Source organism: Tenrec ecaudatus, chromosome 6, assembly GCF_050624435.1.
Source record: "Tenrec ecaudatus isolate mTenEca1 chromosome 6, mTenEca1.hap1, whole genome shotgun sequence".
Classification (NCBI taxonomy): domain Eukaryota; kingdom Metazoa; phylum Chordata; class Mammalia; order Afrosoricida; family Tenrecidae; genus Tenrec; species Tenrec ecaudatus.
The window spans coordinates 69,922,635-69,994,723 of NC_134535.1; the positions used below are offsets into that span (position 1 = coordinate 69,922,635).

At 38.8% G+C, this 72,089-nt stretch overlaps 1 pseudogene; it reads right to left on the minus strand.

The window, feature by feature from the left end:
- Nucleotides 1-21,043: 21,043 nt before the first annotated feature.
- Nucleotides 21,044-40,899, minus strand: LOC142451434 (heterogeneous nuclear ribonucleoproteins A2/B1-like; annotated as a pseudogene).
- Between the last annotated feature and the right edge of the window lie 31,190 nt (nt 40,900-72,089).

The window sequence follows — 72,089 nt, forward strand, 5'->3', positions numbered from 1 at the left end:
TGTCAAGAGCAGAAGAGAGCAATAACAGTATTGCAAGTAGGGAATTCTGTGTTGATGAAAAACAAGTGAGGGAGTGGCAGAAAATGAAGGCTGACTTGGAACAGATTCCAAAAGCTAAAAAAGCTCATCATGGTTTAACGTCTTTTTATGGGGTTCGAGAGTGAATTACATAAATGGGTTATGGAGTGTCGTCAAAATGGTTACTGTGCAACACGCATGGGAATCCGCATACATGCTCTACAAATGGCTAAGGATGACAAATATAAAGCACCCAAGCATTGAAAAATTTGCTGCGTCATCAGGATAGTGTACCCACTTCATGAATAGGTTTGGCCTACCGGTATGTTTGAGACCAAGAACAATACTTTGCCAGAAAGTGCCACAAGACCGTGAAGAAAAAATTTATGTTATTCCAATTCCAGTCATTTATTATAAAACAAAGAAGGATTTATAATTATGACCTGGCAGATATTGAGAATATGGATGAAACTGCCATGACTTTTGATCTTCCAAGCAACAGAACTGTGGCAAGTTTAGGAGAAAAAACCATTTTTCTCAAATCCACAGGAAATAAAGAAAACACTTTACAGTTGTTCTATCATGTTTGGTTAATGGAACTAAGCTGCATTCTGACATTATTTTTAAAAGAAAGACATTGCCTAAAAAGATCAATTTCCCACCAAGAATTACTGTGCATGCACATGTTAAAGGCTGGATGGATGAAGACAGAACTAAAAAATTGGCTGGAAGAAAATTGGAACTGATGACCAGGAGCAGCCTTAAAGAAAAAGTCATCGTTACTTGTTTGGGATATGTTCAGAGCCCACCTATCGGATGACATAAAAAAATGACAAAATCTAGTAAAGTTACTTTAGCCATTATTCCAGGTGGGCTTACATCTATACTGCAGCCTCTGGATGCATCTTTGAATACGCCTTTTAAAGACTGTGTGCGAAGGATGTGGCATGAGTGGATGTCACCTGGTCAAGCCCAACTAACAAAAGGAGGGAATAGCATGAAGCCTGACATAGAGTTAATAGCAAAGTGGGTTAGAGATGCATGGGAAGACATTCCAGAAGACATGGTGCGACGTGCCTTCCAGAAATGTAGTATTAATAATGTTATGGATGGCAGTGAAGACTGCGCTTTGTATGAAAATGACAGCAGTGATGGTGATGACGGTGATCTCAGTGAGGACAGCGTCTATGATGACCTCACACCAACTGGAGCTCTGCATTGGGATACGGATGATGATGAGGAATCCATTTGTGAAGGATTTTTAACTCTTTACATTTTAGCTTGGTTGCTGATTGAGCTCAGGGAATAGTGCTCTTAAGGTATCATTGTTGATACCTTATTGTTTTTGTTGAACTTATTTTCCACATACTGTGCTGGTTTACAAATGTTAAAGACTTGATGTCCTTTTATTTATGTTTTTATTTAAAATAAATATTTAAATATATTACCTCACTGATGTCTCAAAGTTTAGTAATTTTATTTTCATTTGTTTTGATTACTGAAACTCACCAATAGCTTTTGCATTTTCCACCCTAGGCTTATCCTTGAGTCAATCAGTTTTTCTGATTTCCCAGGTAATAATTAGCTACCTCAGCTTATACTCTGGTGGGCTTATATTCGAGTATATATGGTACTTCTCGAAATATAGTTAAGAAAAAGTCTTCAAAAGTGAAAAGGAAACATCTTAATATTTATATTTGGGGCATTATTTTTTTTAATTTGAACTTATAGTTAGATCGATTTGCTATAAAGAAATAGGTGGGAAAATAAAATATTTGTTAATGGATGTTGAAGCATGCATCTCTATGATTAAAGAGTACTTTCTCATCTAGTCTAGCAGTTGTTAATGTTGGGGGAGAAGTATACCTTTTCTTCTTATATATCCTAACTATTTACATTTGTGTGTGTGTGTGTGTGTGTGCGTTCTATTGGATAATGGATAATTTTGTGTCCTTGTCTGATTTACTAATGTATGGAAATAGGGTATTTTGAAAGTGTGAAGATAAAATTTTATGTTATCCTACATGTGGCCATCTACCTAACTCCTCATTTCACAAAACTATGTGCCTGTATTCATATGTTTTATATTTACCATGATCGCTATTTCATCTTTCTCACATAGATACTTGATATTTGAAGGGAAAGGTTTCATAACATTATGTACTTGGTTGCTATTTATGCAAAAGCTATATAACTTAACTTATTGCTTAATCTACCTATTAAATCTTCTATTTATAATTTTAAAATGGAGTTTAGTGATTAGCAAGTGGCCATCTGCTGATAATGATGTCTGCTCTATTTACACTATTATAGCAACATTTCAGTTTCTTGTATAATATTATTAGACTGCAGTACCTATATGCTTGCCAATGCAAAGCTACATTCCTTTTATTAGTTACAACTTTTGATTTTTAATATACCTTTTATTCTTCTTGGATTTCTGATAGAACTCCGTTGGTTGTGAGTGAAAGTCTACCAAATTTATTAAACACGCACATGTTTTTGCTCTTAGCAGTCCCTGCTAAGCCTCTAATTCATCTCTGATAGGAGATTGTGTATAAAAGTAAAATGGAGTCCTTGACAATTTCAATATTCTTACCTGCATATTGAAGGTTGATAATGAGCCTTTCTGAAATTCTGATGCTGTCTTCTGAGTCCAATCACAGAAAGTGTCTAAGAAAGAGCGATTGTAATAATTCCGCATATTGCTATTATTATATTGAAAGTCCTATGGAGTTAAGCTCTATTCTGACACTATTGAAGTCTCCGTGAGTTAGAGGCAACTGGATAGTAACCAAGTCAGGTGGAGCAGCTTGCAGGTTCGGACACCGTACTTGGTCCCCTCGGTCCGATTTGTTTTCACCTCTCTCTGTCTTCTTCCTGAGTCTATTGAGGAGCAGCTCTTATGACTGAGTCATAAAATTCTGCTGGAATTGTTCCTTTCATATCCGTTTTTTTATATCTTTCTTTCGACTTGACAACAGTAGCTCAATTCAAATAGGCTTTTTACTGAGGCGATCAGCAACAGCCGACCTTTCAAGTTGAGGTTTAACTCTCAGCAAGAGAACTTTGGAAAATTATCTGTTTTGAAAGTAGCTTGTTACTGATCAAACACTGCACTTTAATCTTATTTTATAAGGCTGATCTCAGCATGTTTAGTTCATTGAAATATAAGAAGGTAGTGTATTAGAATTTTATTCACTGGCCTGTACATTATAAATATAGAGGCAATGTCCTTCCTAGGCAAGAGCCCTGGTAGTGTAGCGGTTACATGTTGGGCTGTGATTCCATGGTTGGCAGTTTGAAACTACCAGCAGCTCAGTGGCAGAAAGACTGGGTTTTTACTCCTGTAAACAGTTACAGTCTCAGAAACCTACAGGGATCACAGTGAGTGAACATTGACTCGATGGTGGTGTGTTTATTTTGTTTTTGTTTTAATCTTGCTGGAGTTGCTGTGGTGGCTTGGTGGCCATGGCTGGGTCTGAGTGGGAGAAAGACTAGGTTCTCTGCTCATAAACAGGTACAGTCTCAGAAACTCAAAAGGTGGAGTTCTACCCTGTCCTATAGGGTCCTTATTGAATCAGAATGGGGTCAATTGCAATGAGATGAAATGTTCTTACTAGTCCTAAGTATATAGGAATTCATTCACTCAAATAAATAAAAATTATAATTGTTATCCTCCTCCCCTACCCCCTGCCCATGGCACATAGGTTAAGTATTCAGTTGCTAACCGAAAAAACAGTGATTCAAACCCATCCATTGTTCTTCGAAAGAAAAGACCTGGCTTCCTTCTCTCACAAAGATTGTTTCATAGAAAACACTCTGGGGCAGTTTACTCTCCCTGTCCCCTGTCCCCTAGTGTTTTCTATGTGGTTGCAGGTGTGGTGTTGCTGTGTCCTCAGTTCCAGCAACGCCACACCTACAACCACAGCGACAACTCTATTTTAGGCATAATTGTGGTAGCAAACTAAATTGTGTATTATTTTTCATATAGTTATGAGAATAGCAATAATTAAACAATTGAAATAAAATTAAAGGCCTTAGTCGATTGCTTTGAATTTTCTTCAATTTACCTTTGAATGGCTCAGTCAGGTTTAACAAAAGTAATATATGAAGCCAGTCAAAAGATAAACTAAACAAATCTCAGTTTCTCCTAATATTTACAAAAGGGAGAAAACAATGAGTACAAGTATACCAGATAACTTAATACTGGGATTTAGTACAGTCAGAAAGACACTAATTGCTAAATCAAAGAAAGGATAATTTATCAAGCTCAAAAGCAGCAATTTTTGTAACTGTAAAAACTGAAACTGACAGTGACACGTAGAAGGTGACTATATAATTAACACCACACAGGCAGGTGCATTTCCTTAACTGTGCAATTACATTTTTCTGTGAAACACACTAAATTTACTAGCAAAACTCTTCTATATAGATCAAATTACGTTAAAACCTGCTACCACAATGTTGAATGTATATTTCAATAACTACAAATCTAGATTTTATAAAATATACATATATTATCCATAGCATTCAACATAACGTTTACAAAGCACTGGAGTCGAAAATATATTGGAGGAATATCATTTATACTCTGTCTCTCTGTATAAGGCCGTGGAGAAGTTATGGCAGTCACCTTCTGCCAAGATTTATGACCTTGGGAAACCTATGGGACAATTCTACTCTGCGTTATAGGGTCATCTTCATTTGGAATCAGTCCAGTGAAGGGGGTTTGCTTTGTTTCTTTGGGTTTTTAGATTAGATGTGCAGTGTGTACTGCATGTGCCCGGGTGGCTTCGTGTTTTATGCCATGTGTGACTCTCCACAGGCAGCTGTTTGGAACCAACAGCTGCTCCTTGGGAGTAAGATGAGGCTTTCTATTCCTCTGAGAGGGAAGTCTCAGAAACCCACAAGGGCAGTTCTGCCGCATCCTGTAGGGTCATTTTGAGTAGGAACCAACATGCCGACAGGGAGAATGTACTGAACTGCTCCCACCTCATGTACAGAACTCTTACCACCTGTGAACGAACTTGCTCCAAATGTATTTCACTACTAATAGCAAAATGCATCATTACAGACAAGTCTTTTGAAACTTATCTTTAAAGTGATTGAGTTTCAGCTACGTGTACACATTGAACAAGTTTATAAACATACTGGAAAAGCCATTTCATGCCAGAAATATTTCACGAATTCAGATTCTTGATGATTACAAGAAAATCTATTTAGCGATGTGCAATATATCTGGCACCAAGTATAGTGCCTTGAATTCATAGGCTCTCCAGAACTATCAAATACATTTCTAATGAATGAATAGAGTAATGAGTGTAATAGATTTTTAAGCACATCAGTGGGGATTTAAGGGTCTTACTAAAGGATAATTAAAGACAATAATCATAAAATTCATATGCTAAGATAGACCAAAACCTAAATGTGAAAACAAGAGCCAAAGCAATCGTGGATAACCATATTAATTTGTAATCTAAGAATTCATATAAATATATTTTATGTATTTTGGCAATTATTTGAATACAACATCATTATGTTAGTCAAATCATGGAGTTTTCTATCTACAAGGAAATAGGTAATTATGATGTGGGATTTTTGAACTAAAGAAATAAGTGATGTCTTTTGTTTAGTAGAGTTATAGCAGAAATATCATGAAAGTGGTTTCAACAAGTCGACAATTACTTCCTCACAATTTTGAAGTCTCAAAGCCTTGAATCAGGAGGATGAGACTTTCTTTCTGCTTTGGCTCCATGGAAAGCTCCTCCCCTTCCCTCCTTCCGCACTCTGCATTCTGGGAGGTCTTAGTGTTATGTGCTTTCTATTCTCTTACTCAGGCTGCCCTCTCTCTCCTCACCTGCTACTAGTATATCTGCGAAGTGACGGGTCTACACACACCCCACCCTCACGTGGCATCCTTCACGTTAGAAATAAAACCCTTTCCCCAAATGGGCTTCCATCCATTAGTATAATGACGAGGGTTTACAGCATGTACTTTTGGGAAGACATAATTCAATCCAACCACAACATCAGAAATTATTTAGACCCGAGGTGATAGCCTCCTATGTTTGAACTACCAGAAGTCCTTTGGAGGATTTTCAGTGAAAATTTCAAAATTGTGTGTGAAGTTCTGAGTGTGTACCCATTCGGGGGTTTGAGCCATGGCAACGCTTCCTCTCTTACAGCAGGGTAAGAATCAGGGGCTCAGTCCAGTGGTTTTCAAAGAAACCCGGACAAGCAGCACGTGCAGCACAGCTGGAAGCTCCTTACAAGTGGTGTTCCTTGGACTAGCAATGACGCCTCTGGACTAGCATGTGTTTTAATGAGCATTGCAGCTATGTGCGATACATGGTTACGAGTGAGAAACAGGTCGCTAAGCTAATATTTCATAACCTTATATTCCATTTTCAATTACCTGGGCCATTTAAAGGAAACTCCAGATCACATGCTGAACCACTAAGACCATAATCTCCACAGGAAATGCTCAAACATTGGCATTTTCTTAAGGTAACCTAATGAATTGAATAGGTTGAGGAACACTGGTCAAGTTTAAAATCATTTTTGTTATAACAACTTATGCTTAAATAATACCTTATTTATTTATTTTTATAAATCATTTTACTGGAAGCTCTTCCAGCTCTTAGAACTATCCATACATCAATTGTATCGAGTTCATTTGTACAGATGGTGCCATCATCATTTTCAAAACATTTTCTTGCTACTTGAGCCCTTGATCTCAGCGCCTCTTTTCCCCTCCCTTCCCCATCCTCGCACCCGTGTGACCCCTTGATAAATTATAAATTATTATTATTTGCATGTCTTTCACCGTCTGCTGGAATATTACCTTTTAGTGACAGAATTCTCTCAAACAATATCTATTCACATAACACTAGTAAGCTCAAGGTAAGCTATTTATAACTACATGTAAATATCCAAATATCTAAAAGTAGTATGCCTCCTCACAGACTTTTAAATAAAGTGTGTTTAATCCTTCTACCTAAATAAACATAGCTTTATAGAATTTGGAAAGATCAAGAACATAATGGCAGTTGTACATGCGGACCACGCAGGAATTAAATGGACTATATTGTGTATCGAGACAATGAGTGAGGTCAGTTTCATCAGGGAAAACAAAGGCAGAGGCCCTCTGTGGAACAAATCATCACTTGCTCATACGCAATTCAAAGTTGAATCCAGACAAAATAAAAATCAGTTTGCAAGAACCAAACTGTAACCCTGAATATATTATGCCAAGTTATGAGCTAAGAAGGAATTTGTCTTGTTAAATACTGGAAACCAAAGACCAGGCAAGGAGTGATAGTACCAAGGGGTTTTGACCCCCAAATAAAAAGCTGCACTTGGTGGAGTTTTCATACTATGCATTTCCCTGCTTGCTGAGCATCAAGCAACTTGCTCTGAGTTAGTGCACTGAGTGGCGTTGCTTGGGAAGGTTCTCTCTGGTCACATTGAATTTTTTCATACAAGCAGTTTTGCTTTACCTAGTTATTTTGTGATGACCGATTTAAAAGAACGTGTGGCCGTGATATTTTGTTTCCTGCTTGGAAAAAATATGTTGCAGAAACTGTTGTGATGTTGAACACAGCTTACAATGACAGTACTATGGGGAAAACTCAAGTGTACAAGTGGCTCTCTTATTCCAAAAACGGTGAAATGTTGATTGTGAAAAACCTCTCTGATTGTCCACCAACTTCCTGAAGGTACAGAAATGTAGACTTGTAGTGTATTTGGAGTTCATTCCTCCAGGTCAGTTAATCAAGCTTTTTGTTTAGAAGGGGTGAAAAAAAGGCCTGATTTGTGGTACCCTGGGAACTGGCTTTGCCCTCACGACAATGCACCTACTCATGCACCTACCTCAGTGCACCAGTTGGGGGCAAAAAACTGCATGTCTCTCTTACCCCACACACCTTACTCACCTGACCTCACTCAGTGTGACTTGATTTGGTTCCACCGATGAAGAGGGACATGGAAGGACAATGATTTGATGACGTAGATGAGGTGAAGGGAAAAAATGAGGGGGCTGCTAAACAGCCATCTAAACAGATGAGTTTGAAAAATGTTCCCAAGAATGGAATCACTTATTTGACAAATGTATTAAGGGGAATGGAGAGTACTTTGAAGGTGATAAGGTTGTTATGTTTTAAAAAGTTCATACAAAGTTTGAAAAAACAATTCATTTTTTAGGGGGAGTGCTACCCCCTCATATATCTAAGTTATCATACATGAAGAAAGCCAAATGCCATTAAAGTGACAAGAGAGAATAGACTGAAATGGATGTCAGAAGATATTCTGCTGCTTGCTTTTTTGACTTAGAGTAGCCAAAGAAAAAGGTAAAAATGGTTAAGGACAAGAACTGAACAGAATATTTCAAAGGGTAGCTTTCAGAGAAAGGAAAATATTATAATGGAATGTACAAAGACCTGGAGTCAGAAAGCTAAAAAAGAATATACTCATTATTTCTCAAGCTGAAAGAACTGAAGAAAAATTAAAACCTCACCTTGTTAGATTTAGTTATTCTATGAGCCAAATGTTGAACAATAAAAGAAGCTTCACAAAAGAGGAAGAAACATGTAGAGACACGGTGACAAAAAGACTTGGTCCATAATCAACCCTTGACGAGGTAGCGTATCGTCAAGCTCTGAGAGCGTTGAAGGAGGCAGTTCAAGCCGCACGGAGCGCATTACGAAACCAGGGCTCTATAAATGATGGAATGCCATTCAGAATGTTCTCAACAAACAGATGCAAAACCAAAGGTACTCATTCTTCTAAGCCAAAGAATTTGGGAATCAGGTTCCTTAGCAAATTACTGGAAGAAAGTGATACTTTTGTCCATTCCAAACAGTCTCTCTACTGTACTAATGCTTACTAGGAGACACAGGACTGGGTAGAGTATTATACTTTTGTTTCTGAGGTTACCAGGAGTCTGTTTCAACTCAACTCAGCTATCTACCTATCTATCATGGGTATGTTATTATTAAGAATTTAAAACTGTGGTATCAACCTATCAGGGAGATAATATTCATGAAACTTATCCTTTGAAAAACTATTTGATAAATGACCATATACAAAGTATATATTTATTAATTCAAACTTGATAAATACAGGAAGTAATAAAATAGGATGCTGCATCCAAGGGTTGTTTTTTTTTCCATCAAGGACTTGGGAATCCAATACATATTTTAAGATGATCCCAGGCAGTGTGTTCTCTGGAACAGTAATGGTGTTCATACTAAGATCAATTTAAAGAAGTCATTATCAGAATACATATCATTAAATCTGTATCTAATTAGATATTCCAAAATTCATCGCAAAAGACTCCTTTCTAGTTCTCAAATTGTTTTGTCCGTGTCACACTCTTGTTAATGTACTATATCACAGACATGGATATAAGACAAGAGGTGTAGCTGAAGAAGTTATTAACTCCAAGAAAACTATTTAATCCCATGTTCAACATAATTTGTTCTTTAGATTTCATTCAGAGCATAGAAATAATTAAGTAACCCTTGAGCATCTTAATTGCATAGAATCTTTAGTTAGAGGACAATTGAGAACATGTCAGTCACTTTTTATTAACACTCTTACACTCAAAAAGTATTTGCTACGTTGAGATTTGCCCTTTCCAGAGACTATATGAAATACACTTATCCTTACTTAATGGCTACCACACTATCCGACGTTTAGTGTTTACAACAAGAGTGAAACATCAACTCCAGTGCTTTGTGCATTAAGACGTGTGCTTGGCAAGAGGTCACAGTTAATGCTGGCTGTGATGGTTAAGGTTGCATGGCAATTTGGCTGGGCTTGTTTCCTGGTGGTTTGCCAGTTAGGTAATGATAATTTAATTTTCATGTAATGAGGCCATTTGACAGCTGTGCAGTGATGCAGTCACCCTCCACTTTCTGATCTTACATAGTCATCGTCCATTTTTGCATCAGGCTAGATTTGTGTAACCACTGGTCTTTGGAACCTAACCATGTCCTTTAGTGACTAATGTATGTATAAAGGAAGCTCTAGCATGTATTTTTATTCCACTGTCTTCTTCTGCCATTAGTTCATGGCTGCCTATTCTGTAGGTCAAACTATCTTATTTACAGTTTTGTGGCTATTTTATGGCTTTTGTTGTTTTAATAGCAGAATTCTGCTCCATTATTCACCTCCTTCCTTTACCAGCAATAGTTCTTGATTTTTTCTGTTGCGAAGCAGACCTGAAACAAAGAGTCTGAGTGGCAATAGAAATTGTCCTCTGTAAAATTATCTTTTAAACAGTTCAGCACAGTAGGACATGCTATCATCAAGTTAAAGAAGTAGTTATCAACAAAAATAAAGAAGACAATTTTATATGCTTAGCCCAAACAAAATAAAATCTTTAACAGATTTGGTTATACATGTTTTTCCTGTTTTATAAATTACTTTTCCAATCACCATTATCAAATGGTGTCACTAAGTCTTTCCACATTGGGAAGGTTTATCAGGAGCTTCTCTCAGCCTTTGTTGCTTTTTGAGCAGTTATAGATTCCCTGGAGGGTTAATCAAGGCTGTCTCAGCGCATGGAATGGATTTTTCACTGGTAGACGATTGCTGGGAAATGAAAGAGATCAGTGAATTACCTTTTGTAGAATTAACTTTTTTGAAATCTGTTCATTTTCTTTATACACAGGGCAATATGGTTTTTGCTAAAGTTATTTAGCTAAGGGAATTCTTGTAGTATGTTTGAGGCAATTAATAGCAGAACATCATGCTGATGGCTGGCACACTTGTGAACCTTCTCAGAAAGAGGATTCGCTTCTTATTTTGATGTGGCACTAAAATATAGATGGTGATACTGTCAACATATGTGTGTGTGTGCGTGTGCGTGTGTGTGTGTGTGTATCTGAGACAGTTAAGGTAAATAGGGACTTCTAACAAATATTACAGAAATTTCTTCCTATAGATAGTTGACTTCTGAGTGATTCCTGTGTGCTGAGAATGATGTTAATTTTTTCATGTATTAGCAAAAGTACTTCTTAAAAAAATTTATGAAGTAATTATTGCTGTGCTCTTTTCCCAGATTAGTCACTTGAACTCAAAACCCATAATGGATAACTAATAACAAGATATGTATGGTCTTACGCTAACGATTAAGCTCTGTTTCGCTTAAACAAGCACACACACACACACCACACATACATACCTACATACATATATTTTCGGAGTAGTGGGAGGCAAAGGACAAAGTGTTTGGCTCCAGCCCACCCATGAAACCCCTCAGCAAGAGCTGGGACCTGCTCTCATAAAGACTGCAGTATAGGAAGCCTGGTGACCTTGTTTACTGTCCATGAAATCCCTATCAGTTGAATTCAACTTGAAGCCAGCTAACAACAGCCACCCATTTAATCCTGCCACTGTTTTTCTTAGATAATTTCCATTGCCTACTTCACCTCTTCTTGAACTTCTCAGCCTTCTGGCGCTTAGGCCCATGCCCTTTCGCTCCAATTCCCTCCTCTCTAAAGGTGCTTAATGAAATGCCTTTCTGTTCTTTCATTTTCTTCTTCACTTCTGCAAGGTTAGTATATCCATTCCATGTCCTTTCATTTAATTGGATCGCTAATTGTACTCACATGTTCATCTTTTCCCATGAAAATATTTTCCTTTCAGTAAATTTCACTGGCTTTTAGAAAGCTTTCGGCTTTCGTTGAAGCCCTGCTGGTATAGTGGTTATGCATTTGGCTGCGGTCTGCATGCCTGGCAGTTCAAAGTGACTAGCAGTTCCTTGGGGAAAAACTGGGCATTCTACTCCCATAAACAGTTACAGTCTCAGGAACACACAGGGGTCGCTGCGAGTCAGTATTTCCTGGATGGCAGTTAGTGAGACACAGCTCTGATTTTTTCTTTTCCTTCTGTTTTTTTGAAAAAGGTTGTTATTAAATAGGTAAGCATATAATAATCTGTCAAAGTAAGAATGGCTGCATATAAATGTGTGAAAATATTGGCACAAGAAAACTCAAAGTACTCTTGGTAGATGCCACAGAGAATGCTCCAAGTCGTAGGTACCCTTTGTGTAACAGAATGAAACATGGCCTGGTCCCATATTATCTTACAACTATTGTTAGGTTTGATCCTATTTCGCACCCACTATATCCATCATGTTGTTGGGGGCATCCTCCGTTTTGCCCACCTTCTGCATTCAAACATGGTATCTTCCTCTAGAAATCAGTCCCTCCGTCTCACACGTACAAAGTAAGTCAGGCAAATGTCATCACACTCGCTTCTTAGGAGCAGTGTGGCTCTCTTTGTAACAATGCAACTTTGTTCATTCTCATGCTAATTCATAGGATATTTAATATTTTTCTCCAACACCATAATTCAAAGACATCAATTCTCCTCCAGTCTTCCATTTCTATTGCACATGCATTTAGAGATATTGGAAATACCATAATTTGGCTTAGAGACACCTAAGTCTTCCAAGTGAACACTCTTTGCTGCTGATTTTGTCAGGATAATGCATTATTTGATTTGTTCACTGTTCTTTCACTGCTGCTTGTTGATAGCAATATGCAATCCACACTGAAGGCTGTGGCCATTGATAGGTATTAGTAGGTTGCTCAAGTGCATCCTCATTTTGAGGAACAAACCTGTTGTTATCTGTGTTATGCAGGTAGTAAATGTGTTTCCTCCAGTCTTGATACCATGTTATTTTTCATTTGGTCCAGCTATTCAGGTTATTTTCTCAGCTTTCAAAGTGAAGAAACGTGGTGACAGAATACAACCCTGACACACACTTTCTGCATTTGAATCACACACGACACTCCTGTTGTGTTCAAACAGCTTCCTCTTGGCTTATGTTCAGGCTCTGAATGAAAGCAATTCATTCTTATTGTTGTCAAATGCCATTGAGTCAGATCCGACTTAGATTGATCCCATGCTCAACAGAATAAAACACTGCACCGATTCTGTACCCTTCTCAGGGTTGTTGCGTCCTTGTTGCAGCCACTGTGTCAGTTCATCTCATAAAGGACCTACCTTCTTTTGCTCAATCCCAATTCAGCATGATATTCTTATCTAGAGACTAGTCTCTCTCGATAACATCTCCAAAATAAATTAGAAAAAAATCATACCAACCTCAATCCTAAGAAGCATTGTGGCTGAACTTTCTCCCAAACCCAATTGCTTATTCATTTGTTAGCCATGGGACGTTTGTTAATTTTCTTCAACATCATAACTCAAAGGCATAATTTCTTTATATTGTTTATCATTCATCTTTCATTAGTTTATGAGATAACTGAAGATACATACCATAGCTGAGTGGTTCTCAACCTTCCTAATGCCATGACCCTTTAATACAGTTCCTCATGTTGTGGTGACCCCCAACCAGAAAATTATTTTTGTTGCTACTTTATCACTGTAGTTTTACTACTATTATGACTCGGGCTTCCCCTGTGAAAGGGTCTTTCGACCTTCAAAGGGGTCACGACCCATAGGTTGAGAACCACTGGCATAGTTGCTGCTGCTTTTTTTTATGCATTCTCTATTTCCCTTTATGTGTATTACAGTTTCTAAACTATTTTAAAATTAGAGACTATATGCTTAAATTAATTTCAAAATATGAGACATGAGAAGAGAAAGATTTCTTAGCTAGTATATGATAATTCCATTACCTGTCTTAATATAAGAACTCATTTTTATCAGTATATTGATAAGTTTAAGCTCACTTGTGAAATATATCCAACTCTTTCTTTTTGTCACTTGAGAGCCCAGCTGCCATTGGCATATTTTTCTTAGATAATTTAAATATCTGCATATGTTTCTCTTGTATACAAATACAGGAGAATGTGAGCTACTACACAAATTATCACTAGCATTTATTTTAGTGGCAATCATTACTTAATTTACTTTGCTGTGGTTCTTTCAAGAAAAGCTTCTGATATAATTTTTATAGCCAAAATTATTAAATATAAATATGAGCAGGCACCTGGCCACTCCATATATAAACCAGAGAAACTCTTATTAAACCAGAGAAAGCCAGCTAGTGACAAGCGGTTTCTAACTCACGGAAATCCCATATCCTAAGACAGTCGAGCTGTGCTCCATTGGGATTTCACGGCTGCAGCTTTTCTGATGCATATAACGAAGCTTTTCTTCCAAGGTGTCTCTGGGTTGGTTCACACAGCCAACCTAGGGGTTCATAATTTAGTGCTCAACAATTTGTTCTACTAGAGATTCTTATGTCCTCCAGTAGGTATGTTGAAATATTCACACATGAGAGGTTACTATTTTATTATAAATAATACCATTTTCTCACTTAGATTTTTAGATTATATTGGTTTTTGAAGGTATATGTGAAAGTAGGTGACATTGCACATGTGTTTCACTTCTGACAGGAAAAGGGATGGCACAAATGATCTGTTTTAAAGAGCGACACATCTGGTATGGTTGAGAAACAACCTATTATCTATTTTATTTGTCTTATTGATCCATGATCCATTTATTTAAGGTCTCTTTTGACCTAACATTAAAAGGGATCTCTTCTGATATGGACTTTAATGGATTATCTAGTCACTCCCATAGTAGAGCTAAGAGAAAATATCTTAGGGATTTTTTTCAAGATGTATTAAAAGGCACTCAAGAAAATCTGTTGTTTTAAAGGAAATGTAATGTACCAAAAATAAAACAATAACAATAATGATAATTAATAAAAAATAAAATACTAAAACAAAAAGAGAAAGAAAATAGCATGAGATATTTGTAAATGGCACCATTTTCTGATTCCTCCTTTAACATCAGGGTTCTCATAGTACAGAGGTTATACTTGATTATATTTGGTATAGGGGAGACAAAAAGTCCTTAACACTTGGCCTCCGTCATTCCACTGGTACAGTTCTCTCCAGGTGCAAGAAGTGAAACTGTATCTGTATTAGATCCCTTGGCCTGCCACAACAAGATACCACAGAGTGGGTTTTTTATAAGAGTATAGATTTATTGTATCAAGTTCTGGAGTTTGGGCATCAGAGATCAGGGCGAGGACCATGCTATTTCTCCTGAGACTCTTAGGGAGAATCTCTTTTATCCATTTCTCAAACCTACCAGCTGCTTCAGGAGAGATGTTCACTCCCTGTAAAGATTGCAGCCTGGGAAACCCACAGTGCAGTTCTACCCTGTCCTCTAGGGGCACTGTGAGTCAGGATGGCTTTGAAGGTATCAAGAGTGAGAGCTTCTCTTGGCTCCAGGATAGCCTGGGTTTGAAGCTGCAGGGGCACATGACATCCTTCCTCAGATTCTCTGTGTCTCCTCCTCCTTTGTAAAGTCACCATTCAGATGGGATTAAGAACTACCCTGTATCAGGATGACCTCTTGCTGACTGACAACCTTTTTAAGGCCTTATTTCCAAACAAAGCTATGTTCAACCTTACTGCTGCTTAGGATCTCAACATATCATTTTTGAGTCCACTATTCAATTTGTCAAGCTATTTTTGCAGCTTCTATTTTATCTTTATTCAGGTAAAGCAGTTTTGCATGAAATGCCAACACTGCTTAGCCTTAACTGCTACTTGAAGACAGTGTTAATATGATTAGAGGTGCATGGGAGATACAAGAGCCTTGTAGCTCATTTGATTAAATCTCTGCCCATCTTTTAAATAAATGAAGAGAGGGTTTATCACATGTGCTAATCAACTGTACAGAACAGAAAGAAAAGGGATGTTTTCCCAATGTCACAGTCACAGCTGGTTTTGTAAAATTGCTTTCAGATGATTTTATATGCCATGGGGCTATGTGTTGTTTTTTGTCCTTTGTGACCCTTGAAGAAAATGGAAACTGTCTATGTTCATGACTTTCTTTTCATGTTGAGCTCATGGGGGCACAAGGTCATGCTACCAATATATTTTTAAGCTTCACACAATTACCCTCAACCTCAGTAAAGCATAGAGCAGCATGACAGTATTTATGACCTGTCCCAGAGAGAGTCTCTGTCATGGGCATCCCCACAGGGGCCAAACGTTATGCAGCCCTTGTAAAGAATCTGAAGGGACAATGTGGGTCTAACATGTCTAAACATGCCATTACTGCACCTTTGAATATCAGTTCTTCCAGCTTGAATTCTTTTCTCTGAAGTTAATCTGCCTGGTTCCTCTGCAGGTCACTGAAGTAGAACTTATTTCCCTTTTTATTTGTCTACTGCCTATTATTTTCTAAACAAAATTGCCATCCGACATTCTATAATATTGAGAAGGGAAGGTTAAAACTTTAACTACTCAGATTCAAAGATACTTCAAAATATATTGCTACTTTGTTCAGCTAAGTAATGACATTTAACTTGCTCTGAATCACATATTGTGACAGAAGTCTGAAGAGAAATCTTCAGTTTTCAAGTCTGTGTTCTTTGTGTTTTATGTCTTTTCAATAAAACCTAGAAAATACCTATCTTTTCTTTAAAAAAAAACTCTCAAAACAAAATAACTTGGAAATAGGCTCACGCTATTAAAAAAATCTTAAAAATCAAATTTTGGGAAATATTAAATTATCTTAGACACTAATAAGCAAAAGAGGTTTGGGGCAAGATAAATAACAAGAACCATTCTTTATCCTTCCCAGATTTTCAGATGTGTTTTCTCAGCTCCTCTGTTATAGCAACATTGTGTCTTTCATAGGTACTTGGCCTGGCTCTCTATGACTGCTGTAGCAGGTATACCACAGGTGGGCAGTTTTAATAAGCAGGAAGATATTCTCCTGAAATGCGGGGTGTGAGAAGTCTGTAGTCAGGGCCCACGTCATAGGGGAGGCTGCCTCTCTCATTTGGATTACAGTTTAGGAGGAAAGTCTTGGTCCCTTTACACCACCTGTGGTCCCTTTATCCCATGGATCTTTCCAGGTAGCTTGGCATCAATCTTCCCCTGGGTGTAGGAGGTTTCTAGTGCAAGGCTATGGGTCCAAATAATGGTGGTCCAATAATGGTTCAAAAGACCCATTGTTGGCTCTGGTTCTTCTCTCTTGGTAGTTGAAGGTCTCTCTCCAATCCCTTCTTTTTCCTTTTCTCTCATAGAAGATAAGCAATGAAGCAGGCCACATCCCTGGAGAATTCCCCTGACATAAATCAAGACGATGACCTAAGTAGGCTGTTGCATCCCACCTCCAACTCCTTACATCAGAGTCTTGAATATCAAGGTAGAGTCCATCACAAGAATGAGTGCATCGTTACATAATTGCCACAGTGTATCATACCCTAACCACCAAACCACTGAAAATAATGATGCAGCAACCTTCACACATATTTTGGGAGTACATAACTCAAACCATGGCAGTGCTCTTGGTCACTGTTGTTGTGGTGTGCTGTGGGTTGAGTCAGAGGCATGGTGACCATACAGGACAAAGTAGAATGGGCTCCATTCTGTTTCCTGGTTGTATTATTTATGGTGGAAATCATGATATCTTTTGTCCCAAGACAAGTTCAAATCCCACCTTTGTGTTATTAGACAATCCTTCAAACATCATGCATCCAGCGTTCCTTCTCTTAATCACTGATAGCTTTCAAGCGTGTTAATGGGTTATGGTCATACTTTATGCAAATGGAAAACTAACACCCCTCTCTCTCTCTCTCTCTCTCTCTCTCTCTCTCTCTCTCTCTCTCTCTCTCTCTATATATATATATATATATATATATATATATATATATATATATATATATATATATATATATATATATATATATATATTTCAGAATCTTTGACACCTCAAGCTTACCGGTAGTCACCGACAAAGCTAAAGGTGCTCCCTGAATGTGGAATGATACTGGATTTTTTAATACTTCATCTTTCCCGGCTTACATTTTCAGAAAATTTTCAAATGTGACTTAATTAATTATGTGTGTGTGGCATCTTGTCAGAACATTTACCACGGTGCCCTGAAGTACTTATACATGTCCTTCTCCATTGTCATGGTTGCTGTGAGGTGCCAGCGAGGTCGTTCTGACACATAGCAACCCTGAATGCAATAGAAGGAAATGCTATCTGCTCCTGAACCATCTCCTAATAACGGTTATGCTCGAGCTCACTGTTCAGCCACTGTATCAGTCCATCTCCTAAATCGCTTCCTCTCTTTCATTGACTTTCTGCTTTACAAAAGATGATGTCTTTCCCCAGGCACGCGTCTCTTCTGACAACATGTCCTAAGGATGTGAGACAAGTGTTGTCATACTTGCCTCTACGGAACATTCTGATTCCACTACTCCCAAGACAGACTGTTTTGTTCTTTTGGCAGCCTATACAACTTTCAATATTCTTCTTCAGCCCCACAATGCAAATACATTGATTCTTCTATGACCTTACTTATTCAATGTCTATGTCAGAAAGAGTTCTCTAGAGAAACAAAACCAGAATGCCAATAATTTTCATGTAGATAGATAGATAGACAAGTAACGTAAGAAATAATCGCTTAATTAATGTATAAAGTAGTACAAATGGCTCAGTGCAACTCATTCCCATGACACAGTTGTGAGACACTGGCAGTCCTTCAAGTCTTGAGGGCCACCGGGTAGTCCTCTGTAGAGCAATTCAGGCTATCCAGGCACAGGCAGCAAACAGCAAGGCAGGTAGGTCACCAAAAGTCAGCCATATGATAGGGTCTGACAGTCCCCAGCTCAAGAGATGTAAATTCCAATAGTGTGGTGAAGCAGGTCTTGAAGGAACCTCAAATTCCAGTGACACAGTCCACGGGTTAGGTGTCCCACAGGTAGTGTAGCTTGCAAATTGAGGCAAAGAACAAGCAAGGCAGCCATACACTGGTCCAATGATCAAAGAGCAAGTGGACAAGAAAGGCGAGGCTCACGGAGCCATTTATCTCTCTGCCCTTCAATTAACCCCATATGTATTTATCCATGAGGTTGGCACAATAAATGTTAACTATCTCAATGTCCAACTTGCATATGCATATGAGACAATGGAAAATACCTTGGCTTGAGTCAGGCACACCTTCGTCCGCAAAGACACATGGTTGTTTTCAATACTATGAAGAGGTCTTGTGCAGCCTATTTACCCAGGGCAATGCATCTTCTGATCCCTTGACAGCTGCTTCCATGAGCATTGATTGTAGATCTAAACAAACCAAAATCCTTGACAACGTCCATCTTTCCTCCCTTCATCATTACATTACGTATTGGCCAAGCTGTGAGGATTTTGGTCTTCATATTGTGCTGTAATCCATCCTGAAGACCGTCATCATTGAGCTTCACCAATAAGTGTGTAAATCCTCCTCACTTTCAGCAAGCAAGGTTGGGCCGTCTACGTATCTAAGGTTATTAATATGCCTCCTCCAATCCTGTTAACTCATTCTTCTTCATATAATCTACTTTCTCTGATTATTTGCTCAGCATACAGATTGAATAATTATTGTGAGAATATATAACCCTGATGCACACCTTTCTTGGTTTTAAACCTTGAAATATTTGTTCCTTTGTTACTAATAAAAAGATGTACAAAAACAGATGGACATCAGTGTGGTTCATCATACCTCAAATATATCATGTAAGAAATGACCTGTATTTCTGTATTTGACTCTCTGTATAATTTAGCATCACACTTATAGCAATATAGCAAGAAACATCTTTTTAGAAATTAAAACACCATTTAAATTTTGAAACTTAGTTTGTTACAAAATAATAAATATTCAATACGCTGAAAAAAGACAGTACAAATGAATTAATTATCATCTATAATGTCACAATACAAATATATCTGCTATTAATATGCAGATGTGTTTATTCCCAGGCACTTTTTCTAGTCAATTTTTAGAAAAATAGAATTGTTTTTACAAATTGATCAACACTTAATCAACACTTATTGGTGAGTGAATTATTTAATATGGCTCTTCTTGTGACAGTTTTCTTCTACACACCCACCAAGCAACTGATGGAGACCATTCATTTAAGTCTATTTCCTCTTTTCCAGATGGATCAGGAAAGGACAAGGTAGAGGATCATGCTGGTAGGATTATATGATTCAGTTGGAGTCATCATTAATTATAATTGTAAAAATGGAGATTTGTGTGTGTGTGTGTGTGTGTGTGTGTGATTGTGAAAAGTAAAACTCTAATGTGGGAATTAGTCAATTTTGCCAATCTGCTGGGTATAAAATTGGCCATCTCAGGAACAGTAATGGGGGGATATCACCACTATCAAAATGTAAGAGCATTCACTGGACTCCAAGATTCCAGGCTGTGAATCTCCTAGTTCTAAGAGACTGAAATACAGGACATATAAGAGGTGGCAGAGCAATGAAAATAGCAGAGCGAGGGCACAAGGCCGAACACTGGGCTTCCTGGTGCATAGAACATACAAAATAGTGCCTTCGAGGTATGGACAGGATCAGGTTTCAGATATCAGAATGTCTGAAACAATAATATCGATGTGAACCAGGGGGAGGGAAAGGGAGACCCATAGCTCATCTGTTGACAATTGGACATCTCCTCACTGAATGGTCACAAGGAAGCAATGAGCCAACCAGGGTGCCATATAGCAATGATGAAACATACAACATTCCTCTAGTTCTTTAATGCTTCCCCCCTCCACCCCACCCCCATTATCATGACCCCAGTTCTTCCTTACAGATCCAGCTAGACCAGAACATGAACACTACTGCAGATAAGAACTCTTGACACATGGAATCCAGGATAGTTAAACCCCTCAGGAACAATAATGGGAGTAGTGATACCATGAGGGTTGGGGATGGTAGAGGGAGAAAGGGGAAACTAATTACAGTGATCAACATCTAACACCCTCCCCAGGGTGATATAAAACAGAAACATGGGTGAACAGCGGACAGTGTAGCCTATGAAAATAAGAATAATTTATAATTTAGCAAGGGTTCATGAGCATGGGAGGGTGGGGGAGGCAGGGAAAAAAGAGGAGCTCAAGTTGAAAGAAACTGTTCTGAAAATGATGATGGTAACATATGTACAAATGTGCTTGACTCATTGATGGGTGGGTTGTTATAAGAACTGTAAGAGCCCCCAGTAAAATGATTAAAACCAACAACAACAACTACAAACTTAGTGCCTTCAAGTAGAAGGCTCGCTTGAGGACTATTTCTAGATACTTATCGGTGACAAGCTGGAGCCGAGCATCTTTCAGATGACGCTTATGGTGGATTTGGGCATTTGTGGACAATGCTAACAGCGCTGTGTAACACCACCTGAACAGAAAAGCAGCCAGGCCAAGGAGCTACAGTTCGAGGCAAGTTATGGGCATGGCAGAAAAGATAATGTTCTGCTTGAAGAACTGCATCTTAATCATTTCTGATCCAAATGTAACCGGTTAACGTCCGTTAAAAAAAACCCATAATTGTGAGTATGACTGGTGAGTTCTGTGTGGCTCTTGCAATGAATTTTCAAACCCAACAGAAACATAGATATTGCCAAGGGAGGTGCAGCTGGTGATAGAATTGATAAGATGTTATAAAATGGAGTCATGTCTTCACCTTATTCATAAAAATTGACTGTGGGCTGATGCTGAGGTTGATTCTCTTTCTCCCTTGTGAAAGCAAAAGAGATCAGAGATCATCCTCCATGCCATTTTTTTCTTTTTTTCCCTCTTGGGCTCCTGGAATCAGCTCCTCATTTTTCTTTCTCCCTCCTCTTTCCCGCTCCTCATAAACCCTTGATAATTTATGAATTATTATTTTATCATATCTTACACTGCCCAACATCTCCCTTCACCCACTTTTCTGTTGTCCATCCCCAGGGAGGAGGTTATATGTAGATCCTTGTAATCGGTTCCCCCTTCCTACCCACTTCCCTTTTCCTCTTCTCTCCAGGTATCGCCACTTGCACCACTGGTCCTGAGGGGTTCATCTGTTCTGGATTCCCTGTGTTTCCAATTCCCATCTGCACCACTGTGCATCCTCTGGTCAAACCAGGTTTACAAGGTAGAATTGGGATCATGATAATTGAGGGGAGGAAGCATTTAAGAACTAGAGGAAGGTTGTGAGTTTCATCAATGCTACACTGCACCCTGAGTGACTCATCTCCTCCCCACTACCCCTCTGCAAGGGATGTCCACTTGTCTACAGATGGGCATTGGGTCCCCATCGCACATTACCCTCATTCACAATGATTTCTCCCCCCTCCCTTTAGTGCTCGATACCTGGTCCCCTCAACCCTTCATGATCACACAAGCTGGTGTGCTTCTTCCATTTGGGCTTTGTTGCTTCTGGGCTAGATGGCAGCTTATTTACCTTTAAGCCTATAGGACCCCCAGATGCTACATCTCTTGATTCCATGTCATTTTTAGACACATATTATAAATGATTTTTTAATCTCATAAATATCAACATTATTATAAATGTAGCTATTTTTTAAATTTACTATGTGTAGGAGGCATCAGGTTGATCAAGGTGTTTACTAATGGGTGACTATTTAGTCCCCTGTGCCTCTGTGTCTCTGCAGACAAAAGCGTTGCAAAATGACTGTTATTTGTGACTTTGCTGCTAAAAGCATTGAGGGATAACTCAGTTATTTAGGATCTCTTTGAGGCTCTCTTGAATCTTGTATATCCATGTGATGTGTGATTGTCTTTGAACCTAGTGCTTTTATTATTCTAAGGTTAAGAAACTGTGACTAGTTAAGTAACATTTGCATAGATAAGAATTTAGGAATGTTTACATTCTTTGATGTTTGTCTTGTAACCAATTCCCTTGTGTAAGAAGAATATAAAAACCAAGCTTCATCAGATTGGAGTCCTCCAGATCCCATACTTTGTATATATCTCTTTCTTTTCCTTTCATCCGCACACCTCATTTTGGACCCAGCTTGACGCAGGAACTATGTATCCTAAAATAATGGCCATGTTGGAAAATTTGTCTTCTAGAAATACTGTATTACTGAAGCATGCCCCCATTTCACAAGACACTGCCCTGTGTGTGTATGTGTGTGTGTGTGTGTGGTGTACACATCTAGTCAAGAAACCATAGAGACGAAATGATTAAATGGTTGGCCACTAATCAGAAGATCAGCAGTTCAGGCCCACCAGCTGTTCTATAAGAGAAACATGTGCCAGGTTGCTTTGGTTAAAATAAAAAAAAGAAAAGACCCTTGGAAACTCTATTGGCCAGTTTCACTCTATCTTGTACAGTTAGTATGAGGCAGAATGGACCACACAGCAACAGGAAGCTGCCAATCAGATATGTCTACCAATTTCAAAGGAGAAGCTATAACGCCATGTTTGCACATGAATTCAATTGAGCATCTGATTGCTTACGAAGGTCCACATTTCTTGTAATACAAGGAACCATGGCGGCATATATGTTAGGCTGATAAGCATAAAGATAATCTGAACCCACCCTTCACTTCATAAAAGGAAGATGAGGGTTTGGGAAATATACCCCCCAAAACCAAAAGGGCGGCCTTATTCTGCTTTTCAGAGTTGCTATGAGTCTAAATCAACTCTATGATAATAGGTTTGCTTTTGTTTTTTGAATACAGTGATGCAGTGGCTCTTTTAGCTATAATCTTTCTAATTCCCACCAACGAATAATTGTGTGGAACTATGTAAATGAATTGCTTAGGGCCCACCAATGGGTTGGAATAGCTTGTTAATAATGAAAATAAGGTACATGACAACATGAAAATACGGTGATGGAGTCCTAATCAAGGGATTGATCTGTTTTGTCATCCTGTAGGCTACAAAGGAGCCACTACACAGAGAAAGGGGAAGCTTCAGGAGAGAGATGTAAATCAAAACAACTATGAGATACCACCTAACACCCTCAAAGATAGCCCAATGCAAAAAGTCAGAAAGCAACAAATGTTGGAGGGGCTGTGGTGAGATAGGAACTCTCATCCACTGCTGATGGACCTGTAGGTATGTACAGCCACCATGGAAATTGATTTGGTGATTTCTCAAATAGATGGAAATTGAGTTACCATACGACCCAGCCATCCCTCTACTGGGCTTATATCCAGAAGAAGCAAGAAACAAACCACGGCCAGACATCTGTGCACCAATGTTCATTGCGGCACAGTTCACAATCACAAGGAGTTGGAAACAACTCAAATTTCCATCAACAGACGAATGGATTAAAAAACTGTTGTATATACATACAATGGAGTACTATGCATCGCTAAAAAGCAGTGAGGAACGCATGAAGCATATGGAAGAACTGGAGGAAATTATGCTAAGTGAAGTTAGCCAAGCACAAAAGGATGAGTATAACATGAGTCCGCTGAGGTAAGTTTATATACATATAAGAGAGAACAGAAAGGTAAGTGCAAAAGGGGCACAGGGAAAAGCTACTGTATACAGACCAGGCGTGAGGTCCAGGTAGTATGGCAGGGGCCAGACCAAATTCAGGGCTACATATGGTAGCCAACTAAAATGGGGTTGGAGGGAGGAAAGGGGAAAGGGGGAAAAAAAGATGTGTGGTGTGGGGATAGGGCACTGACCCACTCAAGGGGAGGGTATTGTTTGTGTCTCCACAGGGAAAGTGGGACCAGATATAAAGCCAGTGCCAGACGAATGCAGTGTGCCGGAAAGGAGTGGGAAGCCAGTGGAGGGGCCAGAGGGCTCGGCCCCCATACCAATCACATGGACAACCACCCTTCACCCCAGAAGAATTTACTTGAGAGGATGGCACTGAAGCTGCAGCTAGGGGAGTGGGGCATGTCTGAGCAGAGCAAATGGGAACAAAGAAAGGGGAGGAAGAGAGATTGGAGCACACTCTGGCCCATCAGGCCTGGAGGACGATATCCCCACTCTGAACAGCCAATGGACAGAGTGGACAATATGGCTGATCCCACTATGAGACACGCCATCCCTTGATGGCCCAGGGCCCTAAGGGGGAAAACACTGGAGACTCGGGGTCGGGACTTGCCCAGACTGACCCTGTGACACTGGGTTAAACCACTAAAGGCGTGAGGCAGAGCAACTGTGGGAGCAGAGCAGGGAGCCCCCGAGGGAGATCAAAGGACAGACTCTGGGGCCAAAGCATCGTTCCCCATTGGCTCTGACTGAAGGACACGCATAGAGATTAAAAACCAGACCTTGATCTATTTACAGGTTTTTCTTTCTTTTTAATTTTTTTCTTTTAATTAATTTATTCTTTGATGGGTAATCAGTTTCCTTTTTTGTTGTCATAGCTGTGTTCTCACTCATCATCTATCTTGCTATGACTTGATTTTTGGTGCATATTATTATCTCTACAGATCTATCTATATAAGATAGACTGGATGAACAGTCTGGAGGAGAAAACAATGGGACCAATGGTTCTGGGGGGACCCAGGAGAGGTGGAGGAGGGGATAAGGAGGTGGTACTGACCAACCCAGGGACAGGGGAGCAATAAGTGATTCAAAATCAGTAGCAAGGAGGGTGTGAGTGGCCTAGTAGAGATTCAGCAAGGGCAAGGTAACCAAGAGAAATTACTGAAACCCAAATGAAGGCAGAGCATGATAGTGGGACAAGAGGAAAGTAAAAAGAAATAGAGGAAAGAACTAGGTGACAAAGGGTTTTATAGAGATCCAAAGACTAGAATATAACTATGTAAATATATTTTATGAGTGTAGGGAAACAGATCTATGTGCATGTATTTAAAGGTTAAGTACTAAGGCAGCAGATGGACATTGGGCCCCCACTCAAGCACTTACTCAATGCAAGAACACTTTGTTCTATTAAATTGGCATTCTAGGATGCACACCTTCCCAACATGATTGCTAAAGAAAAATGTGTGCATAAGCAAATGTGGTGAAGAAAGCTTATGGTGCTAGGCTATCAAAAGATATAGCATCTGGGGTCTTAAAGGCTCGAAGATAAATAAGCGGCCATGTAGCTGAGAAGCATCAAAGCCCACATGGAAGAAGCATACCAGCTTGGCTGACCACAAAGTGTAGAAGGGACTAATTATTAGATATCAAAGAACTAAAAATCACATCAGTGGGTGGGTGCCCACCTTCCTGATACAATCACTGAAGACAAACGTGTGCATAAGCAAGTGTAGTGTAGAAAGCTAATGGTGCCCGCCTATCAAAAGATATAGTTTCTGAGATCTTAAAGGCTTGAAGATAAACAAGCGGCCATTTAGCTGAGAAACATCAAAGCCCACATGGAACAAGCACACCAGCCTGTTTGACCACATCATGCACAAGGGACCAGTATCAGACATGAAAGAACTAAAAATCATATCAATGGGTGCCCACCTCCCTGATGCGATCAATGAAGACAAACATGTGCATAAGCGTATGTGGCGAAGGAAGCTTATGGTGACAAGCTATCAAAAGATATAGCGTCTGGGGTCTTAAAGGCTTGAAGATAAACAAGTGACCATCTAGCTCAGAAGCAACAAAGCCTACATGGAAGAAACACACAGCCTGTGTGACCATGAGCTGTGGAAGGGATCAGGTAGCAAACATCAAGGAACAAAAAATCATATCATTGAAAATGTGGGTGAATTCAGAGTGGAGACTCAAAGCCAACCGGGCACCCCTTACTGAAGGGTTGTTGGATGAGATGAACCAGTCAGGGTGCAGAGAAGCAATGGTGAACCACATAACTTTCCTTTCGTTCTTAAATGTCTCCTCCCCTCCACTACCATGATCCCAATTCTACCTTACAAATCTGGCTAGACCTGAGGATATATATATACAGATAGGAACTGGAAACACAGGGAATCCAGGACAGATGACTCCTTCAGGACCAGTGGTGAGAGTGGTGATGCCTGGAGGGTGGAGAGAATGTGGGGTAGAAAGGGGGAAATGATTACAGGAATCTATGTATAGTCTCTTCCCTGGGGGAGAGACAGCAGAGAAGAAGGTGGAGGTGGGCTACATTGACAGTGTAATATATGACAAAATAAGAATAATTTATGAATGATGAAGGGGTTCATGAGGTACGGGGCAGTGGGTAAGGAGGGGGGGAAAGAGCAGCAGATATTAAGGGCTCAAGTAGAAGGCAAATATTTTGAGAATGATGATGGCAACAAATGTACATATGTTCTTTTTAAAAAATATTTTATTAGGGGCTCATACAACTCTTATCACAATCCATACATATACATACATCAATTGTATAAAGCACATCTGTACAGTTTTTGCCCTAATCATTTTCTTTTTTTTATATTTATTACGGGCTCATACAACAGTTATCACAATCCAAAGTGTTCTTGACACAATGGATGTATGTATGGATTGTGATAAGGATTGTATGAGCTCCCCAATAAAATGATTAAATAAATAAAAATTAAAATTAAATAAAAAGGCCTTTAAAAAAGAAAGAAAGAAGAGCTGTGGGGAGAGTGCCTCCTTAGGGAGTGGAGCCCATCTCTGCACTGGCAGACCCTGGACCATTGGCACTTCAAGCTGTCAGCGTGGAGTTGGCAAATGATGGCGGGAAGCAGGAGTAGAGAACCAGCAACATCAGAGGCAGCAGAACAAGGAACCAGCAGATGAGCAGAAGGGGGCTGCCCATCACAGAGCTAAGCACCTTAGGGCAGGAGGCTTGTTGAGTCCAGGCATTCACTGGTGGAGAACAGGGATTTGCTCACTTACCCAAGTAGGACACAAGGTGAGAGGCCACAGCATCAAGAGAGTTCAAAGGGAAGAAAGAGGCCTGACTGCGGGGTGATTGAGAAAAACTGTAACTAGAGAACAGTTATCCTGTCTTTTCTGAGTTGAATTTTACATTCTTACTTCCCTAATAAACCCCTTAATATTATTGCAACGAATCATTGAACCCAACGGACAAGAAGAGAATGCTATAGAAGGGACTATTGACTTCAGAGCCGGTTAAAAGTTGGGGCGTGGAGGCATGTGTGTCCTCTGCCTCCTGGAATCAGCCTTAGCAGGTGACCATGACCCTCCTTTCCCCCTTGTGAAGCTAGAGCAAGCCAGTCCCCACTATCCCATCCCCGTGACATACCCTTCTTTGGAGTTCGCTCATGAGGGCCCCTCACAACACCTCCCGTTTTTCTATCGGGCTTACCTACATTAACAAAGATGGTTTGTGCTCTTCATATAGTGAGTGGTTCATCTGAAATATTATATTTATTTGATAGTTTTCTTTTTTATATGCCTTTCCCATTTGTTGGTCTTTAAAGATAGAAGTTTAAAATGTTACATAAAAAAGTTTTAATTTTGGAGTTTTCCCTTTTACATATATTCTAAATGATTTTCATTAATTTGAGGAAAGACAGATATTCAGTATTTTGGGTTCTACTTGTTTTACTATTATGACTATATTTGGGGATATTTCTAGAACAAGTGGGATTGTGTATTCACAATTTAAATTCCTCCCTCTGACATAAAATGCATACTTTAAAAATCGTTAAATTAATAAAAATATAGCTTATTTGTAATTGATAAGTTAGGCATGTTATTTGATTTGTTGTATGAAGTTCTTCCTAAGAAAACAAAGAAGAAAAGTTATGCAATAACATATTCCTTCACTGCTAGTTTTAAATGCCATTTTTTGCCGCATGTAGCTTCATGATAGTTTTTAATCTTTGAACATTTTCTACTGCCCAAATTTATATTAGCACATGACTTTGCTTATTAAATTTTTGTATTTCCACTTTTATTTTGCAATTCATATTCCTCCTCAAAGTTTTACATGATTAAATGAAACAATCAATACATAAAAAGACAGTTAATTGGAAAAATTATGAAATAGAAAACAATTTTCTGAGTCAGTATGGTTTAGGGCATGGCACTTTAAATGGATTTACTTGGCCCTCTAAAAAGTTTGAGAAGACGTTTATACAACAAGTAGACATTTATAACCTTACAAAATAATTTAATAGCTAAGTATGCAACATTTCCTTGGTTTACTGACATGTCCATGAAACTCATTTGTGAATGTGCCATTTTTGCTATTTTCTAATAGTCATATTTCCTCTCCTGTACTTCCATTAGGCTACACAATCCAATTATTTGAAAAAATAATGCAGCAGAAACAAAATAATATAAAGTCTTTTGCCTATTCAACTTGATATATTCTTGGCTTGAGAGGAATTAAATCCCAAACTGCTCTATGGCTGTGTTAGGCTTCTCAGAGTATGTTCATAGGAGTAGAGACAGGATTCTTACCGTCTTTCTTATGGTACCATCTCTCAACCCACCAGATATAATTTGATATATTGAAACCAATGATCTTTTAACCATCAGAAAGCTCAAGCGTTGTAATATTTCTGCTTGCAGACTGTCATTCTATTATTTTATTATATCTCTATGTGACTGTAACCTTCTCCATGGCATATCATCGATCTATGTGTACAAATGTGTGAACATGTCCAACAAATATTAAAAAACACCTGTGATTTGATGCAGAATTTAAAAGCCATGACATATAGGAGATTTTTTTTAAAGAAAAGGAACGCACTATTTTCTTCTATGAGGTTCCAAAGTCACAACTTCTGCCATAGTCTCAGACAGGTATAACCTCTGGAGTGGAAAGTATAGTGGATGTATTAACTTGATAATAGATTTTAGTCTAATATTTACTAATACTAATGTGTCTTAATGGGTTTTAATTATTTACTTTGGTTCAGACTTTATTCATCTTCATCATATATTTATAATTGCTGTATTTTGTTAATTGTTCAGGGATGCTGATGGTGCATAGGTTTAATGATCTTTGACTTGAAGGACTAGGGCTGGCATATTTAATTATATATCAACCTTATGGACCTAGTGATAGTTTCGTGAAGTTTAATGATAGGCGCTTTGCCTAAAATGGGAGTTAAAGCATTGAGTAATATCACACTGATGTAAAAATAAAATGAAATTTTACAGAATCACAATAAACCACCATATGATTTAATGTTAAAATGCCTGAATAAGTGACACACTTCCAAAAAATGCACATTCTACATTGATTTCTTACTTCCATTTAAGGGTAAGAGTATACACTTTCTTTTCTCTCCTTTTGTACAGAAGGAAAATGAGGCTGGCTGCTCCTATAAAGAGGGATTATTTGGGATCCGTGCTCCACTGTCCTATGGGGGTGTTATGAGTTGGAACAGATTCTGTAGCCAAAGACTTGCTTTGGCTTATACGTTTTATGAAGCCTTGGTAGTAGCTCAGTTTCTAACTGGAAGTTCAGTGTTTCCCAACTCAGTTACTAACTGGAAGGTCGGTGGCTCGATCTCACCCTCCCCTCTGAAGGGGAAAAGTGCCGGCGACTCCTTCCATAAAGTGTATAGTCTTGGAAACACCGTAGGACTACCCAGGTAGCAACTCTACCCTGACTTAGAGGGAGAATATGAGTTCAATTGACTTGATGGCAGTGGGGTTTTGCTTGATTTATTCAATTTAAAGGGCAATTTTAAATATACTATTATTATAAGCTGGATACAGATCTACTTATTTATAGGCATGCATAACTATATGTAAATAACCCTCTGATAAGGCAGCATGTTCCTTTTAAAACTTACCCGGCATTTGAAACTTCCAGGTATTTTAATTCATGCAATTTTTCTCGTACTGCTATCAGAGTACGGGAAATGTCACTGCTATAGACGTGGATGGAGGAAAGAATAGTGGCAAAGCACTTTCGGTTACGTGTAAGGAATGGGAGACTAAAGAGTGCCTTGTTCGAAGCTGCCTGCTTGCTATTTTTCTCTAGGGAATTGGGGTTAAATAAATCAGTAGTTAAAGCTTCATTTAAAATCTACAATATAAACTCCATTCTAAATCACCAACATTTTCTTTCACTTGTTATATAACATCGTTCAGAGGTTATTTTTTACCCATTTTATAAAAATGACACAATATTAATGGTCAATGCTTGCAGCACTTTCAAGTGCAAATCTATGCACTATTTTTCATTCTCATATTTTCATATTAATAAGCCAAGAGATACTGACTGAACAGAATGGCTATACCGGTAACTATCTCATGATTTATTAGAGGTATGTTGGGGCCAAGGGGGAGTTCCGGGGGAAGGCAGCTTGCCTCCTTTTTTCCAAGTGATTTCTAGCTTTGTGAATACAAACAATGGAGGGACCAAAAGTTTGTTTTCATGTGTGTACAGGAGGTTCTGTTGTGAATGTTGATGATTCACATCAACAAATTTATAATCACATCATAAATTTAAGTTCAAAAACACGGGTTTAAAAATATATATCTATATAACTAGTTTTCATCAGTGGAAGCCATATAAGAATGTAAAATCATGGCATATTCTTCCTTAATCCTTTTCCTAGTTAGCAAAACTTTTGGAATGACTTGGTCCTTTCTTTGCCTTGAATTCCTATTCTGAACTAAATAGCCAATGCCCACCTATTACTTATCCCATCCATTCCCAGAATGTGATGCTTTTTATTTTTTCAAACCGAGAGGTGGGAAGCCAAAAGAGAAAATTAGTTGCAAAGCGACTGTGAACACTCATAAAAACAAGAGGCATGTAGAACCAGCAGACAGATTGGTGTGTTGGCTGCTGTCAAACCCGCTCACACTCGTGGCGACGAAGGTAGACTGGATAGATTAACGGAGTAAGATAGAGTAGGACACGCTTTCCTTTTTCCAACAGTGAAGTGAAGCTAAAGTCAGTTTAAAAGCACTACCCCCCCCCTGAAGCTATCAGATTATACGTTTCATAAAAATAACAGCAGACAAAAGAAACTGTATGTCACATTTGAAAGATTTATGAAAGAATTACTAAGAACAAAGGAAAGGGGAGCTAAAATCCTCAAAATAGATATTTTGAGAGAAATTAAACAATAATACCCCATTGTCTTATATGCATGCCTTTAATACAGAAAATTGATGAGTGTGGCAAAGATGAGACAATCTAAGGAGGTAAAAAATGATTGTTTTGCAATTAATTTTGGAATATTAATCTAGACACAGTTTAGCAATGAATGTTCTAGTACTGATTTATTTGAATTGAGCCTTGGTTTCACTTCCTTTTCAGAGAACTTGCTGGCTATAGCCATCGACAAATATTTCCTTGTAATCCCAAGTCGTTGAGAAAAAAAATAAAATACAAAGGAAGAATGAAATGAACTCGTAACGTCCTAATGAAAGCTGAAGGATTTGTTCTGGTCACGGGCATCTGCAATGGCCCTGCAATTGAACGCTGGCTGCCGTGGGCTGCGGGGTGAAAATAGAAGGGGCACCATCTCTGAACGTTCCGTATTCTCTTGGTAAGCCCGGCTTTCTCCACTGATCATCTCTAACTCCGTATCCGCGCTCTAGCTTGACAGTCTTTGTAATATGCTCTTAATTTTCTTCACTTTTATAGGTATTCATAGAATATGATCGGAATAAATGTAGCTAAAGGAATGAAAATGCCTACATTTATTTCTTGAAGAAAAAAATATATATCCAATATTTATTAAACCCACTCTGCCAACCAAAAAATGCATGTTAGGAAAGAGAAATCTTTTTATTATCAAATCTTCTCAATGACTGTATTATTTTCTATATATTTTAAGAGTAATATGATATGTGTATAAGATTCATGTAGAACTTATGAAAACAGCACAAACATCTATGTTCCCAATACCCAGGTTAAAATGCTGGTAAAATAAAATCTTCCCATGTGGTCATCTGTGACCTTATTCATTTTCTTTCCTTTACTAAATTTTAGGATAATAATTTTCTCTATTTTATAACACCTAAAATATATGCATAAACCATTGGTTATTTGTGTGTTCCTACTTTTATATGTTCCATGAATGGAATGTTGTCAGTGGCGGTGTTGCTCGGTACCATTGAGTCAGTTCTGATCCAGAGACCATATGCACAAGAGAGTGAAATCCTGTCTGGTCCTGCACCACAGTCACAATTGTCCTGTGCTGGACTCCATCGTTGCAGCCACTGTGAATCCATCTCCTCCAGCGGCTTCCTCGTTTGTGCTGCCCCTCTGCTTTACCAAGCACGACATCCACATAGTATATATGTATTATACTGTATGTTTGCTTCTCTGGCTCATAATCTTTTTATTGGCATGGTTTTGAAATATGAACACACACAAACACCTTGCTGTTCACTTTTATTGCTCTCTGATATCAACCTAAAAGTGCTCTGACTTCTAGAGTAGAGACTCCGTGGCTGCTAGCTGAGAAGAGCTCTCTGTGAGCATTTTTGCTAGATGTGATCCACCACCCCAGGACATGCAAGGTCGGTACCCAAGCCTCTCCCTGGTCAGTATTCTGCCCAGCGTGCTTCTGAGTTTCTCAGCAGTGGCCTGGACCTGCTGCCGACTTTGTCGGGACCGATGGGAACAGCGATTGCTCTTCAGCAAAACGGGTTGGATGGTAAGAATGGCAAATGGCATTTCTCCAATTTCCCTTCCATTGCTTTCTTTGTGCAAAAGACCCACGCCAACCCGCTTCCATGGAGTAGACCCTGATGTATACCTTCCCCGTGCAAGGTTTCTGAGGCCTTACATCTCTATCACTGTAGCAAGTCTCCTCTTTCTGTCTTGGACAGGCTGGTGGACTCTAACTGCTGACCGTATGGGAAACAGCTCGACATTTATGCAACTGTGCCTTAGATTATGACCAACCAATCCAAGCTCACTGCCATGGAGCGACTCAATCCTGAGTCAAAGTGTCCCAAGAGGACTGAATAGCAGCCCCTGGGAGTTTTCTGAGATCGTGACTAGAATGGCCATGATGCAATTCATTGCTCTGCAGTTTGTTGTGTAATTTTCTCCTCATTCTATTTTCTTAAAATTTTCATCATGGCTGAGAATCATGATTCCAAAAGGACTCGCTGCCACTGTCAGTTCGGATTCGTTGTGGCCCTATAAGATAGAGGAGAACTGCCCCTCTGGGGTTCTGAGACTAAAACACTTTAGGAAGTAGGAAGCGTCGTCTTTCTCCCACTGAGCGGCTGCTGGTTTTGAACTGCTGACCTTGCGGTTAGCAGTCTATCGTGTAACCCATGATGACACCAGGACTCCTATCATTAATCATGATTAGTCACATCTAATTTAATAGATATGATAACATTTGGTATTTTAAAGCAACACCAAACTTGTATTTCTGGGATAAATTCAACTTGATCATAAGGCTTTAGAGAGACTAAACTTTATTTGATTTAATTTGTGATTGTGTTTATGAGAAAGTTGACCTATTTGTCCCCATTCTAGTATTATCTTTTTGCATAATTCTTTCAAGAATACGCTGGCTTCTTAAAGTAAACTAGAAAATGTTCCCTCTTTTGCTGCACTCTGTAATAGATGGTGCAATATTGAAGGATATTTTTGTTTGTTTTAATATCTGCTATGACACACTGTAAAAAATAGCATAGCTAGTTTACAAAAGTGCCTTCCGGGTGAGGGTGAGGTTGGCAAACACATGCAGAACATGTGTGCTATTTGTGTGAAGCTGAAGCACTCCATCTTATGGGTCCTGATTTTACGTGTGACAAAATTTTCACTTCTTATTTATTATTATAGGAATAATCAAATATTTTATTCTCTCTTAAGACTATTTTGTCAATATATTATGTCCTAAAAGGTTGCCCATTTTGTTTAAATTTTGTAATACTTTGGCTCATTATTTTTGTTGTCCCCTTTAAAAGCTGCATCTCTGAAAATAGCCCTTTGGATTTATATTCATGTTTATCATGTCTTTACTCTTAATTTTACTGTATATAATTTTCAATTTTCTTCATGTTTTTGGAAAACCAGTTCGTGGACATGAGCATTCTATTCCTTTGATGCTTATATTCTTTGGTTTCTTATATTCTATATTCGTTGGCCTCATTTTGTTATGTTTCTAGATTTTTAAATGATTACAGTAGTAAATATCATTCCTCTCATTTTTTGTAAATTTGGCATCATACATTTTCTCAATTATTTATATAGCTGCATTTTATAAAGTTTGATATTGTCAAAGTATCCTTTTGAAAAGTTTATAGGGATTGCACTCATACAAATATAGAATGAGCACTTGTCCAAAATGTACTAAACTCTTTAATAAAGGAAAAAGGTAACAAAGCTACTTCCTAGACAACTGAATAATAGGAGTTTAAAAGGTTTTGAAAATACAGTGTTTTGATTTCTAAGTTTTGGTTTGACATGTAAGAAAACATGAAAGCTATCACTCACATTGTTACAACAAGAAAATAAAATGAACTGAACATCAGAAACTTTTCCTGGATCCATCAGAGGATGGAAGTTTCAGGGAAAATTGATGTTCTAAAAATTAGAGAGACAAACAGTTGGATACAGAGAATTGCCAATTTCCAGGAATAGAAGCCCAGGAACAAAGCCCATACCTCAGCCAGTGCCTGGTCAGAAGGCCAGACTAAGAGCAGATGAAATGCTGAAAACGCAGCATGGACTGAAGACATTGGTGATTTCATGGTAGATTTTTCTGTGGGAGACCTGGGTTCTGTTCTCTACTAATGTAGTCCATGTGCAGTTTCTATCAATTAGAGAACAGCCTGTTGGTATAATAATGACAAGTTTCATCAGTGTCCAGATTAAGTTAGACTTGGAAGAAAGTCCTGGTTATCGCAACAAAGTGTGATTTCATTGTTCTACCCAAGGTCAGGGGCTGACTTAATGGCAGCTAACCAAATAAAAGTTTCTTTTTGTCATAAAAATAAGCCATAGTTGAGAGATCCAAATGTTGGAGCAGCGACTCTGCTTGGAAAAAATATCTCAAAGAATCTTCAAGGAGATAATCCAGAAGGGCTAGACATCACTTTAAATCATATCCCATGTGTGTTCAGAAGAGTATGTTATTGTTATAAGGCTCTGCCTTCAGTATGGATTATGGCTCAATTTAAAGAAGACCCAAATCTCCACAACTAGACTAATAGGTAACAACATGGTAAATGGAGAAAAGGTTGGAGTTGTCTTGGATATTGTCTTACTCATATTCACATCCAATGCTCATGGAAGCAGCAGTCAAGAGATCAAAAGGTGTTTTGTATTAGGTAAATCTGCTGTGCAAGACCTCTTTGGAGATTGAGGAGCAATTTGATATGAATTTATACTATAAAAAGTTCAAACAAACAAAAACACCTCACTGCCCGTAAATCTGAAAACCTGAATGAATACATGGTGGACTGAATACATGGCTCATGCCAGGGTATTTTCCATTGCCTCATATGCATGTGAAAGCTGTACATAGAATAAGGAAGACTGAAGAATTGTTACATTTAAATTGTGGGGCTGGAGAAAAATATTGAAAGAACCATGGACTGCTAAAAGACTAAATCAATCTGTCTTGGAAGAAGTCGGGCCAAGGGCTCCTTAGAGGACTAAAGGACCTGAAATACTCCCTTGTACTTCCTGGCTTAAGTGAAGATGGCTAACTGTTCTATAGCAAGCACTCTGTCCTCCTTTTTCAATAATAGAATCTTACAGGTTTTTCCAGGTCCATCACCACCTAGATAAAAGACACATTTTGTAGACTCTTTCCAACCCATAACGACCCTATGAACAACAGAGCTCGTCCTGCACCATCTTCACAATTGTTCCTATGCCTGAGCCCAGTGTTGCAGCGACTGTGTCGATCATCTAGTTGAGAGCCTTCATCGTTTTCGATGCTCCTCCATTTGACGACGCTTGATGTCCTTCGCCAGGGACTGACAATCTGCCCAAAGTATTGAAGACCACGTGTTGCCATCCTTGCCTCTAAGAAGCATTCTGGATACACTTCCTCCAAGGGAGACTCGTTTGTCCTTTTCGAAGTTCATTGTACTTGCTGCATTCTTTGCCAGCTTAACAACGAGTACAAAAGAGGATAAATATATTTAATAGAAATTAAGAAACTACTATTTTCCTGAGCTAGAAAGAAGAAATGAGATGAGACTGCTGCCCGAGGACGAGGAAACTGCTCTTCTCTTCGGTGGGAGACAGCAAGGTCACATTCACCAATGAAACTGCAGGAAAACACAGTGTCTCAAGGGCATTGGAGTTTCATTTCGGTTACTGACACGCTTGAAATCCTGGAGCTACCTCTGTTTTCATTCTCACTGCTGAAAATGAGTAGTCTCTACTATTATCTCCAGGACTATTCAACACTAGAAGTACCATCAAAACCAGAATGTTTCCTAACGTCTTTCTAACTTTCATAGGCAATGGAAGAAGCAAACTGCAAAGTAGGGATCTATCAAATCTGGAAACCTAGTTTAGGGGATTGCTAGAGCCTGGGTGTTGCAGTGGTTTGTGTTGGGCTGCTACCTTCTGGGCCTTCAGCTCAAGATCACCAGGCACTCCCAAGAAGAAAGACAGGGCAAAGAGTCAGCCACAGAAACTCACAGGGACAGCTCTACCCTGTCCTGGAGGGTCATTCTGAGTCAGCATGAATCGACGGGCAGTGAGATGTTTTTGTTTGAGTTTTTTATAGTATAAATAATAAGGAAGAGTGTTAGTCTGGGTAGACTAGAGAAACAAATCCGTGGACACACATATTTGCATAAGAAAGAGATTTATATACACGAGCAATTGAACATTGAGAAAACACCCCAGCCCAGTCCAGATCAAGTCTTTAAGTCCAATATAAGCACCTATGTCCAATACCAATGTATAAAGTCCTGTTCAGACTCATGAAACACATGTAATGATGCTGAATGTAGAAGATCACAGGCCAGTGGGTAGAAAGTCTTTGGATCCAGTGTCACTGGAAACATCTCAGCGCTGGCAGGGGTCTCTGCATCAGGGTAGTTCCATGTGTCTTGTCAGTTGCTATGTCTCCCAGGTTGTGAACAGTCTTCCACCTCCAAAGAGGAGAATTCGTCATTTCCCAGAAACCTTGGGGGAAGGGCATGCCCACAGAGAGATCTCATTGGCCATATCCTGATTAACAGCCTAGACTCCACCCCTATACTCAATCCTTAAATTGACACTAGATTATGTAACTACCACAGGAAGTATGAAAGTAGGATCAAGAACTAACAGACACCTCTTTGGAAAAACTAGCAGTGATCTTTGGGATAGGCTGGCTAGGAACAACATCCATGATGGAGCAGCATTTAAACAGGGATTTTAATTAGGCCAAGCATCATATGTATAACTAGGGAACGAAAGAGCAAATGTAAGATTTAGTAAATGTAAGATGACATAGCAATATGTGTGGCAAGATGGACAAGGTCAATAGTTGGACTGTGATAAATGAGGTCTGGGGGCCAAAAGGGAGATAAATTTCAGAATCCTTTAGATACTTTGACTCATGATAACAACTTTATATTTCATTCTCCATAATGAGAAGCCATTGGAGGGAGGTGGAGGTTGCTAATATTGATACTGTTGCCATTGTGAAGAGCTATCAAGTCTAATTTTATTTATAGCAATTCCATCTACACCAACACAAAATGCTGCCTGGTCCTATGGCATCCTCACAATTGTTATGTTTGAGTCCACTGTGTCAACCCATCTCTTTAAGAAGCATCTCTGTCCCCACTCCCCACCCCCATGCTGTACTTTCCAGGATCCCTGGCGGTGGGTGGAGTGAGTTACAGCCCCTGAGCTGCTAACCTCAGAGTCCACTCTTCCAAGATACCACGCACTCAATGGGAGGAAGATACGGTGTCTACGCCTGTATAGATCTGAAGTATTTGGAAAAGTAAAGGAGCAATTCTACTCTGTCACATAAGGTCACTGTGAGTCCGAATGGCAATGAGTGAGTACTTTTCCGAGTATGATATATTTTTCCATGGATTGGTCACTCCTGATAACATGCCCACAGCATTTGATCCCCTCACGTCTAAGGAGTAGGTTCGCTGTCCTTCCAGAACAATTTGTTCATTCTTCCATAGGCTATGGTATGCTCATTATTGTTCACCCACACCACCATTCAAGTTCATCACTTCTTCAGTCTCCTTATACACTGCCCAGCTTTGTTGTTTGCATCAGGCAAATGAATATATCGCATGGGTTCAACACATCTTAAGACCCAAAAGTGTAATATTTGCTTTTTAACACCAAGGAGGACGTTTGAAACAAAACTGTGTTCAATAAAATGTATCATTTGATTTCTTCACTGCTGCCCCACAGGAATTGATTGTGGACCAAAATTAAAATGGCATCATTGACAATGTCAATCATTTCAATTTGTTATGATATTACATTTGTTCATGTTGCAGTGATTTTTTTTCCCTCTTCTGAAGTGTAAGCCAGAGTGAAATCTTTGCTCTTCATCGGTCAGTACTTGAAGTCCTCTTACCTTTCAGCACCTGTGGGTAGGGGTGGGGTGGGGTGGGGGGTGGGGGTGCCATCTGCGCATCACAGGGAGCAATGAATCTGCCTCCAGTTCCGATGCTGCTTTCTTCCTCACGCCATCCAGCTCTCGGATTATTTGCTCAAGCATGGAAATTGAGTAAGTCTGATGGAAAACATACAACTTCTATGCATACTTTGTTTGATTTTCCACCAGGCAGTGTCCCCTTGTTCTGTTCAATACTGCTTTGAGCTTCTTTCCAGCATCTTTGGTCTTTGGATAGGTTACACATGAGTGTGATGAAAGGCCCTAGAATTCTCAAAAATCTCAGTGTTCTTCATAATTTGTTATGGTTGACATAAATTGACTTCCTTTGCATAGTGAATAAAACACAGGTAAAATTTTTTTCTAATAGCCTCTGCTTTTAGTCATAATCCATGTGAGAGCAGTAATCACTTCTTCTAGCTTTAGTTTCTGGCAGTTTCCTATTCATGTACTGCTGCAGTTATTTTAAACTCTGTTAAGGAAAACTTTACTTCCTTATAATCTTAATGATATTTTAAAATATTTTCTTATCTGAGAAGTTAAAAAATTCCTTATTTATTTATTTGTTCCTGGTACCACTACCAGAATTTACAGGGTAATATACTTAATGTAATGAAAAGAGAAAGAAATAGCCACAACAGGTAAGACCTTAGGAATATGCATTTAACTGATATTACATTATATTAATCAATAGCTGCATTTTTGAAAACTCTAGCTATGACAGTCCTGAACCAGAAGGCTTTCCTATTTAAGCTGCAATAACTTTGCTGTCATGCATCGCTCCTCTGTGGCAGATTTTGAAAGTTCCTCTAAGGCATTGTAACAACTGTCACAAAGGAACCTGTAACTCTCCTGACAACTCCTCGCTCTCCCTCCTGGGAAGAACTGTAGTGCTTTTCTGCTCAAATTTTAGAACCTTCTGATACCAAGTCTACCATTCCAATCACCACTGTAAGGATGGCCTTAGGCTTCTTCCACCAAAATGACCCCTCTTCATGGGTCCAAAATTTGATTCCACTCTAACTCACTCACACACACCCACACACACACACACACACTCACTCACTATAACCAGGAACACTGCATAGTTGCCACCATTGTCTCCAAATCCATTATATCCACTGTCACCTCCTCCATAACCATAGCCACAACTCCCACCACCATAGCTTCCTCTTCCACCAAAGTCCCCACTGCAGCTTAGGTTCCCTCCACCACCTCGAAAGTTTCCTCCAAGACTCATAATGTTGACAGATCCATCTCCATCATGATCTCCCTGTGGTCCGGCAGACTGCCTCTTGTTTTGAAAGGGCCGTTTTCACTTTTTCATTATGCCTAGTAATGGCACGGTGCTTCTGAACAACAATTCTATCAGCCACACCATGATTATCAAAAGTTACAAAAACACATCCTCTGTTTTTCCCAACTCTTCCTGTGCTCCATGCTATTGATGGATTCAATGTTTCCATACTTCTCAAAGTAGTTTCTCAAATTATGTTCTTCTCGGTCTTCTTTAATGTCACCAACAAAAATTTCCTTACTGTTACATGGGCACAAGGCTTCACCGCATCCTCTCTAGAAACAGCTTTCTTTGGTTCCACTGCACATGCATCCACCATGAGTGGCTGGCTCACGTTGCTGCATCCATTCTTCAACACAAGAGGAGGTCACAAAGCCCACCCCCCTTCAACGTTTGGGTTGGGGTCTCTCATCAGCACAGCCTGCGTGTGATTCATTTCTCGACATGTCTGATTCCAAGGGCTCAAAGAGATGGTCAACGTTTAGAGACTAATGATGGCACATTTACAAAATGATTGATACAGTTGACGTACAGATTGTTATAAGAGCTGTAAGAGCCCCCAAGAAAGTGATCTTTTTTAAAAAAAAAAAAGGGAAGAAATGTAAAGTTCCTTTTAAAAGAAATTATTTTCATGCAGAACAGAATTTAAAATTCTCATGGAATCTATACTTCCTGGACTCATTGAGGTTGGATGAACCCACAAAAGATTGCCCTGAGGTCATCTCTAAACGTCAAACCAAACTTATCCCTGGAAGTCTCCTTTACACTCTGCACTGGCTTCTCTGAGACAGTAAACAAAAGGGCCTTGTGCTCCTTGGAGAATTATCTCTATGTGGGATCAGACTGATTAGAGCAATTTGAAAGATTAGATAGAATCTTGGGGACAGTGAGTTGATGCCAATGCAGAGGAACGGTTCAGAAAGGGATGTAAGAATGGTTGCATAGCTCAATGACTGTAATCACTGTCACTGAATAGTCACGTAGAAATTAACATATTGGTGTGTGCTCTGCAGTGGATATTCTCAACAGCAACAATTAAATAAGAAAATAAACTGGTCTTTTTAAATCAACTAATCGAAAGAAAAGAAAAGAAAAGAAAGGTTTCTCTTCAACTATCCCACACCACCAAGGCACAGTTTTTCAACTGCTCTGGATCCTGACCCTCCGCCCCACCACTGTGATGGAGATGACCACAATGGGGCTGAGGGAGACTGGGCAGCAGTTTTGAAACCATTTTGAGTTGTTCAATGTTTTCTACATTCAGTTGGCTACGTCACCACAATCAGTAAACTGATAGATAATAGCATTAAGTCATGGAGTTTTTTGTTAATGTAAAGAGATAAATCATCACATGGTCTTTAAGGATCATATATCCAAATCTTTAATGACTCAATAAATAATATTTTTCTATGATGTAAAATATCAGCATGAAGTTGAATAGAACAAAAAAAAATGAGAAAAGACAAACTAGATCTCTCTGTTCTTCAATAGCTTACATAAAATATCAAAAGTTGAAATTATTGAGAAATATGAAATTATTCCAACATAGACATAATATAAATTTAGACACTCATAGCATGCCCCAAACAAAACAATTCCAGATGAATTAAATAGATGTAAGATATGAAATTGGAAAAATAAATTCTGTATATATTGAAATGTATACAATAAATCTAAATGTGTTTTATTAAGTAGAGAGAACACATGTAGAAGGATTGCTATATTTGAATAATTTTATAAAGTAAAATTTCTGTTTCTAAGTAAAAATTATAAACTCCTTAAAGCTAAAAACAAACTAGGAAAACCTAATAGGAAAGAAAAATGACTAATATCTGATAGATGAAAAACTACAAGCTAATAAAAAAGTTAGAATGTACAAAAGTAAGTTGCCATAAAAATAAATAAATAATCCTCAAAATTATAAATATTAATTAATAATAAAGATATGCTAGATATTGACTGCCACATAAGTAAATACAAAATTAAACAAAAATCATGTACCCAAACTGGATGTAGCACCAGCATTTGGGAGTGGGATGGCAGGGATGGTTATGGATTGTAATTCTTATATTGTTGACATGCAGTCTTGGTTGGATTTTAAATTGGTACCTATTTTCTGAAAAGCAATTTGGTAATATATTTTGAGGTCCATTGGCACAGTAATTCTAGTTTTAGAAATATATCCTAAGGAAATGAATAGGGATGCAGACAAAGACATATGTACAATGATATGTTGGACAGAATTATTTATAAAGTACAAAATTGCAAGCTACTTGAAATAACCAACAACATGGTGGTGGTTAAATAAATCATTATAGGTTCAAGTAAGGGAATATTATAGAGGCATTAAAAATCTTGCCTAGAGGAATATTTAATGGTGTGGGGAATGCATAAGATGTATTATTAATTGAATTTCTTTCTTATGAAACTGAATCTGAAGGTGTTTGGATCAAAATTGTGATTAATGCTAACACATTTAATTTCGCTTTACCCCAAATTTCCATTATACTGGACAGGGAATAAAATAGGGTAATAACTTATGCAAGTATTGGAAAATAGGGAAGAATACAGACGCTGAATGCTACATCACCGTGTAAAGGTTACTGTGTTTTGTTTGGCTTTCCTTCATCTGTGCTATACTTCGGCCCAATTTCTGAGGGGTGTGGGTGGAAGTTGAAATCTTTACTCGGATAGAATCTAACATATCTCCAATTAAATCAAGGATATAAGCAACGGAATAATTTATAAATGGGTGATTTTTCTGACCTTCAGGAAGTAGAAACCCTTTTATTTCCCTTCATTATTTTGATCTGAATATAGGTTAATATGTGATCATGCACTTTTTACATTTCTACTGGAAGTCATTTTGAAAGGGAAGAAAACAATAAATGGACTGAGGATCTGCAGAGGATAGGGGAAGAGGAGTGTGTGGCTGAGCTGTGGACATTCACATCACCTGAACTCTCCCAGTTCCTTGGCTTCTAGGATGTCGCAAGGTGTGCATCTCTTTGGGTGAAACGAATCGAAACCCAGTAAGTTAAATTAGTCGACAGAAAAGTTCTTTGTTTTGGTTCATTTGTAGTTGAGGGCTTGCAGTTAAACAAGGCCAAACACAGTCTATATTTCCCCATTTGTTACCCTATTTACAACCCCTTGCTTCTGCAAACCTGACCCCACATTTGGTATAATAATTTTAGACAAGGAAGAAAACCCAACAAGTGTGAAGAAAAAAAGAAAAAAGAGCCATAGTTTAGCTTACCACCAAGGTTGTTTAAAGGGCCCTGTCGTCTCCAGGGGTCAGAATGATTTCACATCAACCGTTATTTATTTATTTATTTATTTTGTTTCAAGGAGCTTTGGTGGCATAGTGGTTATATATTGGCCTACTAAGCTCAAGGTCAGCAGTTCAAAACCACTTCCCAAGAGAAAGATGGCACTTTCTACTCTGGTAAAGATTTACCATCAAAGAAACTCACAGGGGCCAGTTCTACTCTGTCCTATATGGGCATTATGAGTTGGCATTGACTCAGTGGCAGTGAGTTTGGTGTTTTATTTTTTCTGCCAACTTTTTTCATGACTGAGCAGACACCTTGCAGGTGACTTCCATTTCCAGCTGCTTGGAAGAGATGGGATTTGAAGGGAAAGCTAGAACAAGTAACCCAGCTGAGCTGATTCTGACTCAAGGCAATCCACGCATGTTAGAGTAGAGCAGATTCCATCGGTGTTTTCCAGGGACTTAATTTTTTCAAAGTAAGTCACTAAGTTTTCTTTGGAAGTACCTCTGGGTAATTCAAAACCTCTATGCTTTGATGAACCAGGCAGTGTTTCATTCTGTGGCATGTAGGGTCACTATGGGTTGGAACTGACTCAATAGCTCCTAACAACGACAAGGTACCGTCTTGATGGGATCTATCCCGTGGACTTGATACTGAAGAAAGATTAGATTTTGACAAAATGAAAGCAACAAATAAATATAGCCAATAAACAAATACAAGGGAGATTATAGTAATCCAGTTGAAGGATTATAGTAATCCAGTTGAAGTGGCTCGACATACGAATATGGTACATAAAATGGCAATAGAAACTTTGGTATATGTATAAGTAAGTATTCTGTGAAAAAAGACATTCCATCATTTGGAGGTTGTGTAAATAACAGAACGTCTTGGACAAGTGCTTGTGGGTCTTGAACATGAACCCCCTATGACCCCATCCCTAGGCCTGAGGTGTTCTCCTATCAACAGGCCAAGAAGGAGCTGTCAGACTTGAATCTCCAAGATGTCCAGGCAGTTGTGCTGCATCCTGAAAGGGTGCCACCATCTCCCCAGCTAGGTGTTCCTGAGATGAGGATTGGCCAGGACACCAGACTGCTACAGAGCCTGCTGATCAAGGGTGGGCACAGCTTTGAACCAGAGGCCAGCCTGAAGTCCACCAGGGGCTAAAAAACCCATGCGGAGGAGGAAAGCCTACAGCATAAAGGTTGTGCCTGAGGGAGCCGCAGAGACTAACAGTAACATGAACATCATACACCTGCAGCCAGGGTGACCCGGCCTTATCTGCAGCTCTGTGCTCAGGGAGCACCAGTGCACTCACACCGACTAGAAGCCCTGTGTCCTGATTAAATCCCTCTGGTTACTGCGGGAAAATACTTGGTGGATCCACAAACATATATACAGCTGGATATTGAGATAGGACATTATGTGATGATGTGTAGCTATATTAAATTTTAAAATATAGAGCAATCAGAGATCTCCAGTTCCATGAAATACTAACAACACTCTAATTCTTCACAATGGCATTCACAAGGAAGAGTAATAGAAGATAATTGGACAATCTTCTCTAAGAAATGATTAATTAATTCTGCTTTCACTTCACGTATTAATCTGTATGATTGCTTCGGGAGTGATAGAAATGTTTGAAGATCTTCTCTCAATGACTTCAACTTAAAAAGAAATGACTTCAAATATTTTAAAGTTGTACTAGCTGGCCAAAATAATTGCAGCTATTTTGTCCCTCTATCTATTGACAATTCTTATACTCATGGACTGAATTCTTACCTCTTTTTTTAGATTTCCTTTTCTTTAGCTTCAATAGTCTCTAATCCAGCAATTAAACATGCTCAAGTCTTTCTTCTCAAAAGCCAGCAAGTTAGAAGACAATTCTTTGTTGAGCCCACGCCTGATTCATGCTGCTAAAGGCGCCCTCTTCCCTGCCCTGCCACAAAGCTTCCCTCTCACATCCTTCGATGCGGCTGCCTTTTCCCCTTCACTACCTTGTGTTTGCAGCTTACTCCTAATATCGTTGCTGCAAAAGACAGTGTGCACTTACCTTACCCGACATCCCTGAGCCAGTTTGTAACCCTCTTCCCTCTTTCCCTTCTTTGGTTTCCATGCCATTAATATGCCAATGACTGCTAGCTCTGTTTCTCCAGTTCAATCCATTGGGACTTTCAGACCCATACATTTAAGGAAAATGCTCATTTTTTTCGACTTGGGAATGTCAGTTAAAATACAAAAGGATCGCCATTAGAGGCCTGTATCTACACTGCCACTTTGCCTAAAAGTCAATAGGATCAGTAAGAAAATGTAAGGCTTATAGTATGAAATAGACTCAAACATTTATGCGGTCTTCTTTTGAAAATTTCAAATTGTAAATGCTACATTAAACTGAAAGGCCTTTTTATTTTATTTTAATTTTTATTTATTCAATCATTTTATTGGGGGCTCGTACAATTCTTATCACAATCCATACATACATCCATTGTGATAAGAACATATGTACATTTGTTGCCATCATCATTCTCAAAACATTTGCCTTTACGTGAGCCCGTAATATCTGTTGCTCATTTTCCCCCTCCCTCCCCACTCTCCCCGACCTCATGAACCCTTCATCATTCATATATTATTATTATTTTGTCATATATTACATTGTCTGAAGTCTCCCCCTGCCCTCTTCCCTGCTGTCCATCCCCCGGGGAGGAGGCTATACGTAGATTCCTGTAATCAGTTCCCCCTTTCTACCCCACATTCTCTCCACCCTCCAGGCATCGCCACTCTCACCACTGGTTCTGGAGGAGTCATCTATCCTGGATTCCCTGTGTTTCCAGTTGCTATCTGTACTGATGTACATCATCTAGTCTAGCCAGATTTGCAAGGTAGAATTGGGATCATGATAGTCGGGTGGGGCGGGGAGGAGGAAGTATTTAAGAACTAGAGGAAAGTTATATGTTTCATCATTGCTACCCTGCCTGGTTCATCTCCTCCCCACAACCCCTCAGCAAGGGGTGTCCGCTTGGCTACCATTGGACTTTGAGTCTCCACTCTGCACTCACACACATTTTCAATTATATGATATTTTGTTCCTTGATGCTTGCTACTTGATCCCTTCGACAACTTGTGGTCTCACAGGCTGGATTTTTGTTCCTTGATGCTTGATACCTGAACCCTTCCACAGCTCGTGGTCACACAGGCTGGCAGATATGTTCTAATATATAATACATACAAATTTGTAGATATGTTCAATACATACTTATGCACATACAAATAGGACCCCAAAAGCATCTTTCTTTTCCATTGTATTTTGCAATACAATCGCACAACTTCATGAATTTGCCTATCAACTGTAACACTGGATGGTAGCACTGGTAGACTGCCCCTCTGCAACAGAAAGATGGGGCTATTTGCTCCTCGAAGATGTGGAGCCTAAAGATCCCAGTTAGGTCCTGTGAGTGAGATTCAACTCGATGATAGCAGGTAGGTAACATTTGGGTAGGTTTTCAAGCCCTTGATTTAATTTAGATAACCAAATTAATTTGTTAGTGTTTTGAACTATACTCCTAAAATTAAACATCTACTAGTAAACATTTGAGAGTGACTAACATCAGCATATCACACCACCATATTTTGTGTGTAGAGCATGATACTTTTTAAAAGATCTCAAGGCCAACAAGGAAAATAGAGTTACCGGAGGATTAGGGAGGTGGGGGGAGAAAGAGGGAAATAATCACAAAGATCAACTAAAACCCCCTCCCAGGGGGATGAATAACAGATGAGTGGGTGAGGGGTGATGGAGGATTATGTAAGAAATAGAAATATTCATCTATAACTTATCAAGGGTCTGTAAGGGAGGGAGGGCAGGGGACTGAGGGGGAATAAATAGGAAGCTGATATCAGGGGCTCAAGTGGGACGAGAATGCTTTGAAAATGATGATGGCAGCATATGTGCAAATGTGCTTGAGACATTGGAGGAATGTATGGTTGTGATAAGAGATGTAAGAGCCTCCAATAAAAGTATTAAAAAAAGAAGGAAGAAGAACTGAAAAAAAATTAAAAATGGGTCCAAAAGGAGATCAAATAATAAGGTGTTACATTTGAGCCTAACTATGTGTGCCATAATTGACACTGCAGTGTCTCTGTCTGATAGCATGCACAGACCATGCTTAGACACATCCCTGTGCTTGGGTCACCAGGGATTCAACAGAGGCTTAATCCATGTGGGAACCCTGCAAAGGGATTTTGCACTGCCACTGTCACCCATAGCCTTCTCCAACCTGGGTGCTCAGAAATTAAGTTGTGATACTGTTCAGATTTGGATTTTATTATGTAAAAACCTTGAATTACACAGACAGGTGTGTGTCTTCTATGTGGACTTAGTTAATGCCTCACTTAGATATTTTAAGAAAAGTCTTTAAGACCTCAGACAGCAAAGCACCATACAGTTTTTTCAACATATTTTTCTTTAGTACCCATATAGTAAGTGGTTTCTTCATAAAGGAGAGTATCCAGGAAAGTCATATCATAAGAACTAACGTCTTAGATTAAGGTTAGAATTACTACAAGATGAAAATCCATTCCTTTATCTGTAGTTTAAATACATATCTGGTTTATTTTAAAGTTAGCATTTTGTGATAGAAGCCATTATAACTCATTCCCCTGGGCACAAGTTAATTATCTTGATAGTGTCATTAATTTAGCCAATTGTATGGAATTTTAAAACTTTGTTAAGAAAAGGAGATTACACGTGTATATGCTGTCTTTTCAGTTATGAACTGTTGATGTTTAAAGATTAAATGCTTAGGGAACTAGACACTTGAACAATGGGGTTGAAGATAGGGCAAAACTTTCAATAACATGTTCAAAAAGGCAGAGCCATGCCTACTAGATTAATCCATGTTATAAAAAAACAAAGACAACATTAAAATATTTATGAAATCCAGTATAGGTAAATCTATAGAGAGTGTAACTGGATTAATAATTGCCTAGGATCATGACAGAGGAAATTGGAGGGAAATATGGAGCTAACCACAAGAATGAGCAGAAATATTCTGAATTCAATTGTGATATTCATATAATTTCTCACTATGATTGAATGATTTAATTGTGTGATATGTGAGTTATATGCCAATAAAGCTATGCAAATTTTTTCAGAAACATGGACAATCGTGTGATTATTTCAACTCAGGTTATTAATAGTTTCATTTCTCAGTTTTCTACAGATTTTTGGTTTTGGTCGCACATATTCGTCCTCAAGTTTCTACAGGTTCTTGGAACCCCTCACATTTAAAACATTGTGAGTACATGCCCAGTATAATGTCGACATCACTGTACATCTTTTATTGTCTCAATATTGAGTGTGCAAGTATTTCACATAATTATTAATAACAAACTAGACAATTCACTACCAAGTCTTCTTGCTCTGTTCCATAATCTTCCTCATCTACTGGGAGATAGAGACTTGGGTAGAAGAGTCATATTAAGAAATTTCACTCCACTGCATCCTCAAAACTTGCTCCATGTGAAAACCACTTACGGGGAAGCAACATTAGTCTGTGCGTCCCTTTTGAGAGATTTGAAGCTTGGCTTACTGTTGGTATTATTGATATCATTTCATCATCATTTTCATTATGTAAACATATAATTCTCTAGTTAAATATTAATTATGCCAAGAAAATATGTGCATTTCTAAAAAGTTATCAAATTTACATTTGGTTTTATCTACATAGGTGAAAATTAAAAAATGTACTGTAGTAGAAAATATCTGGAATAAATGTAGGTCCCCTCAATTTATATTTAATTCAGTTTTCCTTTGATCAATCTCCATGTCTATATTTTAGATCTGATAGCACCAAATTTTATTTCTCTTCTAAGTGTTTTAATTCTCAGATTTCATCTGTATTTATCCCCAAAATGCATTTGTTATTTTTGAATAGTGAATATATGATGATATATACCATAATCAATGATTGCTATACCATACATGGGCTGAATTTGAGGATTAAGTGGATGTATTAATATGGTCAGATTTTATAATATAAGAGGTGAAACCAAAAATGTGTAATTATTGAACAACATTAACAAATTTATTTTGAAATAATTCAATTATGCATGGCAAAAAGACAAGTTTTTCTTTATCATGTATATGAATGACAAAAATGATCCAGTTAAGAATAGTTGAATTAACACATCTCCACTGGGAAGACATACAAATCAGTTTAAGAGATGATGTCACAGTAGACTGTACCTGGAATGAATTTCAAAGAAGCAACGCTAACTTTTTATCTTTATCTAGGCTACTGTATATTTTATATGTTTGTCTATGGATTTAGATATATAGAGACCTCTACATCTATTTTCTATTAGCTATATATCTATATGTATGCTCACTATGTAATTATTTTTTCAAAATGTAAATATTTATTTACTTTCTTCCCCTCCCTCCCTTATCTACCCCACTCACCCTGGATTCTCCATAACCATCAAAGCCAGTTTTTGTTTTTTTCTTATTTGGTCTGTAAACTATTTTTCTTGTTTATTTCTTTTAAAATAAGAGTTTCATGCAGAACTTGTTTTATACAACTAACTTTATTCAGCATAATATCTTCCAATTTCATCTATATCATGAGGTGTTTGTTTCATCATTACCCTTTAGTGCTACATAGTATTCTATTGTATATATGTGCCAAAGTGTATGTATCCATTCCTCCAGTGACATCATTTAGGTTGTTCACATTTGAGTGCTATTGTGAAAATTGCTTCCATAGGATTTGCATATAGCTGCTAATGGTTTGTTCTTTATTTTGTATGTTATATACTGTGCTAGACAGGGTTCTCTAGAGAAACAAAACCAGGATACTTATGATGATATATGATAGACAGATATATATATCATAGATGATAGATATATAGATAAATAGATAGATAAATACATAGATACATAGATATAGCATGAAGGAAAATAACAGCTAAATGGTCCAGAAAGCAGTACAGAGGGCTCAGTTTAACTCACTTCCATGGAACAGTTAATATACTGGAAGTCTTTCAACTCATGAGGGCTGCTGGGTCCAAGGGCAAGGGAGCAGACAGTTGAGTCTTCCAAAGAGTAATGTAGGCAGTGTGGCCACAGGCGGCAAACAGCAGTGCAGGTCACCAACCATCAGCTAGAGGACAGGATCTGACAGTCTCCAGCTCAAGCAATGTATGTACACCAACAGCGTGGCGTAGCAGGAAGTTCAAGCTCTAGCAACATGATCCATGGGTTGGGTGTCCCACAAGTAGTGTAGTTCACAAATGGAGGCAGAGAACTCACTAAGGAAACTGCCCGCTGGTCCAATCACCAGAGAGCAAGAGAGAGATAGGTGGGACTTGTCGATCCATTTATTTCTTTGCCCTCCAATCAAAATGCTAACTTATTTATCCCACATACTCTTATTGGCCAGGTTGGCACAATAAACTCACCTATAACATCTTCTTAGTAGAGAGATTGATGGATCTTATGCTATTTCTATTCCCATGTATTTGAGGCAGTGCCATAGCACTTTCCACAGTGCTGCACAGTTTTACAATCCCACCAGGAGTGTATTACAACTTCAGTCTTTCCACCATGCTCTCAAGTGTTTGCTATTTTCTGGATGTTTGTTTTTGTTTGGTTCCTGTCTGATGTGGTATCACATCATTGTTTTGATCTGAATTTACACAATGGCTAGTGACTGCAAACATTTCTTCATGTTTACTAGCTGCCTGCATGTTATCTTTGGTGAACCATCCGTTTATGTCTTCTGCCCATATTTTAAATTGGATTATTTATGGTTTTCTTGGTGGAGTGCTACAACTTTCTGAAGATTTTGGAGATTGGCCTTTTACTCAATATATCAGTGCAAAAAATAGTATTTCTCTTTGTGCTTCTTTGATGAAGAATTTTGTTACATACAAATGTATTTTTCGGAGGTTCCAGTCCTCCATTTTGTCTACTGTAGTGTGGGTGTTTTTCACTAGGTTTTATGATGCCTTGTATTCGGTCTCATAAACTTGTCTCTATTTTTTAACTGATGATCTTTATAGTTCTAGAATTTACATTTAGGTCTTTAATCCATCTTGTGTTCACTTGGTGTGAGGTATGGTTTCTGTTTCATTTTTCTGCAACTAAAGATCCAATTTTGCCAGCACCATTTGTTGAAAAAAACTATCTCATTACTATTTAATATGTTTTGGCCCTTTCTCAAAAATAAGTTCTTCATATGTGTATGGTTTCATTTCTTGGTTCTCTATTCTGTTCCATTACTACACAGGCCTATCACTGTGCCAGGAACAGGCTGTTTTGGTGACCATGGTATGTTGTAGGTTTTAAAATTGAAAAGTAAAATGTTTCCTACTTTATTTTTCTTTTTTTAGCAGTGCTTTACTTATACTATTTTTTTCCCCTTTCTATAGAAGGTTGGCAATTTGTTTTTCTATTTCTTTGAAGAATAATGTTGGAATCTGGGTAAGAATTGAATTATATTTATAAATTTATTTGGGTCTTATTAACATTTTGTCAATATTTAGCCTTTAAACACTAACAAAAATGTGAAGCTTTTATTTCTCAACATACTACCAAATCTAGGTTTTTACACTCCTAAAGGCAGGGATTCCATCTCTGTAACTATTCCTCAAAGAAATCCATAATTTTGATGTTCATGGTAAAATGGAAGATTTGGTAAAAGGGAAGCATCAAAGCCCACATGGAAGGAGCACACCAACCTGTCTGACCATGAGGTGTAGTAAGTACCAGTTATCAGACATCAAAGAAATAAAAATCATATCAGTGGGTGCCCACTTTCCTGATATGATCACTGAAGACAAATGTGTGCATAAGCAAATGTGGTGAAGAAAATTAATGGTTCCCAGCTATCAAAAGATATAGCTTCTAGCGTCTTAAAAACTTGAAGATAAACAAGCAGCCATCTAACTGAGAAGCATCAAAGCCCACATGGAAGAAGCACACCAGCCTGTCTGACCACGAGCTGTCGAAGGGATCAGGTAGCAAGCATCAAGAAACCCAAAATCATATCATTGTAAATGAGGGTGAGTGCAGAGTGGAGACTCAAAGCCTATCGGTACCCAACCGGACACCCCCTTACTGAAGGTTTGTGGGAGGAGATGAGCCAGTCAGGTTACAGGGTAGTAACGATGAAACATATAACTTTCTTCTAGTTCTTAAATGCTTCCCCCTACCCCAATTATCATGAACCCAATTCTACCTTACAAATCTGGCTAGACCAGAGGATGTACATTGGTACAGATAGCAACTGGAAACACAGAGGAATCCAGGGAAGAAGACTCCTTCAGGACCAGTGGTGAGAGTGGCAATGCCTGGAGGGTAGAGGGAATGTGAAGCAGAGAGGGGGAACTTATTACAAGAATCTACGTATAGCCTCCTCCCTGAGGGACGGACAGCAGAGAAGAGGGAGGGAGGAGATTTCAGACAGTGTAACATATGAAAAAATAATAATAATTCATGAATTATGAAGGGTTCATGAGGTGGGGGAGTGGGTAAGGAGGGGGAAATGAGCAGCAGATATTAAGGGCTGAAGTAGAAGGCAAATGTTTTGAGAATGATGATGGCAACAAATGTACATATGTGCTTGACACAATGGATGTATGCATGGATTGTGATAAGAATTGTATGAGCCCCCAACAAAATGATTTTTAAAAATGGAAGATTTCGCCTCAAATCATGTTCCTTTAAAATATTCCTTTTGTTTTAACTAAGGGCAAAACCTGAAGGTGCACTGTCAGGGTTGTAGGTGTAGAGGGTAAAGTCTCTCAGTGAAATTCCCATAAGACAGTCCTTGCCATCCTCAAAGAATGAGTAGTTGCATTTTCAAGATGGAAAAATCAATTCTAGTTTCAACATGTCTGGTTTTTTCCTCAGCAATGCAATTATCAACTATCTGAAAACATCTTCCTAATGAGCTGTCTCAGATGGGCCCGTGTCTTTTGAGAAAATCTATATAGATCACTCCTTGGGAATCCTCCCCCAAACACGTGCCATAGCCTTTTGAGGTTATTTCTCTGTCTTGAATTGAACCACATCAGCACATCTCCCAATAAGCCACTGGTTTTTGTTGTTGTTGGTTTTTTTTATGTTTAAACAGTTTGGGGCATGTAGTTTACAACACAGACAATTCAATAGCTCAATCACTCAGTCATACAAAGGAGAGTTGTGCAATCATTACTACACTAATTTTAGAGCATTCCACCACCACGGTTACATCACCTTTAAGATGAGTTTTTAATCACAGTCAATCCTGATGCTCCTTCCCTCCTTCCGCCTTCATTATTTACTCCCCAAATCACCTTTCCCTTCCTGTCACCTACACCTCACCCCAATATTCTCATATCCCCTTTTATCAGTTATTATCTGTATGCACCCACCCCTCCTGTGCTTCACATCTGGGTGACCCAACAGAAAGCAATGAAAAACAAAATTGGACTAAGGTGGCAAAGATACATCATAATGGTGCAATGACAAAAAATATAAATCATGCTTAAGAAGGGACAGATCCTCAACAGCATTCAAAAAGCAAAGGAAGAAAATTCTGCCATGGAACTGGAAAGAGATACTTGCACCCAGAACAAATTCTCGTCATGTCTATAGGGTGGATCAACTGGCCAAGTGTCAAGTTTGATCCAGCATAATCAAGATTACAATGGGCTCTGCATGATAGACAGGCTGGTGGAGACTCTTACCTGTGACCACAGCAGATCTGTCAATGGCTCAGTCTGACTAGGTACTCTGCAGATGGGTTTAGGGGTCCCACCATCCCCCAAAGCTTTCCACAAATTGGGTGTTCATAATTTTAGCTTTGATATTTTTCTCTTCACCATATTTATACTTTTTATTTGTCATCTTTGGATCACACAAGCGGCTATGTTTCTTTTATGTGGAATTAGTTGACTCCTCACTTAGATGGCTGCTTGCTTGTATACAAGCCTTTAAGACCTCAGACACTATTCCAATTGACAGCTGGGCACCGTCTGCTTTCTTCACCACATTTTACTGGAGCACTCCTATCTTCAGTAAGCATGACATGAGTTCCCTGTATTGAGCATAGCCATGATGTAAAAAACTGATTATTTTTAGTGTGAACCCCAAAATCATTCCTGTATCTATGCTTCTTCTTCTATATATATTTTAATTTGCTGTAACTTGGGAGTTAATACATACCATACATACCCGAGTATAAACCGAGTTTTTCAGCACATTTTAAATGTTTTTTTTTTGTGGTAAAATTAGGTGCTTTAGCAGATATTCGGGTCAGCTTATCATCAAGTATATATGGTACATCATATCATTCCATAGTTCAATCATATTTAACATTATTGTACAATTGCTTCCATAATCAGTCTCAAATACACTTGTCCTCCCAGGCTTCCTGATATCATCTCCTTATCTCCCCTGCCCCTTTATATCGCCCTCCTCCAGAGCCCTTGTTATATTTTCTTAATGCCCCTGGGTTTCATTTACTGAAAAATAAAGAAAAATAACAGAGTTTCAAGAGAGTGAGCCCCAATGGTGACACACATCTGAGATACCTCCTAATATAAACAAGCATGAGCAGAATATAAAAGAATGGCCATCACAGGATTGCCAGAATAATGCATATCTTAATACAGCATACAGGACATTGATGTAGCCAGACTGTTTTTGTTCGCCAGCCACTAATATGCTGCTTTGGGGACAGCTGTTGTTTGCTTCCCCAGACTTCAGGCAGGTGTTTTCTGGCTTAATTCCTCAGGTTACAAGTGTGTATCAGTAGTAGAATCCAGTTCAACCAGTGCTGTGCCCATATGACAGCGCCCCACTGCAGCCTCTGGAGCATGACACGCACCCCAAAGATCCAGGTTCAGTGTCCCAGTGCTCTATAGCACCCAGGGATACCCTCAGAGCACTAGGTCATTTCTGCCTTTCCACTTCACGCCGCTAAAAACACTCCCCACCCAATGCTAGCTAAAGCATACTCAGTCTCTCCTCCCCCCACACCTAGTGGTCAGCCCTCCCTTCCCTCCTCTCAACCGACATGCACCTATGTTCACCCAAGCCTGACCATGCCCTCTATCCTCTCCTGTGCTGTCCCTCCCCTTAGTAAGCCCCATCCTTCTGAAAGGGCTGCCTTCCTCTCTGGTGTACTTCATCTCAGATCCACATGGATACCATTTAGCAGATAACATTCCCTAACAACTCCAACCATTTTAGCTTAGCTCGCCTGAGATGCCCTTCAGCCAAGTGACCTACAGTATACTTACCTGGAGGAGATGATGTGTGGTTCATTGGCACTAGTCTAGCTCTTTATCAGGCTCTCTGATCCCCAGCCAGAAGACTGGATGGCCTGCAATTGTAAGCCTGTGACCGTTCAGCTGTTTGTTCCTACCACAGTGGACTTATGCAGTATTTGTCCTTTACTGCTTGATTGATGTCGCTCAGCCTAATGTCTTTCAGATCCCTTCATGAGTTGAGGTCTTTGACGGTTGCATCAATGTGTTTTAGGAATGCGTAGTACTCCATTGTTTGTATGTATCGGAGAGTTTGGTTTTTTTTAAAAACATTTTATTAGGGGCTTATACAACTCTTATCACAACCCATACATTTACATACATCAATTGTATAAAGCAATCTGTACATTCTTTGCCCTCATCATTTTCTTTTCAAAACATATCATTGGCTGCACACCTCCATGATATGATCGCCAAAGACAAAAGGGTGCATAAGCAAATGTGGCGAAGAAAGCTGATGGTGCCCGGCTATCAAAAGAGATAGTGTCTGGGGTCTTAAAGGCTTGAAGGTGAACAAGCGGCCATCTAGCTCAGAAGCAATAAAGCCCACATGGAAGAAGCACACCAGCTGGTGCAATCACGAGGTGCCAAAAGGAGCAGGTATAAGGCATCATGCTAAAAAAAAAGAATGTATGTATATATTATATATGTAACATAGTGAATGAAGGGGGGAGTGCAGTGTGGAGACCTGAGGCCCAAATGTCGACCACTGGAGATCCCCTCATAGAGGGGCTTAGGAGAGGAGATGGGACAGTCAGGGTGCGATGTAGTACTGATGAAGAACACAGCTTTCCCCCAGAACCTGGATGCTTCCTCCCCCCAACTACCATGATCCGAATTCTACCTTGCAGGACTGGATAGGGCAGAGGTTGTACACTGGTGCATATGAGGGCTGGAGGCACAGGGAATCCAGGGTGGACGATACCTTCAGGACTAGGGGTGTGAGGGGCGATGCTGGGAGAGTGGAGGTGAGTGGGTTGGAAAGAGGGAACTGATTACAAGGATCCACATGTCACCTCCTCCCTGGGAGATGGACAGCAGAGAAGAGGGGGAAGGGAGACTCCGGATAGGGCAAGATATGACAAAATAACAGTCTGTGGATTATCACGGGCTCGTGAGGGAGGGGGAAGCGGGGAGGGAGGGAAAAAAAAAAGAGGACCTGATGCGGAGGGCTTAAGTGGAGAGCAAATGCTTTGAGAGTGATTAGGGCAAAGAATGTATGGATGTGCTTTATGCAATTGATGTATGTATATGTGTGGATTGTGATAAGAGTTGTATGAACCCCTAATAAAATGTAAAAAAGAAAAGAAAAAAAAGAGTTTGGTTTTTTTAATGCACTCTTCTATTGAAGAGAATTTAGTCTGGTTCCAGCTTCTTGCTATTGTGAACTGGGCTGTGATGAACACAGGGGAGCAATAATCTGTTTGTGATCTGTTTCTTATTTCTTTTGGGTACATGCCCAAGAATGCTACTGCTGGATCACATGGTAGTTCAATTTCCATCTGTTTTTGATTTGTCCTTGTTGCCTTCCATAGTCAAGCCACTGTTTTCATTGGACCTTTTCTTTCCTCTTTTAAAGAAAGACTAGAACTAGTGTATTACTGAGAAAACTTGTCTGCAATCACCCACTGAGCACAGAGACCTGTTTAAATGCCTTTTGCTTGCAATAAACCTGTATACGTAGAAGCTGGAATCTTAGTAACAATACATTGTACTTTACCTTCATATGCAATTTTATCATCCATCCATCTATTGAACAAATGTGAATGTGCTGCAATGAATATTGTACATGTGACTGTTGTCCTTACACCCATGTTTCTTGATTATAGACCTAAGAATAAATTTGCTGAGTCATACATTATTTCCAAGGAGCCCTAGTGGCGGATATAGTTGGTTTTGAACCAACTGTAAGGTTGGAAGTTCAAAACCACCAGCCACGCCTCAGGAGAAAGATGAGGCTTTCTATCTTCATAAAGAGTTACAGTCTTAGAATCCCACAGGGGTATTTCTAGCCTGTACTATAAAGTGCTGTGAATTGGTAGTTAACTAGATGGGAGTGAGAATAGTAATTATACCTTCACCTTTTCCGGGAACTACCAAGTCGTATTCCCTGGTGGCTGTAACATTTTTCATTCCCATGTGCAATGGATGAGTTTAATATTTCTACATGCTCACCAGTATTTGTTGTTTCTGTTGCTTTTGTTTGTGTTCATTTTTTTTGTTTTAGTTATTCTAGTTGGGGGTAGAGTAGTTTCTCCTTTTGGTATTAATTTTCAGTTGGTACTGTCAGATAAGTTTTGAATTGGTAAATGTAAATTCAGAGGTTCAAACCTACTAGCTGTTTCTCAGGAGGAAGATGACCATGCCTGCTTCCACAAAGATTTTGTTTGTTTATTTTAATCATTAATGATATATCCTTGAATGGCATTAATGGTTTGAGCTCTATTTACCTAAAAAATTGGCAGTTTAATTCTGTCCAGAGGCAGTGCAGACGGAAGGCTTAAAGAATACAGCTGAGTAATGATTCTTCTCTGGTTTACCATGAATTAGTGGTCTTAGGTGTTTGGTAATGGGTAGACATGCTTGTCAACCACTTATTTCACTTCTTTGGGGGAAAAAAGTACAACTAAATAGTTGCTCATTTATTGATTGAGTTGTTTATAGTTTGGATGTTAAACAGAAGTGATATTTTGAAAAACAAACCATAAGTAGGGTTTAGAAAAAGTTGTGCCTGTCAGAAAATGTAGAGTAAGGAAGGAAATAGGAGCTAGAATGAGATAGTGAAGTTCAGTGAGCTTTGTTTTGTGATGATATATCCAAAGGAAAACTTTCTCAAGCCTTTAAAATAAACTCAAGGTAGTTTAGAGATTTTCTCCAGCTTAATTACTAAGGCAACTTGCTATGCTTTGGTGATTAACTGGAATATTACTGAGTAAGAATAGCAACAGTTTACACCCTCACTAACAAAGCATTTCCCTTGCATGCGATTATTATATTTTTAAACTAAGTTTCACCTAAAATGATATATATCAGTTATTTGTGGTTTGTGAATATGGAAACTAGGACCCCTACAATTATACTTAGTAACTTATAAAAGCAAAAAGTCAATAGTAATAAATAACATCACAAAGGGCATACGAGCTAATTTATGCCATACTCATATATGTAATATGCATATATGCAATATTAATTTATATTTAAATAACTTCTTAACATCCTGATTTTCTCCTCTTAATTTAATAGAGATTAGGCATCTAATATATTAGAAAATTATTTACTCCAAACCAACACATTGTGGAGTTGTGGATCATCTTTCCAATTTCCTTTACCTGCCCACAGCATGATTTCTGTTAGGCTCTGCGCAGTGCTAATTTGCATGCTGAATTAAATCACTTTATCACTTTGACTTCCTGTCTATAGGAGCATGACTGGAGAGGACGGAAAAGTGGACTGTGCAGCCAGAAGCTAGACGCATGTCTTGCTGCTTACATTGAGTTATGATCGTCTCTAGTGAATCGTGAAATTATAGAATGTTAGCGCTTGCAACAACCTTAGAGATCATCTAAGCCAACTTTTTATATATTTTCCTTTCCAGGAAAATAACCTACATTTCAAAAAGAATAAGTAACTTGTTCAGGCTCACATAATCTCCAGGATCTCACTTTTTCTTTCTTATTTTCCTTTTTGTCTTTATAGACCTGTCTTATTTTTTTTCTTGTTGTAATCTATATTTTGAGGAACTCTATAAATATATGCTGATCATTCATTTATTTGACACATAACCGTGGTAACCTATCATGTACAATGATTTGTAGGGAAATTGTGATATAAAAAACACCATATTATGGTTGTATACTTCAGATTTCAGGACAAGAGGCAAAATATACACAAATAACCTGCATTCAAAAGAATATATGGAATGGCTTGTAAGACAATTGCTTCACATACTAAAGGAGTTTAGAAAACACTGTGATTATGACAGTTGATTCTGTCTCAAAGATAGGTATAATGACAATAGGCAGACTAGGAGGAAAAAATTGTTATGAATATAAATACAGAGATGAGGAAGAAATTGGCACATTTGTAGATAGTTGCAGAGTAGAAAATTGTCTCGATAAGAACTTGAATTTCCGTCAGCCAAAGGGAATTGTATATGAATGATCCTCGTATGTGAACCTGAAATGGATATCCTAATGTGAAAGTCCGTGAGACTTGAGACCTGAATGACACCTGACAGAATCTGCTAAGGGCAGATACTTAGGAAAGTGACCCTCACTCTTGGTGCTAACAAGAAAGTTCAAATGAGGCACAAATGGCCAAGTGAGAAGTATGGTAAAGATAAAATTCAAAAGATGTAATGAGGCTTTATTATATGTAAGATCAAATTCAATCTAGGTGGATTGATTTTAAAGAATCTTTGCAACTACATCTAAATGGATGAAGAAATTTCAGGCCAAGATTTAAGAGAGTTTGGAATTACAGAATTAGACTTAGGAGTCAGCAGCAGCAGATACACTGCCTTGAATATGGAAAGAGTGTGAGAAACTGAGAGTGAACTAAATAAAGTGATGCATTTAAGTTGGCGGGTGGAAGAAAGAACAGCGAAAAGCAAAGAAAGAGGCAGGCAGAGAACTTCCTGAAGAAACATGCTTCATTTTACAAAAATGAAGATGAAAATTAATGACAAAGAACATTGGAAACTTGAAAGTTTTGGCAATGCAAGAGATAATAAACAAAAATATATAACTTAATTGAGGTGGCGTCCTGGGGAAAATAAAACAGACTTAAGGAATTATAGGAAATGGCCAGGGTGCCTTGTGATGAATCAATATTATATGGCCTTTCTAGATATGGGGTCTTATCTAAAATCAATTAAGTAAATTCTAATTCATGGCAACCATACAGAACAGGTAGAACTTCACCTGTGGATTTCCAAGACTAACTCTTTTCGGAAATAGAAAGTCATGTCTTTCTCCCGTGGAGTGTCTGGTGGGTTTGAGCTGCAGACCTTGAAGTTAGCAGCTCAACACCTTACAGGGTGACTTATAACTCCTGCCAAATGATTTTGTGGGGCTATGCAAATAAGGTATTTGTGACCACAAAGGGATTGAATAGATTTCTGACAATGCATGTAAGGTTCATACATTCTTGTGAGGGTAAAACTATGCCAAAGAATGTGTGGAATGATAGTGAGGAGATGCCACTTTGTCCACTTCAGTAGGTGAGTCATGGTCAATGGATGTGGCCCTTCCAGCCATGGTTCTTTATGTGCTGTATCTTGGTACTGCACTTTATATGTGGCTCTAGTCCCATTTTCCCATTTTGAAAGGCATTCCTCACTATACTGATGGACAGTTATGATGTGGGCTTGAAACTTGATCTTGGTGGATGGCGTGGGTCAAGCCATTTTCTTATTTCCTGGAGGGCATCTTTAAGACTTCACCTTAGTACTGGGTGTGAACCAGATCACACCCCTTGTTTTCTTTGGTTGCACAACTGGGGAGTCCTGGTAGAGTAGTTGTGAGACATTGGGCTGCAATCCAGGAGGTCAGTAGTTTTAAACCACCAGAAGCTCCACAGAGAAAGACTGAGGTTTCTACGCCTGTAAAGAGCGTCTCAGACACTGACAGGGGATCACTTTGGGTCAACATTGATGACAGTAATGCACTACACACTTCAAATCACGTGGTAAGCCAGACTTCTATTTTCCTGACTGAGCTTTGGTAGAAGTAAGATGACTTATCACGTTTGGGTATGTTTGTCTTTTGGCTCTGAACCCTATATTTAGCTCACCTGATGCTGGGATTTTGCACTGAACAGCAACCACCGCTGCCTAAGACATTTTCTCACAGTGTCTTACATTTCCCTGGCACATTACAGCAAGTGGCAGAACCCATGGTGTGAGAGAATAACTCAAGGAAGGAGTAGGGAGCCAGGTTGAAGGGTATGAAGTGAAGCAAACTAGTATTTTTGAGGAATTGGCCATTTGGGACGTTTTCAATCTCAAACCCCTTGGAATTAATTTCGAATTCATTTTCACAAAGGAAATAATTATGACGCTAGGTTTAAAAAGAGCCATCTGCAACGTAATGAGGAGGAAAACATGAAAAGATTGGGCTATTGTGCTGTCCTCAACCCGAGCCAAACTGACCCCCTCCCTAGAAGTATGGATGCCAGAGAACAACACGAAACCTACAGGTCGGGGTGAGGGGCTGGCATACCACACCCACATGGAAGCAAACCAAGAAGGAAAAAGGGAAAGGACACACCAAGCCTGCAGGCCAATGTCCCAGCATGGAACTGCTAAGGCACTGAGATGACTCTGTAGTCCCACACAGCTCACAGCATGTTGTCCCCTCGCTGGAGCACACTGCAACAGTGGACAATACTGGGGACACACAGCAGGGAGGAAGTGCTGTCTGAACCCCCGCAAGAGGCAAACCAAGGAGGGAACACAAAAGATCAGTAAGGGGAGCAAAGCCAAGCCACAAAGCCCCTAAAGAGCCCACAAAATAGACTTCAGGCTAGGAGGAGCAGTTCCTGAATTCCCCCAGGACCAGGGGGGAGGAGATAGTCAGAAAGGTCAGAGGAAAGACGGGAAGCATGCATTATTGTTGTTGTTTTATGGCTGTTTTTGTTTGTTTCTGTTTGAGGTTTTTTGTTTGTCTATTTTGTTTCTTTTGAGATTTCTTCTTCTTCTTCTTCTTTTCTCTCTCTCTCTCTCTCTCTCTCTCTCTCTCTCTCTCTCTCTCTCTCTCTCTCTCTCTATCTCTGCCAATCATTTGTTTTCTATTTGTTTAGACTATGCCATTGTTGGTATGCCTACTTACATAAGACAGGCATGGGAAGCAAGCTCGAGGAGAAAGCAACAGGCTCAATGGTCCCAGGGGGACTTGTGGGGAGAAGGGAGTGGGAGAAAGGTACAGTGGACAAACAGGGCCATGGCAGAATAAGGAGGGAATAAAAAACAATGACGAGGTGGATACAGCGATCCTGGGAGCACTGGTGTAATAGCAATCTAGCTGAAAGGAAGTACCATGAGACAGAAGTAAAGCAAGCATGATGGTGGGCAGCAGGAGGGTAAAAGGAAACAGAGGAACAATCTAAGAAGCAAAACTATTGATAGAGGCATGACCATACGGGTGTCCATATGTAATTACGTTAACCCATAAAAATTGGTCCATGCACATATATTTTATTGATCCATGAACATATATTTATGTGGCAATTCACTAAGGTAGAAGATGGACTTTGGACCTCTGCTCATACCCTCCGTCAATACAAGAACACATTGTTCTAACAAATTGGCCGTCTGAGATGCTCACCCTCCCTACACAAGGGAGACAAAATGGGTACATAAGAAAATGTGGTGAAGAAGGTAGATGATGCCTGGCTATTAAAAGATATAGTGTCTTCTCTTAAAGGATTGAAGTGAAATGAGCGGTCATCCAACAGAGAAACAAGCCCACATGGAAAAAGCACTCCAGCCTGTGCGAGCATGAGGCGTCATGGGGAGCAGATAGCAGGCATCAGAAGACCCTTAACAAGCAAACAAACAAAATCATATGGTTAAGAATGAGGAGGATTGGAGAAGAGACCCCAAACCCATCTGTAAACAATGGAACATCCCCCACAGAGGGTCACAGGGAAGGGATGAGTCAACCAGGGTTCAGTAAAGCACGGATGAAACACACAATATTCCTCTGGTTCCTTGAGACTTTCTCACCCCCACCACCATGACCTCAGTGCTGTCTCTCACTTCGGACTAGACCAGAGCATGTACACAGCTATAGATAAGAGATAAGAGCTTGGGACACACGCAACCCAGGAGCAGGAAGGGAAGGGTGAAGGAGGAAAGGAGGGGATAAGGGGAAACTGATGGACACATAATCAAACACACCCCCTCCAGGGGAAAGAACAACAGAAACCATGGGGGAAGGGAGACAGTGGTCGGTGTGAGACATGGAAATAATCATTTATAATCTATCAAGTGGGGGGAGGAGCTGATACCAAGGGCTCAATAGAAAGTAACTGTCTAGAAAGAAATGATAGCAACATATGTACATATACGCCTCATACAACTGATGCATGGATTGTAATAAGCATTGTAAGAGCTTTCAATAAATCAATAAAATGATTTTTTAAAAATAAATACATAAAAAGAGCCATCCTAGGTGTAAGGAGCAACTCTTACTACCACCTAGAAAGAAGAGCTGGAGATGTATCCTGAGACCTGCGAGATCCAGGAGACAGAGAGCTACAATGTCAGCGACAGCGTAAGATGGTGAGATATGGTGTAAGCACAGCAGGCACGAGCAGCAACAGAACCAGGAGAGCAGCAAGCAACAGTGCAATGTTTCCTAGTCCATGGAGGGAAGAGCAAAGGCCCTTTGGGTGAGGCATATAGGAGAGTTGTGTGCCTCAGCAATTCAATGATGACGCTAAAGAGCTTTGTGACCCTTGCCTGAGTGGAGAACAAGATTGGCCAGGAGCCAAGTGACTGAGGACCGAGGCTTGCCTGTTGACTGACTGGGAAGTGGTCCTTTAAAAATAATTGTATCCTTAGTAATTTCTGATTTGAATTATAACCTCTTCTTCCTTATAATATAGCAGTAAGTATGGTCTGTAAGCTCATTGTAATGATTGTCCAACCCAGAAAGACATAGAGCGTGCCGTGAGAGGGATAGCTGGTGTCAGATCTGGTAAATCATGTGGACGGTGGGGGTATGTCTGAGCTCACATCATAGCTTTGGGTTGATGTTAATGGTCATTTGCCCTCTTTCTTGTAAAGTTAGTGGATATCAGAGTCCCCTGGCCTATCCTTTCTTTTTGTTTCCGTAAAAAATATATTTCCAAATGTTTATATAATTTTAATTGACCTGAATTAACTTAGAAGTCTTAAAATTGTATGTTATCATGAATAAGGAAAATGATTAAAATAATTTGATCCAACTGAGTAGTCATTTAAGACCATTTAATTTGCAAATTTGGTCATAATTTAAGTATTATAAGTAAAGTTTGAGTGTTCTAACATCTTAAATTGACATAAGCCAAAACCAGACTCTGCCATCGAGTTAATGTCTACCCATATTGACTCTGTAGGATAGGGTAGGAATGCCTCTGTGAGTTTGCAAGACTGTAACTTTTTATTAGTGTAGAAAACCCCATCTTTCTCCTGCATACATTGAAATAGACATCATAAATGTATTCATGATCTTTCTGTATAAACAATATAGTCAAGATTTTCCAGAAAGTTATTTATTTTTGTATCATTCATTGATGTACCCAGCGCCTCCAATGTATAATTTATTTTATTTCCTTTTTTTTTGGACCAATCAATACAACTCTCTCTCTAAAAAAAAGGGGAGTAATAATTTTCTAAATACAAGTATCTATCTAAATAGGATAATGTACACCATTTGGCAAACATGATGAATGAATTAATGATGTCTCCATTATTATTATTGACAATGCAATCACAGTACTGTCATTTTTATTATTAACACAATCATTCTTATATGCCAATATATTATTTTTTTCTTTTTGGAAGTGCTGTTTTTGTTGAGAGATGCACATCTATTCATCAAGTTGCCTTGAATATAGAGGTATTTGATGGACAAACAAGGCGATTAGAATTTAAGGGATCTGCCTGTAGCTAATAAACATTTCCATATGCATAAAGCTGACCTATCAGAAATGGAAACCTAAATTTGGTTTTGTAAGTAATACAACCTAATGACCTAAACTGATCTACATACAAAAGCTGACTTATAACCTCTCGTGAAGATTCACTCTATCTTTCTTGCTACTTCTCTATATGCTATTTTGCATAACTGTATGTTAAGATCAGATGTATTGAGACTTTAACCCAGTTGTTTCCCTAATATGGTCTGTCGGTTGGGCAAAAGTAGCATAGGAGTCAGTTCAATCTACTCTGTCTTCATAAGGGGGGAGGAAAACCCAATTCCACACCAACCCAATGCTCATTTCCTTGAGACAGAGGTAAGACATGCCTCCATCCTCTGACCTTATTCACCCGGTTTACCAGTCATCCTTCCAACAACGTTGTACTTCTCTGATGGTTTCAATAATCCAAGGCAACAGCCACACATAGCTCACAGACAATACTTATAATAAGGGAGATTATTAGTGAACTCATCAAGGTTGCAATTCAAAGTATGTGACAATGAAACACTGGATGTGACAGGTATGTGTCAACTTTACTGGTCCGTCACTGTCAGTGCTTTGGAAGTTCTGTAAGGATATAACTTGACAGTTATGTAATGATATAACTTGACGTTCCTGTAAAATAATCCTCCATTCTAAAATGTGAGGTGTTGGTCTGCTGTAGTCATCCTCCATTTTCAGAATACGCTGATTCTCTAGCCACAGCCTGATCTTTGGGATCTAGCCATTTTCATAAGTGAGGAGAGAGTTTATTATATGATTTTCCATTTCTCCCTAGGTGTGTTTGAAATGGTTATTGGCATTTTAAATTATTCAACACACAATATTTTTAAAATGCAGGAAAAATTGAATCTTATGATTGGAAAGAAGGTATTTCCCCAATACAATTACTTATTTTTTGGACATTGTAGACATATCAGTGTGACATTTTCTTATCAATATGGGTTACATGGTGATGAAATGTCATGGAGCCACTCCTGAGCTCCTCCTGTTACAAAAAGGAGAGGGCACTCAAAGACGATACTCACGGGATGGATGCACACAGTGTTACCTCGGTTGTCGAACTCAATTCATTCCAAATTCATGTTCTAACACCAGAAAGTTAAAGAATTAAACACATTTTCCCCATAGGAAACATTGGAAAACCAAATAATTGGTTCTGAGCCCCCCAAATTACACTTATAACTTCATTTTCAATCACTTTAAATCACTATGGAAGCTTTAAGCCTTATCTCATATCATTGTCTTAGACACACTATTGCCATCAAGTTTTTTTCTGATTTATTTAAATTAACAGTAACTTTTCAACCTCTTCGATAATTTAGGCTCTTTATTTGGTGGTAAACAGTTTCACAGTTTTCATACATTAGCCACTTTAATCACTTTCCCCCTAAAACAGTGTTGATAATGTTGACGTAGTCATGCTGTATTAGCAGCCAAATCGGAAAAATGGCTACCTGATTCAATTTTCACGATAATTTCTTTCTTTAACTTTTGTGGCGCTCACGGTTTTTCTCTTAGCTTGAGTGTGGGTATCACTAACTTTCTTTGATACTATGGCTACAATATTTTACACAAATAAAATGCAGAGATCAAGCACAGTGATGAATGTTTTTAGCACACTAAAGGAAGCATTATATGTTGTCTGAGGAAGAACGACACTTTGATTGAAGCAGCATCCCTTTGTGTCCAAGGTGAGAGGCAACACGTGACTCATTCCTCAGCCTGTATACGTTTTCTCAAGTGAGATTTTCAGTTCAACTATGGAGCAATGTTATGAATATCAATCATGTTTTTGTTTTCAAATTTTACTGTTCAAATAGTGGGAAATTGGAGCTTGGTGGTATTACCGTATTTAGGAAGCTAGTAGGTAATATCAAGTCAGGATTAGGAAATACTATGGTGATAGTCCTTAAGTCTGCAGAGACACTTCTACCCAGCCATGCTGGCAAGCATGCCTCTCGCTGGTTTGAGACAGACCGCCATTTGCCATTGAGCCATTTAGTCCTTTGGCCTCCGCCCTGCTGGACAAGAAAGACTTCTTTAGCATTGATAAGCACTCAAGGACATCTCACTCTTCAACCAACCTCCTGTCTGAAGGCAATCAACTTTCTTTGGTCTGTGGACTGGGAAACTGGGTTTTCTGTCTCATGGTGTCTTCTGCTGCTTCTTATTCATGCAGGATCCCAAAGGAGCCTGGATGCCCCTTCTGCTGACCATGAGATTCTCCCTCTTCCTGTGGCTGAGATGGCTTACTTTCCACCCTGAAAAACGAAAACTCGCCCACCTCTTCCTTGAGCACCTCTATGCCGTGTTTGCATGCTCCCCTCCAGGCACTGTGTGCATGGGGGTGGGGTGGGGGCATTTATAAGGTCTACGGACAGAAGAACCAGACTGAACAATTTCACTTCACCGGGCACGGTAGCAGCAGATAGGTTGGATTGAAGATACCATGAGATGCTCAAAGTTTGTTTTCTCTGATGGGTATACTCTGAAAAAGATTTTTAAGTATCTCTAAGATATGTATAAGATTTCAAAAAAGTTTTAGCTTTGCTTACATTGAATAATGACTCTGCACTGAGGACTTTTAAAAGCATTGACACAGCTTTTGTTTTCTTCTTTGAAGTAATGAATCATAATAATTATTTTAACTACCAGTAGTTCAATGCATGAAAATGTATGTGGCATAGATTTTGACTACCAACTCTTACCATTTACATCGTCATTTATTTTTTTTATTCCTTTGCTCTTGATTTTCATATATTTTTTATCATAATAAACTATATATCTGGTAATAACCTTTAAATATATATATTGTACTTATAAGGTATAAACAAGAAAATAAAAGATTTCATTTCGTTAATTGAGAAGTTAAACAGCAAAATCACATACAAAGTCAAAGGAGTTATAGGATTTGCTCCCAACCAGTATAGCTCATAACCACAAAGCATATGGGAAGGTGATGCTCACTTGGATAATATCAGTCCATTACTAATGCATTTCTGCAGTTCTTCAATGTAATGCCATGCTCTGGGGATTGCCGGTGCAAAAAGAATGCAGTTACCCTTTCACCCCACATTGTTAACTCAACACAATGAAATTACAGTTGAGGGAGGATAATCCGAATATTGTAGAGTCATCGCTTCTTTGGGTCTGTCTTTTGCAAATGTGACCTTTGCTACACCTCATTATTCCAAAATTGATAGGTCGTGTTCTGAGGACAACATAATCTTGACTGTTGGAAGGCTACACTATTATTCCAACAAATACCTGCGTGTGCTCACTTTTCAAAGGTTTCCTTTAGTGTTAATATCTCAGGGTTTCTATCTTTCACTTTGATTCAACAATCTGCTATTGGAAAATTCAACTCTTCAGAATGGATTTAAGTGAACGAATTATAAGTTTGTAACCTCATTTATATAGGAATTTACTTCACATTGGGGTTTCATAATCACAGTGCAATATATTCCCATGGATGATATTGATTGGGATTATTAATGCACCTAATTTCAAATGGAGAAACTACAACAAAATTACTGAGTTTATATTTTGACTTCATTGTTTCTTAACTTCTGTTAGGAAACCTCGTTTTCTTTGGAAGCATTTATGGTAACATTTATATAAATAGCCCATTATTCGGGGAAGGCATAATTATTGATAGGGTCTATAAATATTGATTTTAATTTTGATTTTCTGAGTATATGAGGACTAAAGTCTCAGTGCAATTACAGTTAACATTACCTTTATCAGAAAAAGAATTTTAGAACCAGGGAACTTTAATCGAAACCAAAGTTGAAGTGGAAAACTTTAACCTACACCAAAATATTTTAGCTATTTTTTTTTATTTTGGAAGTCTTTGCTCAATTCAACTTGTTTTAATTCTGAAATTTATCTTTTGCCTATCTTGATATATGCCAGCTTGTATTGTGACATCATTTGTCACCATTTGTTTTGGGCATGCCAATATTGTGGCCTTTCAAAGCAGCCTACCTGCCAATATGCTGGCATCTGCTAGCTAGCTATACCCATCTTGCTCTTATCATTAATATCAGGCCAGAGTATTATATCTTACTCTAGCTGGCTTGAATGAAGTAATCTAAAATGCCTTTTATGGAGCCTCCTTGACAAATTATATCATCCTCTGTCACACATGTTCTCATGGTCCTCGTTCTTAATTGCTGGCTCATAAGTTTGATAGACTTATTTGTCCACTTTCATTTGTAGCAATCTTTCTGACCTCCTAGACAGTAAAAGTATTTAAATTAATTTGACTTTGTTAATTGCTTTCATTTTTAGTATCATGTATTAACTGCAATTCTGTCTTCCCTAGAGGTTCTTTGTTGGTCAGGTTGATCTCTACTTTCTCTCTCTGGTACTATCTTTCCACCTCAAATCCTATGATAGTAAGATTTTATGTCACCTTGAGTTGACCAGGATTCTCCCATGCTATAATTTGATTTAGTGTGATTAACTCTACAATGAGCTCTTCTGTGAAGCAGCTAGGCAGTTATGGGGAGAATAGATCTTATTCTGGTCTCCGCGTTGATACAATTGAAGGGGACTTCATTCAGGGTGTGGTTTACTCTTAGTATAGGTTTACTGTGTGAGGAAGTTGGCTCACTTCTACTGCTGGATTTTGATCCTGCATCTGCTTTGTCAATCATCTGCCAATCCTTGGAGACATCAATGAACTGCTGACCTTGATTTTATTTGGCCGAGTTTGGATTCATTCAGCCCAGCATCCACCAGTCTGTGGTCTAACTCCTGTAATTGCACAGGGTGACAAACAGGGGGATGAAGCAGGGAAGAGAAACCTCCAGTGTACATCTAATTCATGGTGAGCCATGTGAGTCACGTCATGATATAAATCTGTTTCTATATGTATACACACATAACAAGTGTCACTGTTTCAGCTTTCCTAGAAACCCCAGTTTAAATATACCCCAACTATAGGACAGCCATGAGATTAGGGCAAGCAAGCAGACAAAACCTTACCCCCAGGTTGAAATCTAAAGCTAAAGAACAAATATCAACTTCTGGAATGTTGAGTTATCCACTAGTGATTAGAAGGAATATTTTCTAATACCTCTTCTAGTTAGAAAATGTGCACCAATATTATATTCTAGGCATGGATTTTTTTCTATTGGTATTTTTCCATTGCTTAGCCAGATCAGGTTTAGACAGAAGGGAAAATTTCAGAAAATTGAAATAGTAACACTGTTTAGATAATTTCATAAATAAATAAAAGTCAAAAATTACAATGTATTAAGAAGATGGTGCCTACATGTGCCTAAAATGCCCAAGATAGGTATGGAAATTTTTGAGGTATGAAACATTTATGTGAAATAAAGAAATAATGTCTGGATTAAAACTCACAATGACAGCATTAGGTTAGAGATTGACTATAGTAACATTACAATAAGAAGTTACAGTTGTAAGGCTGCATCGTAAAACTAATCTAAGAGCCTAGAGGAAAAGAATAAAATGATGTTCACAGTGAGAGGAACAACAGATGATCAGGAGAACAAACTAGTGAGGGTGGGTATGTCAGAAACAAAACCAAAACCAGAATAAATAATTGTTGCTATGGTTCCTGGTATCATAGAAACATTAACATCAACATTGGAGGACAAAGTGACAGCCTGGTTGGGGCCTTGATTATTATAATATCCTTAGGTTCCAATACCTAAAATAAGTGAGTAAAATATGAAAAAACTAATGTTATAGTTGTACAGACTGAAGTTTATAATATTAAAGTATGCAATTATGGATTATTTTACTAACCTAGTGCTGCCATCAAAACTTTTTAAACACTCATAAACGAGTGGCTTCGAACCACCAAACAGTTTAGGAAGTTAAGGGTCCAGATTCAGGACATAAATTTGATGTATTTTCCTCTCTATGTGAGTTCTGTAGCAGATCCATACTTGTAACAATTCCAAAGGAAGGTGACCCAACAGAATGCTCACGCTATATAACAAACAGTATTATTGATATCGCATGCAAGAAAATTTTGCTGAGGATCATCCAACAGTGCTCACAGCAATACATCGAGAGGAGCTACCAGATTTCAGAGCAGATTCAGAAGAGGACCTACAACAAGAGACATCCTTGCTGATGTCAGATGGATCTTGGTTGAAAGCAGAGAATACCAGAAAGACGTTTGCTTGTGTTTTATTGACTGTGTGACGGCATTTGACTGTGTGGATCAAAGTAAACTATGGATAACCTTGAGAAGAGTGTGAATTCCAGAACACTTGGTTACACTTAGATGGAATTTGCAGTTGTGGGAACAGAACAAGGAAACATTGCAGGGTTTCAGATCAGGAAAGGTATATGTCAGGGTTGTGTCCTTTCACTGT